We start from the raw sequence: 60,948 nt of genomic DNA on the forward strand, positions 1-60,948 counted from the left end.
GCGGAGCATACCGGAGAGTTTGTTATATTTTTGCAGGATAAATTTGAAATGTGTGGCCTGAGAAGCCGATGATGATCTGCTGCTGACCGGCTTTGCTAGCCAGTGCTAGTGCAAAATAAATAAATAACGAGGAGTATCATATTGCTTTGACTTGGCTTGGACTGAGTTTTTCTCGCTTGTTACAAGCAGCCTGACAGAAAAATGGTGTGTTGGAATTGTCGATTCCTGATGCAGTACTGGGAAATTCCGTGGTCGTGGCGCGTGGCCATGAATGTTGACATTCTTCGTACAATTAGCCGCTGTTGCTTCTGCCATTCTCTCGCACATGTTTCTTCTTTTGGAACACGCCCGTGCACATGTTGACGACCGTGAAAAATTGGCGGCTGCATTTGCTGCGTGCATAGAGCCCACATTTCTGTGTTGTTTTGTATAGCAGATGAACTCAATCACAAGCAGATGAATTTAGAACAACTTGTCATTGAAACAGAGCCCATTGGTCTCTTGGTCTCCTAGGCAAAACTAAGCACCTGATGAATTTACATGAAATCTTCAATTTCTTCATCCTGACGGGCTATAAATTTTGAAACAAACTTTAATCTCCTTTGCAAAAAGGATACAAAAGCTAAATAATAATAATGCAAATAGCAGCAAAGTGTCACTCATGCTTTTTAGTGGTGGTTAGTAGTAGTAGAACACAACAAATTCAGTGAAAAAATTGATTATATTTTCCAAAATTGATCAACGTTTGATAATATATCTGAAGTTGATCATCTTTTGATCATATATCTAAATTCAATTGTCACCAGAGATTTTAATTTCGTTTTATAATTTTTTTCGTTCACCAAATGACCGAAATTCGCGAAATTTTAATCCCTGTTGTCACTGTCAGAACTGAAGAGCCTTCCCTTCCTTTCTTCAGACGTCTCCATATTATTGCCGAAACCCGTCTCTTTCCTCCCCCGTCGCTCGCCTCCCGCAGATCAAAGCCCTAGCGAACCCCTCCCCCCTCGCGGTCGGCTGACCAGCCATGGCTTCCTCCGCCCTCGGAGCTCAGGTACGCACAGCCCCCCCCCCCCCCCCCCCGCGCGATGTGCCTGTCCTTTGCCTCCGCGCAGCGCTGATTGATTAAGATTCGTCCACTTTGGTGCCCTGCAGGTGGCCGCGGCCTCGGTCCCGATCGGCTTGGATGGTTTGTTCAAGGGTTCTTCGCTCAAGGTGCGTGGCATGGATGGTTGGGGTGCGTACTGAGGCTAAAAGCTTGCTCCCCTTTTCGGGGGGTTCGTTGAGGAATCCCGTGGCTGGGTCTGCGTTGGCACTGTAGAAAAGTGATTCAGAGAGGCGGAAGTTTTACATTTCGCTACTCTTGGAATAGTAGTGATGATATAAAAGTTGGAAGTGAAATGCATGCCACGGGTGGCCTTCTTTTTGTTGCTAGAGACATCTGTAGTTCACTGGAATTGGCTGGAATTTCATCTAAAAAAACATATAAAAAACATCTTGGCTGGAAATTTTCAGTGATACTTTTTGTTTGATTTAACAATCGTACCCGGATTACCTACCAGACTGTTATTTAGCGAGCTAGCTTATTTAGGTACTAAAGAGTTTGTACAGAGTGCGGATTTTTAGTTGTTTTCTGTAATTGCCACTTGTGGATGAAGTAGCTGGTTCCTGCTGAGTTCTCTTTCACACAAACATACTATTTATTCATATCATTTGGGAAGGGTATTGAGCATAACTCAGGACAGAAACTGCTTCATTTTCTCCCAGACCATGCCTAGGACTTTGGGAGATTTTATGGGAGTATGGAGGATGGACATTATAGGCACACATGTAGCATCGCAATATTCCTGCCTAAGTGGGTTGCGGGTGATGGATTTCCTGCATTTTCGTGCTCCTTATACTTGATGTTGTATGATATTAGCCTTACAGGATTCACTTATTATTCAGGGTAACAGTAATCTAAACTTCCGTAACAAACCATGGATTGGAAAGACATTAACTTGGGAGAACGAGACCCAGCAATCACGGCATTTGAACAAGGTCTTCTGCATGTCCGTTCAACAAGCAAGCAAAAGCAAAGTTGTTGTTCAACCTGTTGACTTGGAGAATGCAAAGGAGCCACCACTCAACTTATACAAACCAAAGGAACCTTATACAGCCACAATTGTCTCAGTTGAGAGGCTTGTAGGCCCTAAAGCTCCTGGTGAAACATGCCACATTGTCATTGATCATGGTGGCAACGTTCCATACTGGGAAGGACAAAGTTATGGTGTCATTCCTCCAGTGAGTATTTCCTCCCTATTCATTCTCAGCATACTGAAACACTTCTATATTTTCCTCCTGTGTGGATTTTACCATGTTTTGTCTTCTACTTGTCTGCAAGTCAATATTGATCACTTGGTTGTCTGTGGTTCCAGATTTCGATCCTTTTTTTGTCATATTCAAATGATGATTCTTTATTGGTCAGTGGGCCCATCTTTGCTATAAATAAGTTAATTCTTCAAATATACGATGTTGCCATGTCACAAAAACTATGGTTCTGAATTTGTAAACAATGCACTCAGAATTTCCGTTTCCTTGATTGCTGATGATGTGGCAACTGATGTTAAAAATGGCTTGTAACTCCCATGTGAAAAATAGCTGGCAAAATTCCAGCTCACTTGCTGTCAACAAGACAGATGAAACATATAACCAACCCTATTCTAGAAAGATCAGGAGCTAAAGAACACCCTAAATAAAATTTCCTTTGGTACACATCATCTGCTATTGCCTTGTGTATTTCGCTGCATCCAATACATTTGTTGCTCACACAGCCTCTTGTGTATTTCGCTGCTAGGGAGAGAATCCGAAGAAACCTGGATCCCCAAATACTGTTAGACTCTATTCTATTGCCTCTACTAGGTACGGTGATTCTTTTGATGGAAGGACAGCGAGCTTGTGTGTTCGCCGTGCTGTTTATTATGATCCTGAAACTGGAAAGGAAGAGCCCTCAAAGAAAGGTATCTGCAGTAACTTCCTGTGTGACTCAAAACCAGGGGACAAAGTTCAGATCACAGGTATGGAATTTATCTCGTTTGGTATGTAAAATGCATTCTCATGTGTCCAATAATAAGTGGTAGCCTCTAACTTCAAAATAAGCCTTTTTTTTAAGTTCACTTGTTGTACCATATTATTACTGAAATGTTTTTGATAGGGTCACATGTAGAGGGTATATTTCTGTGATTGTTTAGTTTTTGTTAGTCTCATGCCATCTGCTGGATATTCCTCCCTTTAGCATCTCGTAATGGTTTCTTCTCATGCTCAGGTCCCTCAGGCAAAATTATGCTTCTTCCTGAGGATGATTCAAATGCAACTCATATCATGATTGCTACCGGCACAGGCATTGCTCCTTACCGTGGCTACCTACGTCGTATGTTCATGGAAGATGTCCCAACTTTCAAATTCGGTGGTCTGGCTTGGCTCTTCCTTGGTGTTGCTAACTCTGACAGCCTTCTCTACGATGAAGAGTTCACAAACTACCTTCAGCAGTATCCAGACAATTTCAGGTTTTGAGAGTTCATCATGCTTTAACATCTCATTTCATTCTATTCTAATGATATAGTTGAGAAAGCTACAGTCTAGTGCTGTGTTGATTGGACCATGTTGGCCACTTACTTCCATAATGCATAACTCAAAGAGCTGGTTGTCGTTGATGTCTGGCTGCAGTAAAGCTGAACGGTTCTTGTGTGAATTGACCCATGTTTCGGTGACATTGCAGGTATGACAAAGCACTAAGCAGGGAACAGAAGAACAAGAATGGTGGCAAGATGTACGTGCAGGACAAGATTGAGGAGTACAGCGATGAAATCTTTAAGCTCTTGGATGGCGGTGCGCACATTTACTTTTGTGGTCTGAAGGGGATGATGCCGGGGATCCAGGACACACTCAAGAGGGTGGCTGAGCAAAGAGGTGAGAGTTGGGACCAGAAGTTGTCACAGCTAAAAAAGAATAAGCAATGGCACGTGGAGGTTTACTAGGCTATGAAATGCCGATGATTGTTATTGTTTCGCGACGAGATAAAAAACTGGACAGATAATTGGATGATTCTCGTTGCGATGTATAATTGTGGACTTTATTCATAAGCTTCTGCTTCAAATGGTGGTGAATAAAACAAAACACATGTTTTTGAATCGGCATTACTATTAACTGGAGTACTACCAGCTTTTCTTGTTCATTTCAAATGAGTTAAGTTGTTTTTAAGGGTATCTCTCCTTGCTGCATGGATATTTCTGTTAAAGAATATAGAGTCATTATCTATTACGCATAGATTAGGTTACTAGAGTTTTTATCATGTACTCCTCATCAGGATTCGAAAATTCAATCATCACCGAAATTCACTACGAATTTCCAAATTTTAAATTCGCTCAAAATTTACTCTGTCAAATATGTAATTCGGTGGAAAAATGCGGTCGAATCGATATTTGGTAACCGTTCGATTTGAATCAAAAACTGATCAAATTTGTTTGAAACCCAACTGAATTTATCGTTTTTTTGAATTGACCGCATTGACCTAATTGGTCAATTTTGAATGAGTTTGTCGAAAACTGATCGAATTGACCGATTTACCTAGCGCATTGTTCGAATTTCAGTGAAATTCAAGGAAAATAAAAAAATAAAAAAAGTCAAAAAAAATTAGAAACAAATATGATATGAGATTTGCTATGTTTTGTTTAATCATACTATCTGCTATATGCATATATCATACAAATAGATATTAATAGCAATATAAGTATGATCATACAATTGTTTCATCGAATACATTCAAACATTACATAAGTAGCACATCAAGTTAACAAATATATCGAATTATCCATATAAAAACTAGAAACACAATCGCATGCCACATAAGCTCACTTTATACTAGCATATTGCCATCCACACTTACCAAAAGTGATGATACGTAGTTTTCATTGCATCAACGTCATGTGCAACCTACGAGATAGAAAAAAATTAGTCAGATATTTTGTTATGTATAGAAAATTAGAAAATTGTTCCAGAAGGTAAGTATCAACTTCAGTACCACCAGCTTCTAATGGGCTGATTAAATTCGGCTGTATTATACTCCTTGGTGGATATGAGTATTATTCTTTATGTAGATAATAACTCTGCTTTAAACTCTGCCCAACTTTGCCCGTCCATGCAGAAATAGTTGACCATTATCCTTACAATATGATATAAAACTTAGGGTCTTACAACTCATAGATACATTGAATAGGAGGCTCTGATTGAGCATCAGGAACATGATAATGGTACGGATACGATCTAGAACTACTCTCCATGCCATAGTTGTTGCAAGAGCTTGCATTATCTTGCGGTCCATCATGGGCACTATGTATGATATACCTTTGTGAGGATGGGGTGCTGTGATCCGGGTCCTATGTGGCATGCGTAAACTGACTCTTATTGTGATTCAAGGAATCATACTCCTACTTGACAATGTTGTATCTCATGAGCACCTCACCCAATGTCATCATCTTGTCTTGATCAGCAAATTGGAGGAAGGCATACAACGGCTGAACGGAATCAACAACTATTTTAAGGTTGTCCCACCATGTTAAGTTGGATAGGTAAGAATGTGCATATCTCCCAAAGTCAGAAACAATGTAGCAAGACTACTGCAGCTAATTAGATGCCATCCATTGTATGAACATATTCCTTCGATGTAGAAAGCTTTCAAGAAATAGATAGTTTATGCCAAATCTTATTGCATTCCACTTCGTCAACTCTCCACCAATCGCGGTCTTCATCATTTCATAGAGCTTTGAATGATTTTAAAGCCATCACAATACAGACCTTGCACTTTTGAAGCCATCACGACATAGACCCGTTATCGGTCACGATCTGCACAATATTTTATGCCCCCACATCATTCACCATTGATCTTATCTTCTCCATAAACGAATTAATCAAATAAATATGTAACAATTGCAATACTATGTTACCAACTCAGCAAAATAATATACCTTATTCAAATACTTGGCATCTTGGCTGTAGCCAGTTGCATCAACGAACTTGTGAAAAAACATGCGGCCATTGCAATATAAAAGGAAATTAATAATACTCATGTGCGTCAGTTCAGTCCAAGAATCGCATATGATGGTCACACCATACTCTAACCATTCTAGCTTCCACTTATCAAATATTTTCTTCAAATCTCTCTTGTTCTCATCTAGGTACTTACCATCTATATCTCAGCCAGTTGGAGATGGGACACCCTCTCCTGTTATAGAACAGATGGTCATAAATAAAAAAGAAAGAAATATGACAACAATAAAATTCATTACAAAATTTATCAGTCACCCCATTTATGTGTTTCTCTCACTGCAGCAACAAATAATGTGCTGTCCGCCCTTCTACCAGGAATACCTGAAGTGTGGAAAAATTTGGACCATGCTAAACCAATAGTTGCCTTTGCATTCTTTCCCTTCGTACTTCATGGCCTGGTGTCAATCCTCTGTTGCACAGGGACTTTTGCTGCAGCAACATTGTAATCCCTGACATCTGATGCCTCCCTAGTTGAGATGCCCTCCTAAGCATTCTCTTCAAAATATTGCCTTCTCTGGCACTTCCACTACCACCTTCATGCTTGTAGGAATCACCTGCCCTCCTCCTGAACTCTCCCTCCTCCCTAGACTAAGCCATGACACGTTGCACCTGTTCCTCTTCCGTCTCCTCATATCGCTTGTCAAATCTACATGGGTAGCTGTCTCTTTCCTCCGAAGCCTCTCCTCAGACATTTCCTTCATGTTCTCTCTTGTCCTATCAAGCTCAAGCTTGAAGTAATCACGCATATCTGGAGGCACCCTATCACAATTTATAACATTCGATCCACGCCCTGCCAAATATTCTTTCAACCTTGTGGTACCACCATCTTTCTTTTCCTTGTAGCAGTAATTGCACCTAAACCCCGAGCACAAGTTGTCCTGTGCTACCACACCACATCTCTATCCGCCATCGATTACTGCAAAATAACATATATTATCCTATTAGCACTCCATAAATTCCAACAGTAAGTAAACATTGAACAAAATCAAGTACAAGACGCTAACCAACGCTATCGGACACTAACCAACCCTAACAACCTAAAACAGACCCTAACCGACACTAACCAGTTTGTATTGCCTCTGTTGGAAGAAGAAATCTCAATAGTTATCCTACTGAATATACTATGCGAATGAAATATATCGATCTATTTTAAAAGAACCTTCAAGCTAAATTAATTATGTCCATATATGTTAAAATGATAAACATGTGTTATCATGTTGCTAACCGGGCGCACAAGAGCTAAAACCGACCGCATCGAGCACTAAATTGTTCGGCTCCACCGAATCGACCGCATTACGCCAAAAATCGCTCGGATTTAGGCGCTTACCGCTCGACTTGCGTTGATATTCGCTCGATCGTCAAGTGCTCGTGACTCCCTCCATAAATCGTGAAAACTACGTCAATGAGGTCGGTAACCGCCTCGTACCGACTGACTTCTTCGCTTTCTCCACTGGATTTCTTCGGCTCCGCAGTGGATTTGGTCGGGCTCGCGGAGTTTGTGCAATTTTTTCTATTGGCCAATACGAGGGGACTGAGGGAAGAGGATAAGGACCTCCTTAGATCGAAACGGGCCGTTTGCACTATGCATTCGTCCTGTTTTGGCCTTTTCTACATTTTTGTTCTTTTTTTTTGAACTTTCAATGTTTGACCACATATTTCTTGATGCAAACAACATTTTTTTGAAAAAAAATTCACAGATATTCTTAGATTTGTCTCTAGTTATTTATGGAATTTTTTTATTTTTTAAAAATCCGATTTGAATTTTTTGAATTCAAATTCGCACACTGTTCGACTTCTGAATGCGGACCGCAACGCATTGACCGAGCGGTTTTCAGAACCCTGCTCCTCATGTACTCTATATATTATCCTCATAGACTACTATTAAATATAAATTATTATTCCTAATATGATACCACAGCTAGTTTTTTTCCCGAGGCGCAACAACTCGTAAAAAATTCTAGATCTAGTTCTCCTCCCATCGGCGTTTTAGATCTAGTTCTCCATCTCGTTGGTTTTTATCTTCCGGCTCTCTTCCTCTTCATCCGCTTGGGTGCCGCCCTGCATGTATGCCTCTACTCGTGTGCAGCTGCGCTTGCCCGCATGTTGGCTCCCCTCCTGCCGCCGCTACATCGTGCCACCCGTGCCTCCGACCTAGTCACCGCCGCCACCACTGCCAACCTCTATCTCGGTGAATTCTGAACGGATCCACTGGATCTGCCACCTCCACAACCTCTCTCCTGCCGCCGCCAGCTCCCCTCCTGCGTCGGGTTGCCCCGACCCTACCTCGCGCTGGCCAGATTTGGCCTGCCAAGCCCCGCCGCCTCCCGATCTGTGCCACAGACGACCTTCGCCCCGACCTCCCTCAAGCTGGTGCGGTCTCACCGCCCTCAACCCCTTGCCGGGCAAGGCAGCTAGCTTCCTCCCGCACCGCTGCTTGTGCCTTCGCTGACTCACGCCGGTCCTCGTCAACCTCGCCATCGCGCTGCTCCGCACCACCGCTGACGCCCGTTGGGAGGAGGATGGGGGGGGGGGGACATCCGCGCCGTCAAGTTCTACCTCTCTAAGGACATGTGCCTGAGACTGCACGAGGTCGCGTGCGCCCTCCTCCTTCACCCCCTACTATTGAGCTTCTCCACATGTGCTAGCAGAGATAGCAAATCCTTAACATGGGCTTCATTGGGTTGCTTGACTGCTGTTTCTGGGTTGTTCGGGTGGTGTTAGTCTATGGGCCTTTACGCTGTGTTGTTGGTGCTAGTGTGCATTTTGGTACTAGGTCATGCATGTTGTTAGGTTGGTCTTTTGTTTGTCTTCTGATATCCTTGATGCTACTGCTGCTTGCTAGTATCAATTAGTCTCATATTAGAGTCTTTGTAATTTCGCTATGTCCACATCTAAGTCGTAGTTTTTCTTTGAGTTCATCTATACCATATGAGTCCATATATTCCTTCGTTCATTCATCGATTTCTTTCGTGATTAGCCAAATTATGTTTATGTTTTGTTTAATTCTTTCCTGCCGTTATTGATGTAACTAAACCATATAGATCTTTCCGTAGCTTTACTGATAACTTCTTTTGTCGTCTCGCTACTCATCATTGCTGTGTTTGCAGTTCTTGATCTAGTGCGTTCTTGTGTCATCTGATCTTTCCGTAGCTCTATTGATAATTTTTGTTTGTCGTCTTGCTACTAATCATTTTTTTGTTGCGATTCTTGATCAAGTACATTCTTTTGTTATCATTATCATGATTCTACTCTCGTGCTTCGCTTATCACTTCTACGGCTTGATTCGACAGGATTATAAGACTCTCCCCTCTATGATGGCTTTTAAAAGACAATTTTTTGATATATTAGTCTAAGTTTATTACTTACTGTCATCTCTTTCAAATACAACGCAATTGCATACGCTTTGCATTTAGGGAGGAGGGGGTTGTTGGGAATATATAGTCCTTATCCATTACTTATAAATTATGTTACTAAAGTTCTTGTCCATTACGTATAGGTTAGGTTACTAATGCTCTTATCATGTACTTCTTATATACTCTATATATTACCTCGTAAACTATTATTGAATACAACTTTGGCCCCATCAGAAGACATAATTGTTTTTCAGTAAAGCAAAGCCTAACATCTCCTCTGGCCTCGCTTTATTCTGCCGGGGAAAAAAATCCTATGCTAATCTCATCATCCTGCATGATTGCCGCCTTATTTTATGGTTGCTTATCAGGTCTCTCCCAGATCACTTTCAGGTAAAAAGAAGGAAAAAGGAGCAGACGTTAATGAACTTCCTGCCTTTTCATTACTTTTTCCACTTCTGTTCTGGACATGAAAATGAACTCGATATGCAGCATTGGAGATGTGACAAAAAGGGCTTCTTTCACCTGGTTGTCCTGATGCCGCTACATCTCATGGTCTCCATGATCTGTAAAGGCTTTGTTCAGCTACAAGTGTAACCAATCTTGCAACATGTTCAGTTGTTCTAGGAGTACAAATCTCGCAGCAGTCATCACTTCGTAACAAAAAAATGCTTCTTTTTACTTCGTTTTTTCGCAACAAAAAAATAGGTCACATGGTTCCTGCCACTCGTGTTCTGTCTCCATGCTCAACTGACAATCAGCCAACGCCCAACGTGACCATGGTAAGTGCCAAAGTCTCTGGATCTGGTTCTACAAGTAGCTGACGGATCAGATCCAAGTCCAATATCTTATCAGAGATCGATATGACCTCTCAAATAAAATGTGCTCCCATAATGTGGTGCCAGCTGAAAACTCTTAGAAAAAAACTGTTGCCATTTGGTTGCCAAGTACTAGGTCTGAAACGTCAAGTTTACTTGACCGGAGAAATTACTATGATGATTCACCAACTAAATTAAAGTTTTAAAATGAATTTTTGATGTTTTAAAACGTACGTATTTCATCTTCTTTTTTGGTGAGGGAAGAGAGCCACAAAATGCCAATTGCAAAAGCCATGGAAGCAGCGAAAACCAGCTGTCCAGGCGCCACTGGCCCCAGCAAGGCTCTGTCGATCCAACGGCCACCCTCAAACCCCGCACGCATCTTAAAGCATCCACATACCACCGACCGACGCCCAGGCCCCACCTCCCTCCCTCCAACTAACCCGCGGCCATCACAAATTACTAACACGTCCCAACTACCCACCGCCTCGCGGGCCCGCTCTCTCCTGGGACCCACAGACCAGTCGCTCCAACTCCGTATAGTCTCCGAGCCCCACGCAAGCCGCCCCTATCCCGGCACGGCCGATTTATTTATGTGCGGTATAAAATACGAGTTGGTTTTAGGTTACATCTTATCTTTATTATCTCCTATCTAATAAAGACTCTTAGAATTTAAATAATTTATTTATTTTTTATCTACATTCGTGTTTCAACCTTTCTACTCGTTACCAGTTACGATATGGGACTTATTTTTAAATAAAAAAAATAACGGATAATCTCCTTTTACTTTTTCGGATCTTATATGAAATCGAACTACGACATCAATCCCGATGTATTCATTCAATGACGCTCCTATAGCGCATCTACGTCTTTATATTTTGAGTTTGTGCTTAATGTTATCGCTAGAAATGAAAACAAAAAGGTAATTCTCAGTATTTCGGATATCGTTTTTGAACTTTTTCGACCGTAGTAGTCGGAAATGATATATCGGAAAATGAAAATGGAAACAAGAAAACTCTATGGAAATGATAGCAGAAACGATTTAGGTCATTTTCGATTGTTTTCAAGTTTTTTCGTTTTCGTCCGGGAATTACCGCCAAGAATTCCTGTTTCTCCTTCCCGTGATCCATCTCAACTCGGGCACGACCCATAGCAAAACAGGCAACATGCTCCCACTCTCCCAGCCCACTCTCCCATTGTCTATTCACCTAGTTGCTTGTGGTAGGCTAACGATCGACCCTACGCAGTCGACCAGTCCAACCCTAGATGGGCAGATAGCTGCTGTTGCCAGAGCATCTCTCCGCGTGTCTACCGGCAGCTAGGTCTCACCTCCTAGATCCACCACCTCGAGCTCTTGACGCCCTTCCTCCTCCACCCTCCCCTCCTTAACGCGACACGACGTCGCCCCATCCGGCCGTCCCCACATGACATGAAGCTGCACATGTGACGCGACATGACGTCGCTGTCGATGTCCCAAGCCCACGAAGCAACAGAGACAAACTTACCCATAAAACAGTCATGTTTAAATATCACAATTCATCTTTTGTGGTTTGCTATTATCCGAAATTTTCGGATCAAATCTCTTTTATTGTCATATCCAAAATCCTTACAATCCTGAAACAATTTAGTTACTCTAATAAAGTTCGAGTTTCGGTACTTTTAGGTTTGAATTATCGATTCCCGATCGATACTGGCATATTTCCGTTATGACAATACTATTTTTGGTTCTCCGATATTGTCGATGTCGTATTCGTTTCTAACATTATCATTATCGATTTTTTTTTCAAAATAAAATATGAAATTGAAAGTGATTTAAACTTTTTTATTATTATTTTCGTATCATTTTCATCTCTGGTTACCGCACGAGAACTTAGCTTAGTTATTTATTTAATCATTCATTTTTACCCCTTCCCCCGGCGCGGTGACGTGACGGCCTCTTCGGTTCGCTTTAGCCACGTCGTCGTCTTCCTTGTCGCGATCGCGCCGCGCAAACCCAATCCGACTCACTACGACTAGTCTCCAATTTACCACCACCACCACCACCACCCCTCCTCTTCCTCCACTTCTACCGCCGCGTTTATCCCCAAGTCCTAGAGGGGAGGCCGGCCGCCGCGCGGAGAGCCCCGCCGTTGGCGACATCGGGGCAAGAGGGCGCTGAAGCGGCGACTCCGGGCCCCCCTCCACCCCTGCCCATGGCGCGGATCCAGCCCGTAAGTAATTCCAGTTGCCACGGCGCTAGTATTTTCGGATTTCGTGGTTATCCGTGGGGTTTTGCCGTTTTGGTGCTTTGGTTCGTCCGAATTGGTTGGTGCGGTTCGAACTCGAAGTGGGTGAGGTGCAAGGATGTAGCTGGAGCACACTTCGCTGCCGTTTATGTCTGGTTTTTTGGCGGACTGAGATCGTGGTGCGAATCCAGCGAGGATTCAGTGCGTGCACTTCTTGTTCCAGAGAGACGAGCAGGGTAGGGGACTAGGCGGTGAACTGCTCTCACCTTGCAGTCTGCGGTTAACTGCTGTTACAGTGTTGCTTCGGCACGTTTTAAGGAATTTGGTGTATGATAACTTCAGGACGGATACTACCAGTTAGTAAATTTGTGAACACTGGCGCATTTGAATTGTTAGTTCGTAAGCTAACTCCGGGGAAGTGTTACACACAACAGATCATATGATTATTACATCTGTTACGAATGTTGTTTCACTTCAATAAGAATTCTATATCCGTTCACGTTCAGCATTCAGTTCCGTGTTGGTACATTTTGGGTGTTACGCTGAAGCATGTAGCATATTAAAAGCCTTCCTGTTTTCTTTTTTTTTTCAAATGAAATGTTCCTTATAATAAGTTAGCCAAAAAAATAATTAGCACACATAGTAGACACATGCGCGTTGCTAAGGTCAAATTGAGGCAACATTACATCATGATTTTTTTCTATGACCACTAGACTTCAGCCTTGCCTCACAATTAACTATTGTGTGCATTGCATTTCTCATAAGTATTACCTGTTTCCCTTTTGCAATGTTAGTGGCAAATCACCTCTGGCATATCTACTGTCAGGAACTATATTATTTTAATCAGCGATCTTTTAAAAAAAAAACTGTCAGGAAAGTATCCTTGGTTTCATAAGAGGCATCAAGTTTATTTACATCAATTCCGAAATCCCTATTGTAGTAGCTAATTGGCTTTCTGAGTTTGCCATCAACTGTCAAATCTTAAATGGTAAATGTTGCAGGTGTTGGATGAACGAATGGAGCCCTTTTTTGGTAGATTGACTACACCAGCCACTGCTGGCCCATCACGATGTACTGCTCAGAGTGGCCTGTCCTTGTTCAATGTGCCTTTTTGTGACACAAGGACTTCTCCAGGAGAGCTTAACGATGGCTCTATCAAGTTCAAGGATACAACAGTGCCATCACCATGGTTATTGTCCTACAATTGCAGCTGTGACCAATCAAACAACTTTGAAGCATTTGCAACTGTAGTGTCAAGATTGCATCAACACCTTCTCGATGCAAACGTGGAAATTAGTTACACAGAATACTTAGATTTGATGAAAGCGGAAGTTGATCAGCGGCTTAATAAGCTCAATGAGGACATAAGGGTCTTCAAAAGCTATAACTTGGCCCATGTTAGTGATGCAAATTGTTCATGCTCTGTGGTATGTCATGATAGGAAGCTGATTGATATAGATGAGGGGTTCAACAGCTTGAAGTTACTGCTGGTTGCGGTGTTTCGACAAATCAGTGAGATGCTCAGATTGGTTAATGCTTCAATTCATGATCTTCAATGGGAGCATGAGTTGCAATTAGAGGTTACCGGCATCATTATTGGAGACTGCATTAGAGGTCTTCAGGATGAGCTGGAGAGGAAGTTGTATGTGCAAAGCTCCATAGTGAACAGTCTAAGAAAGAACTGGCAGGAAACTGTGGCTCAGTGTGCTTCCATCCGCGAAGAGCTGATTGCTATTTCTGATATGCTATTATCTTCAGAAGAGGAATCACATATTTCCCATTGTAAACATGAAAGCTTAGGTAACAGGAGTGACAGATGGAAATTCAGTTTTTTTGGAAAGAGAACATGTGAGGATCACTCTCCATCTTCTGTCGAGGAAAACAGGAATTCTGCAACACAGAAATCTATAAGTCCCAGTGAAGTTATTTCAGAAAAATCTGACTTTAAACATCTGAAGGGTATGACCAGGCAAGAAATGCTTAACTATTTCAGATCTGAGATTAGTAAGTTAAAAAGGCTGCATGAATTGGATATGCAAGAGAGAACAGAAGAGCTGTTCAAATTCAAACGAGAGAAATGGTCATTGGCTCTTAAGTATGATGTAGAATTCGAGCCTTTAAGGAAGAAATTTCCTGAGGTCATTTCAAGATTTGACCTAATCATGTCCAATGAAATGGTGGCACCTACAATCTGCAGTACTAGTGATGCACTTGATGAAATAAGCAGATTGAATAGTAGAATTGATTCATTGTACTATGAAAACCAGCATCTTCGGGGTTTGCTTGCAGAGAAGACAAAGGATGTTCAAGAATTATCGCGCCAGGTATCTGATGCCAGCAAGAAAATGTCATTTCAGTATTCACTAGAAAAACAACTTTTGAGGCAAGTCAGCAACATTAAAGGAGAGTATGAGGATCTCTATGTCGAAAGCACTATCAGAGATGAAATATGCCAAATTGTTACAAGAAAATTGGTTGATAATTGTAGGAACATCTTGGAGGATACTGCACGGAATTTTCATGCAAAAGTGTCCTTATTTGAAGCTACACTCTCAGAGAAGGACAAGGTGTTGTGTTTAGCTAATGAAGAAAATCAGAAGTTGAAGGAGAAGTTGTCAACACTAGAAAAGGATCATTTCATCCAAAATTATATGCAAGGTCCAGAGTTAATCAAGCAAGAGAGCGAGGAAATGGTACTCCGTGATATCGAGATGGAGTATCATGTGTCACCACGAAGATCATATGATATTTCTGACCAGGACTTGCAGTACGAGGAGCTCATCAGACTGAATCAGACTTTAGAGATCGCTTCAACCACCATAAAAGAAGTTGAAACGAAAAAATTGGATTACAGTGATATCTTGGGTAAAAGAGAGCAAGAAAAGCAGCTAGATTGCATTCTGGTATCTATCATGGATTTGTCAAAAGAATTTGTGGAGATTGAACATAAAATGTCAGAAGATATAGAAGGCAATGAGAAAAAGTATATCCATTTATCTTCTGAATCCCCCTCCCTCCCCCCCCCCCCAGCTGTTTAGTATTCATTTTTTCTTTCAGAACAAAAGCAAAAGAATTCATCATGCCTTTCTTTTATCATTGTGCGGTATGCTTAATGACTTGGTTTCTTTTGAAAACCCAACATATATTGTTCTTTGTTGAGACTGGATGTAAAATGTTGTCTGTAGAATCCTTATCATGACTGTAATTTGTAATATGAGATCACTTCCATATATAATGCATAATCTTTTGTTTTGTGGAATAACCCATAGTCTTGACTCTTGATGCTAGTACAAACTGACACGAGTATTGTTGAATTCAGGACAGAAAATCTGAACGATAGATGCAACCATATGGTACAACAGGCCATTGTACTGACAAAGAAGGGCCTATGGCACAAGCAAATGCTTGACACAAGACGTTCTGAGCTCCAAAAAGCTGAATCTGAGGTATTATTTTTTTCTGATCTTCATTGTATGTGTTTACAGATTTACTCAAATAAGATACTTCTTTGTATTTCATTTTTTTGTTATACAGTCCAATACAAAGTGATTCATCTCTGTTGTAATGATGCGCGCATACATGCAAGAATATTTACTGCAGGCTCATGCTCATTCATGAGTCAAACAACTGCATGTAGGATTTCAAATGATCAAATTTGTGCAAGCTAGACTAGTCTCAGCTCTGTTCATTTTTAAAAACAGGCCAGATCAATTCGAGTGATCTGCTAGGTGCATTGAATTAATTTGGTCCTTCTGAGCCTTTTTTAAATTTCTTTAGCTATTTATCTTGTAGACTTTTTTCGCACCAGAAAGTCATTTCCATAGATGTTTACACGAGAATGTCCATTCTTTATTTTTGTTAAGAGGTTAGCAATTATTTGACAAGCAGGATATTGTTAATTAGACATTACTGTCGGCATGCAAGTGAGTCACTACAGATATGAACCCCTTCTACTTCGATATTGATTCATGACATGTTTTTGTTTGTGTACGCTTCTATTTGACTGCAACAACACATGTCATTCCAAATTCATCTTAAAACTTCTTTAAATGTTTCTGTTTGATCCAGGTTGACATTTTGGGAAACAAGGTTAATGCACTCTTAAGTCTTGTGCAGAAGATATATGTAACTCTTGAGCATTACTCTCCTGTTTTTCAGAATCATCCTGTGGTAAGTATCACAAGTGGTCAATGTTGATTTTCCATCTTCCCTAGCTCTTAATCATTCTACACCTTGAACTGGTGCTTCTTGACATGTGAATTACATTTTTTGAAAGTTTTGTGCATGTGGTTGCTTTTGTATTTTGCCTATATTTGAGAGCTCATAATGTAATTCTTCTATGTCATAATGAAATGCTTGCATATAGGCCCCTTACAATGAATCATTTATAGTCAAAAGGGCAGAGTATAATCCACAATTAATGCTGTGTGTGCAGTTACTGGATGCTTTCTTGAAGACATGCAGGCTTGTTGCAGGTATAAGAAGTAGACAAAAAGAGGAATTACAAGATACAACATAAGTTGGAACAGCTAGGTGAGCTGGCACTTCGTTTATCCATTACTAAATGGACATCTTCCAACTTGTAAATTACCGTGATGCTAGCTTCTATGTTTTCATACCACATCATGAATTGTTAACTCATAGGGCACAGCTAAAGTAGTTAATTATAACCACCTAGTACATGATTTAATCTCTTATCAGGATAAAGGTGTGGCATGCTACTTCTGGTGGGTTTGTTTAAGTAGTGTAATCAGTAAGCCACATCAAAATCCCCATACACTACTGTCTGCTTGAGTACCAAGAAGTGCATCGACTGGTTATTGCCTTATTGGTGCTTACTGTTGATTTACATTTGTAATTTCGCAGAAAATTTAGGTCCTCAATTCAGTTGAGAGTGGCTTAAGAGGCGCTAGAGAGGTATGATGTCATGGTGGAAAACAACATACCGTTACAAGAATCTGAAAACAATCCATGGACAAATTGACTCTGCAAATCTGCAGTCATTTTGAAGTCGAGGTGGTCCATCAGACTGAATTTTGAAAACTAGGGTATGAATGTCAAGGCAATTGCACTGCAATAGATTTCTAAGTTGTAGTAATGCAATTGTCTAAACATCATTTGGTAATGGATGCAGTTGCGCTCTCTGTGGCTGCGCACTTCACAGATGATTGGGTAGATTTGGTGTATATAGAAGTGAATATGCCTTCTAGTGTTCAAATTATGATATGCTTAGTTCATAATCTGCAAGGGTGGTAGCATTTTGTCAGCAGCCTGTATAGAAATGATGTCGCTCTTATACAAGCCATAGTCATATTGTAAGCATTAACTACGTCTAGGTACCTTTACTAGATTTTAGTTCTTTTATGTCCTTACAAAATTTTGCAGTCTTGGTTTGTATTAATGGTCTTATGATCCTGTACAGAATATAAGATGTACTACATTTGTTCATATTTTGAAGAAGCAAACGTTTCCAGGGCTATCAAAAAAAAATTGGAAGCGAAAGGGCTATCAATTTTGGATGTAATGAGTTCTGTCAAGTGGCGCAATCTATAGTTATGATTGACATTCCATTTGTTTATTAAAAAATGATTGTAATTCCATGGTCACTCATGTGAGTGATGTGCGCATATTTGACTGCTACAACTGCTATGGTGATTGTTTGGTAGTTTGCTTATGATTGACATTCCATTTGTTTATTAAAAAATGATTGTAATTCCATGGTCACTCATGTGAGTGATGTGCGCATATTTGACTGCTACAACTGCTATGGTGATTGTTTGGTAGTTTGCTTATGATTGACATTCCATTTGTTTATTAAAAAATGATTGTAATTCCATGGTCACTCATGTGAGTGATGTGCGCATATTTGACTGCTACAACTGCTATGGTGATTGTTTGGTAGTTTGCTTATGATTGACATTCCATTTGTTTATTAAAAAATGATTGTAATTCCATGGTCACTCATGTGAGTGATGTGCGCATATTTGACTGCTACAACTGCTATGGTGATTGTTTGGTAGTTTGCCTGAGCAACAGATGACAGAATCTGAGGTAAGTGCAGTTACTTTGCTCACTTCTAACTTCTGGAGTATCTATGTCTATTTGTATAATTGAAGATTAGCAGAGGAAGCCCAGCGTATCTCAGACTGAACAGCAGGGCGAGGGACGGGGACGCCAAGATAGCCACGTCCGCCAGGGACCTGATCCTGCCAAGTGGACGCGAACGGAGCAGAAACCAGCATGTGGGTCCTTCCTCAATACATCACGGTAGGATTCCTTCACCGGAGGATGCTCCCTGGGTTGAGCGGAAGGCGGAGAGACATCCAACCACCGCTGCGACTTCGGTGGAGCTAACGGCGAAAGAGGGGAGGAGGTGGCCGGCGCTCGGGGGAAAGGGGAGGGAGGGGTGGTTGCCGGCTCCGGAGTGGATGCCGGTGAGGGGCTGTGGCTGGGATTGGGATGGGCGCCAGCCGGGGGAGGCGAAACGTCAGTCATTATATACAACTCCTTCAAGGGCTCCCTCTGCTAACCAGCAAGCTACAGCACAGGTCATGCAAAAATTGGGCTTTTTGGATGAACAGGAGTAGCTGAACCAGGAAGCTCAAGATATATGGCCACCTATTTGATAACCCCCTCAGCAGAGCACATATTGCAGCACTGGCAGCAATCTTTGGGTGGACTGCTCCGGAAAACCTACAAGCAGGGTCGGTGAAGGCCTTTACCTCCACCTGCACCTAGATTTTGGCCGCCTCCCTTGGTCGATTCTTCGCATCCAATTCACAATGTCAGCTTCAAACATATTAATCTGGAATGCTAGGGGGCTAAATTCTAAAGCTAGAAGAGATGTGGTATGGTGTGTGGTTAGCTCATGTCACCCGGATATTATTTGCGTCCAAGAAACAAAAATGGCCTTCATCCCAGCCCGAGTCATCCTCTCCGCTCTTGGGTCCGGTTGACAAATATATTTTCTACCGGTGTCTGAGACTAGAGGCGGCATACTTGTTGCTTGGAGAGGAGTTTTATTTCAGGAAGAAGCCCATTGGGTTGATCGCCATTTGGTGTCAGTTAAACTCAAGCCAATCGATGAGCCGGCTTGGTGGTTCACCGGAGTGTATGGCCCCAACATGATGCTGACAAAATTGCCTTCCTGCAGGAGCTAAGAGAGGTCCGTGATTTCTGCGATGGTCCATGGGTCATAGCCGGGGATTTTAACTTAATTTATCAATCTGAAGACAAGAATAATACAAACATCAACAGAGCCATGATGGGTCGGTTTCGAAGATTTTTGGATGATTTGGAACGAAAAGAAATCCCTCTTAGGTCATCGATGCACTTGGTCCAACGAGAGCGAATCTCCAACTCTTGTGAAGCTTGACTGCGTGCTTTGAACGGCCAGCTGGGAATTAATTTATCCAGATTGTTTGCTGCAAAGTCTCGCTTCAGAAATATCAGACCATTGCCCCCTCCTCCTTGGCCTGCAGAATGCAATCAAAGGCATGAGGAGATTCCATTTTGAGAGTTTTTGGACAAAGATAAAATGTTTTCATGATGTGGTTATTGAATCTTGGGAGCAGCCGGTCAGCTCCTCTAATCCTTTTGAAATCTTATCTATCAAACTCAAGAGACTTGCACGGCCTTCAGTCTTGGGGTCATCGGCAGATTAGAAATGTTAAGCAGCAAATACAGCTTGCTAGGGAGATTCTTCGTCGCCTTGAGATTGCTAGAGATATGAGGCATCTCTCCCTAGAGGAAGATTGGCTCCGGTGTGAGCTGAAGTTGCATTGTCTGGGTTGGGCATCTCTTGAGCGGACAATTGCGCACCTTTGCTCACAAATCACATGCCTAAAGGAGGGGGACACTAACACATCCTTCTTTCACCTCCGTGCAAGCTTTCGTAAAAGAAAAAATTTCATTGCTAAACTCCAAGAAGGTGATCACATTGTTACCGATCAAGATGGCAAGCATAGGGTGATTTATGATTTCTTTAATGAGCTTCTGGTTCTGCATAACAAAGAACTTCTACTTTGGATCTTCCTCTTTTTCACCGGGGCTCTCTTGATCTTTCTTCCTTGGATGCCCCATTTACAGAAGTGGAGGTATGGGAGACATTGAAGCAATTGCCAATGGATAAGACTCCTGGCCCTGATGGCTTCATAGGAAGATTCTATTGCTCTTGTTGGAATATCATTAAAGGATATTTGCTTGCTACGTTACATGCCTTGCAGCAAGGGGATGGTCACAAATTTGGGCTCCTAAACTCAGCCTATGTGTCTCTTAACTCTTATGCCCAAGAAAGTGGAGGCCATTCATGCTAAAGATTTCTGGTTGATAAGTCTCATCCACAGCTTTGCAAAGTTGGTGGCAAAGATATTGGCTAATCATTTATAGCAGAGACTATCCTCACTTGTATCCCCTAATCAAAGTGCCTTCATAAGGGGACGGTGCATCCATGATAATTTTATGCTGGTGTAGCAAACAGTGAAAATGCTACATAATCGTGGTCAACCTCGTCTCCTCCTCAAGCTGGACATTACGAAGGCCTTCGACTCGGTGTTTTGGTCCTTTCTCTTGGAGGTTCTTTCTCATCTCGGGTTTGGTCGGATGTGGTGCAATTTATGCATCCTTCTCTCCTCCGCTACCATCCGAATCTTGTTAAATGGACAATCGGGAGAGGTGATCAATCATCGCCGTGGACTACGTCAAGGAGACCCTCTTTCGCCCATGCTCTTCATTCTTGTGATGGATGTGTTAAATTCTCTCATCTCTAAGGCATGCGAGGCTGGTCTCCTCTCACCTTTGGCCTCTCGTGCGGCTGAACACTGGATTTCTTTATATGCCGACAACGTGGTCCTCTTTCTTCGGACATTTCCTCATGAGATGCAACTGATTAAGGCATCCTCCATATTTTTAGGCATGCTTCAGGTATGGAAACTAACCTCCAAAAGAGCTCAGTTGTTCCCATTAGATATGGGGATCTTGAGGTTGAGGCGATTGAGGAATCCTTGTTTTGTCCCAAGGTGTACTTATTTGGGCCTCCTCATCACGGTGCGAAAGCTCCACAAAGCAGACTTAATGCCTCTTATTGAAAAGGTAGTGGATAAATTTCCTGGATGGAAAGCTTCTTTGATGACTAGGCCCGGCTAGATGGTATTGGTTAAAGCTGTTCTCACAACCATTCCTATCTATGCCTTGATTGTGATGGATCTGCCTAAGTGGGCACTTCGAGCCATTGACAAAATTCGGCGAGGATTCCTTTGGAAGGGAAGGAAAGATATCAATGGTTGTCATTGTCTTGTGGCATGGGAAAAGGTTTGCCAACCATTTGAGTTCGGGGGACTTAGTATCCACAACTTGGAGAAGCTCGGCTGGGCGCTTAAGATGAGATGGTTGTGACTGAGGAAAACACAGAACGACCGTCCATGGGCATGTTTTCATATTTCTTTTCACCAAAACATCTCCTCACTTTTTGCTATATCAGCCACATCCCTGGTGGGCAATGGCTTAAATACCCTCTTCTGGACCGACCATTGGTTGCATGGACATTCTTTGGCTAAATTGGCTTCCAATTTAATAGCAACAGTTCCAAGGAGCTTCATCAAGAACAGAACCGTCGCCCAGGCCATGCATGCTCGATCTTGGGTCCATGATATTTAGGGTGCACTTCCGGTTGTTGTTCTAATGGAATATTTACAACTCTGGGATATTTTGGCGGAGATTGAGTTGCAGCCGGAGACGCTAGATTCTCACATATGGCGCCACACCTCCTCTGGCCTTTTTTCAACCAAATCAGTTTACATGTGTTACTTCATAGGCGTCACGGGTTTTGAACCTTGGAAATGGCTTTGGAAGTCACGGGCTCCTTCGAAATGCAAGTTCTTCTTATGGTTGGCCATTCGTAATCGTGTTTGGACGGCTGATTGCTTGGAACGTCATGGACTTCCTCATCCTAACCATTGCCCCCTTTGTGATGAAGAGGAGGAAACTATCCAACATCTAGTTACTGGTTGTTTGTTTGCAAGAGAAGTTTGGCATCAGCTCTTGGCTCGGCTTGGTCTCCAATCCCTTTCTTCTAACAGGGTTGAGCTTCACTTCGCCGAATGGTGGAGACATGCACACCGAAGAGTTAAAAAACAGCACCGCAAGGGCCTCAACTCGCTGACCATTTTAGGAGCTTGGAGTATTTGGAAGCACCATAACGATTGCGTGTTCAATGGTGCATCTCCTAGTATGCAGGTCGTAGTCAAGGCTATCAAGGAAGATATCAATATTTGGTGTCTTGCCAGTGCCAAGAGCCTGATAGCCTTGTGTCCGAATTAGGGGTTTAATATTAAGGTTGCTGGTCGCTCCTATTAAGTCAACGGTGCGTGAGTAGTACACTGTAGTGTTATAGGGTGCCTCCCTGTGTGAAGAGGGGTTGTACATGGACCGTTTGTTTTTCCCTCTCTCTTAATACAAAGATACGCAGCTCTCCTACGTGTTTAAAAAAAAAATTAAATTTCTTGCGTGTATTTTTAAATGATTGCTATGTAAACCTTTTTTTTCTTGACGAGATTACATCATATTCAACGCAATCTGTTACAGCAAATGCAAAAGACTAGGTGACAGTTTGTCACTAACATAATATACAAGAATGTGTAGGAGATTGCATTATTGAACAGTTCTAAGATCGCCATCTAATTCGCTTGCGATAGCATTCCATGCTAATAGTGCTGCACCAACAGCTGGCTCCACCTGCATGTACAAGCAGATATAAGCCCATGAGTTTTAATTTGGAAAATATTATAGTAGGATCTGAAGAAGTCTCAGCTTGCAAAGTTGTTTATTATATATTATTTAAGTAATATACACAGCTTAACTCTTGCTTCCTTGTGTCAATAAGATCTTCCCCTACATACTTGTTTCCACTGATCTGTTAATTAGTTCTTGAACATGGCATAATCTGAATAATATTTCTTAGACATTATGGTCTGAATGTCTGATGCAAAGCTAGGAGTAATTCTGCTCACCTTGGGGTGTATTGGATAGGCTCCCGGATAACTCTTGGTCATACAGTCTATCACTTCCTTCCCAATGTCCCACCTCTTGTTTGCCTCTAGGACTTTACCAACCATTACAAGTGGAAATGGATGCTTGCCATCTGCAAAAGGAGAACCATCTTGAGATCTTTTTCCACGAGGTAGGCTAATAAATGTAACTTTGATGGTTTTGTTTATATCTATAAGAGCTCTGCTTCCTATCTCAAGAGTCTTCTTTTCAAACTGGGATGACTCTATGTATTTGATACATGCCTAGTATACATCTATTCAGGAAGACATTCAGAGAGGATTCATGTGTCACCTTCACCGCCAAGTTCAAGTCTTTGCACTACAGCTTTGACACTGGAAACCAGTTCACCAACTGAATTGTGTAAGATCTTGTTTGCCACCTCATCACCACCTTCAGCAGATTCAACCACCACCGGAAGAAGGTCAGCAATACGAGCCCATGATTGGTCTTCATATGTCCATCTGCCGTGGGAAGAATGAACAGTTAAGTGCAAGTTGTCATTTATGCTTAGTAACGTTTTATTATGTGCTCATCAATCTCCAGTAAGCATTATGTGATGCTCAAAAAAACATATATACATATATTGACAAATGAATGTCAGGTTTGTTTGTGTTTGGTAACTTAACTCTTTGACAGGTTTTACTAGACTCAATCAAACCGAAGTAACTTTTTTTTCTCGAACACGCAGGAAGACTGTGTGTCTTTGTATTAAAAAAGAAGGTTTTAACGGACACTACAACGCACGCAACGAGAGAACACCAAAGAAAAAGAACACAACCCACGAAACAACATGAATTGTGAATTATGACACGAAACCGGAGTAACTGAAGCACGTCACTTTGTTTGTGAATTATGAATTATGCTCCCTTTACATAAAGCAGAACCGACAACATAAGAGTGTTAGCAGATGAATTTTTGATTTTTGATTTTTGGTTAGTTCTGTTGCTTTTGATGAACTTCACCAATTTTAGGTAACTGAAACTAGCTAGTATTTGTGACTCTGCTCTTTTTACGTAAATTGAAACCAACAAATTCAGTAAGCCAAATGGATTACCCTATCAATTCGTCTGGTGATGCTAGTCCAAGAAAGTCAAGGATGTTGTTTGTAAGCACCGTTTCAGGACCCCGGCCATCATAAGCTCTCACAACTGCTGTCAATGCCTGTGCAGAAATCCCATACCCACTGCATATATATGAAATGCCACAAGAAACCAGTCAGTAAAATCCGCTTATGACAGCCACATAGACTTGAATTATATTCTCTCAAACTAATCCTCTTGTAGTATTAAATTACTATCATACATTGTAGAACCACAGTCCTTTTGACTAACCTGCCCCAGTCACCTAGCACCGGCCCTGCACCTGCTGCTCGGGCTTCCCTCCCATCACTGGTGAAACCATAGGCTATCGTCCCTGTTCCTGCGATCAGCACACATCCGTGAAGTTTGCCCATGGTCCCACTTGCCAATGCCGCCACTGCATCGTTCTCCACGAACAGCTTGACATGGCTTGGAAATATCTCCCTGGAAAAAAGAATGTTTAGTTCGATTCAGATTGCTTCGGATTAACTGAAAAAATATGACTGCAGTTTCATCTGACTACTGACTGAATAGAATTTAGAAGAAAAACTCGTGGAAAACTCCATGATACAATTGCAGTAGTTCGTATGGAGGACTGACCTGAGCCAATCCAGCATTCTCTGCTGATCAATTGGGTGATTGACACCTGCTACGGCCAAGCAGACGGCGCAGACGTTTGATCGTCTCCGGCGTGCCTTGAGCAGCGCCTGCGCCATCACTCTTTCTAGCGTCTCCCTTGCCCTGTCCTCTGAACATCCGGAACGAGAAAAGAAAAACTCAAGCTTTAATACTTCATGACCTTTTTTACTTGTGTTATCGATCATGATCATCGATCGTCAGTCATTCACTGCAGGGAACTTGTCCGGAAGTAGCAGGTGATGCCGGACAGACGTCACCTCCGACGGAGTTGTGGTTGGAGCAGCCGGCGACGGTGCGTGAGAGGACGGGGAGCGGGTCGTTGAATGGCATGGCCGCCGGGATGCAGACGCAGACGGTGTTGCTTGCGCCGCCGTCGACGCCGAGGATGACGCTGCCCATGCGCGGGCTCTGGCACTCCTCCACGTCCCATATCTCCCTCCCCGTGTGCCGCTGCATCTCTCTCTCTCTCTCTCTCTCTCTCTCTCTCTCTCTCTCTCTCTCTCTCTCTCTCTCTCACGGATGCTAGCACACTGGAAGGAGAAGGACCCTGAAGAATTTTCTCCTGCCTCCAACTCAGAGTCTGTCTGTAGCTGAGGTGAGTTTTGCTCCATATATATGTACGTATGAGGTGTGCGCTGTGGATGTTTAGTCGATGAGAAAGGGACTGGGAGGAAGATGACACAGGGAACGCGGGGAAATTCCAATGGCGAGACGGCCGAGTCGTTTACTTGTTTATGGCGGAGGCCGATGCAATTCTGATCTGCTTGCGTTTGTTTGTTTGTCACTTGCTCTTGCTCCAGGAGAAAGAGGGACGCACACACATTAAAGATGTTCAATTTTTTTTTTTAAGTATTAAAGATGTCTAAATGGGTCGTATTTATTGAACCGGTCCAAAGGCATGACACTGTAGACACGGTCCAGGCAGGATTCGGCTCGAGCTGAGATGGGTCGGGTCGGGCCGGCACGGCACGAGGTCACGAGCCGTGCCTGGGTCGAGCGCGCGGCACGGTGGGCCAGCACAGGCACGGCCCGGGCACGCGGTGGCCCGCACGGCACGACCGGCCTGTCACGGCACAGCCCACCGCGCCGGCTCGGCACGTGGCGGCCCACGGCACGGCCCACCGCGCGGGGCATGGCCCGGCCGACACGTGGGGGCACGACGGGCCGGCGGGGGCACGCGGGTTAACGGGTTACCTGCCCGTTTAACCTGTTAACCTGATATTTTGAATTTTATAACCGTTTGTGACCGTTTGAGCTCCAAAAAATTCAAAAAAATTGCAAAATCACCATTTTTCACCTATAAATAGAGGAGTACCCTACCCTTCCATTCCACACCAGCAACACCATTTTCTTTCTTGTTTCCTCCTCTCATTCTTGTCTCAAAGTTCCTGAGAATTAGCGATAATTTGGCAAAATTAGTTTGAATTGTTGCAAAAAAATCTGAGCAATTCCAAAACCGTCATCCTGCTGACTTGCTGTCTTGAAGTTGAAGAAATCTTGGTGATTTTTTTACATCGTTGTTGAGTCTTATTTTATTATTAGTTTTATTACTTGATTATTTCTAACTCTGAATATTTGTAATTTTTGTAGTGTCATTCGACATTGATCATGGATGCCGGTGATCATGATACATTCATATATCATGATTTTTTTTTTCTCCAAGGACTCACAGGGGACTATGGCCCATTTGATACCAGTGTTGCAGGTGATGATGGACCCGACGGTGAACCTCCGGTTGGTTCACATGCAGGTGATGCAGCAGTAGTTCCATCGTCAGGCTCTACAAGTGCGCACACATTAGCAAGCACCGGATCTAAAAGATCAAGAGCCGGTACTTTCGAAGTTTGCCAAGACTTTGAAAGGTTCTACAAAGAGGAAGATGGGATAAGTGTCAGGTATGCTAGGTGTTATATTTGCAAACATGAATTATTTACAAAGCCCTCGGGTGGAACGTGACACTTGAAGAGGCACGCCACAAGTTGCAAGCGAAAGAGTGGAGCAGCCATGAAGCAGACAGTGTTGCAGTACAACCCCGACGACTCTGTTCATCATTGGGAGTACGACTCTGTCAATGCTCGAAAAGAGCTATGTCGCTTCATTGCAAGAGCGGATCTACCACTCAATATCGGTGAGTCTGCTGCATTTGAAGATTACATTAAGCAAGCTCATAATCCTAGGTTCACGCATGTTTCTAGACAAACAACCAGTAGGAATATGGTAAAATACTACAATGCGTGTCGTAAAAAGCTTAAAGAAATGTTGCAAAGATGTACATTTTCAGTTGCTTTGACCTCGGACATATGGGCAGGTAGGGCTAAAGAGAGTTATCTTAGTGTGGTTGCTCATTTTGTTAATAATGATTGGGAATTAGAAAAGAGAATAATAAGTTTTTGTTTGATTGATAACGCGCATACCGGTGAAAATATTGCTGAAAAAATATCTCAAGTAGTTGCAGACTTTGGTCTCACGAATAAAATATTTTCTATCACTTTAGATAATGCCGGTGCAAATTCTAAAGTAATGAATATTCTTACTCCGTTGTTTAGTACCTATACTGAATCTTTCTTGTTACATCAACGTTGTGCTTGTCATATTATCAATCTTATAGTAAAATCCGGTTTGAAGAGGTTGTCGTAATACTTAGACGATTTTCGTACTGCAATATCTTTTGTGAACTCCTCTAACCAACGAATTGTAGCATATAAACAGTATTGTGTTGCAATAGGTGTGCGTCCACGTAAGTTTGCTCTGGACATACCGGTGAGATGGAACTCTACTTTCTTGATGCTTAAAAATATTATACTATATAAGAGCACATTTGGTGTGTTTATTCATACACATTACCATCAGCATGGGGGTTAAATTTTACTCACGGAAGCGCATTGGTATGCTGCTGAAAGGATATTGGAGTTTCTTGAATTTTTTTATGATTCAACTGTGAATTTATCAGGAGTTTATTATTCAACATCTTGTTTAGTAGTGCATAATATTGTTGAAATTGCTATTCATTTAAACAACTATGAAAATGACAATCTTCTAAGAGATTGTGTAGTTCCTATGAAATCTAAATTCTTAAAGTATTGGAAAGAAATTCCTTTGTTGTACGTCTTTGCCTTTATTTTAGATCCTAAAGCTAAAATTGCAGCTTTCTGTAGAGTTCTCGCAATTCTATGTGATGCTCTTGGCCACGATTATTCTAATTACTATACTAATATTCATTCTAAGTTATTCGAAGTTTATAGTAAATATGAAATAAAGTATGGCGGAGTTCGCCTGCAACGACCTCCACTAGCACCCACAACAAGTAAGAAGACGGCAACGTGGGGGAAAATATTTGGTGCAGGTTCTTCATCAAGAAGTTCAGACTCTTCGTCACGATCGTCTACGAGCACCAGAGTTCCAACATCCGGAGGGGAGCTAACTACCTTCATCGACAGTAATGTTATCAGTCATGAACAAGAAAACTTCAACATACTGCAATGGTGGCATGAGTACAAGATAAATTATCCAGTGCTTTCACTGTTAGCGTGAGATTTGTTAATGGTTACTGTATCTACAGTTTCTTCTGAGGCTGCCTTCAGTCTTACTGGAAGGATAATCAAAGAGAGAAGAACAAATCTGTCAAGTGAGATGGTTGAAATACTCACCATAGTAAAGGATGGGGAACAAGCTGAAGCACGAATGCAACACACTGCAGAAAACACTGAGCTTGAAGAATCATTCCAAAATTTGTATCTAGATGCTGATGAGAACGTGTAATTTCAAATTTTCTGAGCTAGGTTGTACTCTTTTTCTCTTTGCTAGAAAGTTTTTTAATGAGACAATCTATCAATAAAGCTCATTTTTAGAATTAATCATGTGCCCCTATTATTTCTAAGTTTTTTTATTTTATTCATGTTTTTTGTTTATTTTTTTTAAATAACCCCCACGGCCCCACCCTCACCCACCTCTCCTCTCATCTTGGCCTATAAATACCATCTCAAACTCCATATGATCTCATCAGACACCCATCTCTCTTTTCCTATTTGCTAACCAAGTAGCCAGTAGCCACTTCACATCAAGAAACCAATTCCATATTCAATTCATGGATCAAGACGCCGAGAACTCGCGTGCATGGTCATGGGTGTGGCAACATTTTGAAAAGGTCTTTAGAGAAATTAAAGAGGAACATGTAAGATTTGCTAAATGTAATATATGCAGCAAAGAATTAGGTGCCAGATCTCTAAATGGAACGGGACACTTGAGGAAGCATATTAAATATTGCAAGCAAAAATCTGAGGTTTCTAATGAAATGATGTAAATTTCGGAGCATAATCATAGGTTGTACTCTTTTTTTCTTCTAATAGAAATGTTTTTAATGAGACAACCAATCAATAAAGCTCTTATGTATTTATTTTTTATATTTTTATTGTTTTTTGGATTTTTTTAACTATTATTTTTGATTTTTTTTCTATTTTAAAGTGCTGACGGACCGAACGTGTGGAGATGCTGATACTAGGTGCTGTAGATCCCTCGGTGAAAGGGTAACGGGGATGTTAGATAAGTTAAATTCAATCTGGTGTGATCTTGGCTTCACCTGCCATGAGATCTGAGTCCATTCCGAGCTCTTGTTAATTTTCATTTGGAATTATGCAGGACACCCCTCTTCTGAAACTTATCCTTGCTACAGTCCTGATAGCAGGTCAGATGCACAAAACTGACAAACCAGTGCAGCTGCCTTAGCTTCATAGCTTGGTTTGCATTGAAATAGCATGGTCACCAGTTGGTTTGATTACGCTCAACATGTCATTATTATTTCCTCATAATCATCTGTGAAGGATACTTGACGCGTACTATTATAATCTTTGGTCGCTGTCACCCTTTTTGTTTGTTTGGTTTGAGCCCCAGAAGACCTCTTCTCCTGCCATATGCCCTATTTCTGGTGAGGCGGAGGTACGAGACGTTCAGATGCAGACAGTGAACCGATTGCATCGGATGAATCTGCTGTACGCCCGAACAGCCGAGGGAAGACCGTATCTGGAGTGATCGATCTCAAATCTTGCAGGTTTCAATGTTTTGGATGGGCGTCGATGGCTTGATGTAGGCTCATCGTCCAAATGGCTGAGTCCGTCGTCGTCAACAAATGATCTCTCAGTTGGTCCTGTGCTGCCATCGTTCGAAATGACCGGATCTTCTCCTAGGAAATTCAAGTTCCTCATGCCCTGCTAGACTAGAGTTAGCCGGGCTTAAATTTTTTTTGAGACGAAGGTGGGTATTTTATTTATCACTTACGGGTCTGCTAGACATGTCCTAGGAATTTTCTGCCTTTTATGCATGGACCCATGGAGGCGTCAGCCTTGGCTTTCGCAGGTACAGCAGTCTGGCACACTCGGTGCTGCATCACAGCTCAGCTATGACCCGCGCTTGCGTGCATCGGGGTCCATGCGTGTCGTGCATGCATGCATGCATGCACCGGCGCAAAAAGCTCGCACGAAAAAGGCTTCTTCTGCATGCCCCCCTCCCCTGCGTCAACAATCGTGGCGTCCACCCACAGGTCCGGTTGGGCGGCGCCTCACATGCGCTTTCTCTCACTCCCTTGCCGGTGAAATGCAAACTCCCTATCCCATACGCACGTATAATTTATCTCAGTTATTTATTTCTTTTATCAAATATTTATTCATATATGGATTCTTGTATTTGTTTTATGATTTTTTACATATTTATCTAACATAAATCTTAATACAAATAAATAATTTAAGACGTGCATCCGATGGAGCTAGTGAAATTTTTGTGTTCCCTTGTCCGGTCGCCGAATCCGGCATGGCATGCACATGCAGCACCGATGCACACGGTCCTGGACGTTGTGGACGCTCGCGGCTGGCAAAACCAAGATGCTCCTTATGGCTTTTTAGCGGACCCTAATCAACCCCAAGCAGAACTAGCCAAACCGCCCATGCTCTTGTGCTTCCCTTAAAAATTATGAGCTCTTCTGATTTTTTAAGATAAAGAGAGTTCTATTTTATTAAAATAATAAAAATATTTCAGCTTCTACATTTATAGATAAATGTGGCCGATACTTATTACACTATTCAACCAAACATGCAATCAACAAAAGACCTAACGCTGCCATTACACATGGGTGAAAAAGAATTAAGCACAAATAAGATTACTAAACTTCCATCTATTTTAGCAAATATCTTTATTGTTATGGTCTCCAATAGGCTGTATGCAGGTCTCATATCTTGTATTCTTGCTGCCTTTTGAAATAAAATCTAAGAGTAAATCCAATATGTTCCCTTAAAGATCACCTGTAAAAAAAAATTCAACGTTTGCATTGTTAAAAATTATATCGTTCCGATGAAGCCACAGTACCCAGCACATGGAACTAACCCCACCACAATTTCTCTCCTAAGCTTGGTATTGACCTCATACAACCATAAGCTAAAAATATTAGTTACACTAGTTGGAAGACTTAAGCTAAAGGTTATGTGAATAAAACTCTTCAAATAAACTTAGCAAAAAGATCTTCAATGAAGAGATGTTGTATTGTTTTATTATTTTGATAAAAATAATATTTTTCAATGCCTTTCCAACTTTTTTTATAACTTTATTCTTTATAAGAGCGATTTATGAAGTAAGAACAGGAAGATCTTATCTTTAGAAAAAATTCCGCATATAGTAATTATTACGAATAAGATCAGGATCTATAATAGACACTGACAAATGACAAGCGACCATCATCGATACTGTCTAGTATTTCCTAAGTACACGCACTGTTGTTGTGCAGGTACAAGTGCATCTCATCACTCGCCCTGCCGCTGCCGGATGGGACTGAATCACTGAATAATACTGTTGCAAACTAGCTAGCGTCGGCGGTCGGCGCGGCGCCGGTGCAATGCACCCTGACGGACTCCTGAGACAGCGCCATGTGCTCCCCGAGCCACGCTTTCCAGTGCACAACATTTTTCAGTACAGTGCTAGTACAGTATCTCTGGCTGCCTGTCCCCAAATTAATCAGCTGCGAGCCTGCATCACACTGCTGGCTCCTAAATTATTGCTGCTGGTATCATTAGCTATAGTATTAATAGTCTCCTTCAGGTCCCTCTGGAGCTGATCAGGGGCTTGCCATTTGTTGAGCCATACTGCGATTCTCGACTCCTTAGTTCCTCCGCTGGATTGTCGCATCTTGCTTCTTGTGGCGGCGCCCGTGATCCCGGTTGCTGAAGACTGGAGGGAGAGCTGTCCGGGCGTGCAAGAATCGAGAGGCACGTTTCCAGAATCTCTCAGGTCAGTGGAACCAAGAGTCCCAAATCTCTTCTTTTTCTCCACTCTTCTATTTTGATTCAGAAAAAGTGGTGGTTTTTCCTCTTCTCCTCTGCTTCCATGTTCTTGATCTTGCTCTTCTATGCTTACTCTTAGTCCTCCGGCCGTTTATCCTTCAAGCTGTTTTCTAGAGGATAATGCCGGTTTGCTTAATGCCGCAGGTTGCAATTTCTTGACCCAAGGGAGATACCGGTGATTTTATCAGGGTTTAATCCCTCGAAATTGCAGCTTCAAGAGAAAGATGAAATCTTTGACATTTTTGCTGTTGATTCTGCTGGTATTATTGATCCTGGGGAATGTACAAGCACAATCCAAACCAGTTCTGATCAACTGCGGCTCGGATTCCAGCACTGATGTCGATGGCAGGAGGTGGGTGGGGGACTCCCATCCTGACGGCAGCAACTTCACACTCACCTTGCCAGGAGCCATTGCCCCAACTCCAGAAGCTGATGGAGAAGAGGTGTATGGAGACCTCTACAAGACTGCTCGCGTCTTCAATGCTTCATCGAGCTACAAGTTCAGTGTTCCTGCCGGAAGCTACTTCCTCCGGCTCCATTTCAGTCAGCTGTTCACCAATCTCAGTGCCAAGGAGTCGGTTTTCGATGTTACTGCTAATGGCCTGAAGTTGGTTTCCATGTTCAATGTTCCCGGAGAAATCTATTGGAGGAACTCCAAGATCAACTCCACCAGCAACATTATTGTGAAGGAGTACCTTCTGAATGTCACCTCTGGAAAATTGGAAATTGAGTTTGCTCCTGATGCTGGGTCATTTGCCTTCATCAATGCCATGGAGGTTGTGCCTGTCCCCGGCAACTCGATTTTTGATTCGGTTAACAAAGTGGGTGGTATTGGGTTGAAGGGCCCTTTCAACCTTGGAGGCAGCGGGATCGAGACGATGTATAGGGTATGTGTGGGAGGTGGTAAAATTGAAAGGAAGGAGGATCCTCGCTTATGGAGAAATTGGGATTCAGATGAGCATTTCATATTCTCTCTGAATGCTGCTCATGCCATCGGAAATTCTTCCAACATAAGTTATGCATCAAGTGATGATTCTACGTCTGCGCCTCTGAGGCTCTATGAGACTGCTAGGGTGACGACAGAGAATTTCGTCGTGGACAAGAAATTCAATGTATCATGGAGATTTAACATAGACCCTGATTTTGATTATCTGGTCAGGCTTCATTTCTGTGAGCTTGAGTACGACAAGGCCGAGCAGCGGAAGTTCAAGATCTACATAAACAGCAAGACTGCTGCAGTGAACTATGATGTGTTTGCGAGAGCTGGAGGGAAGAACAAGGCCTTTCATGAGGACTTCCTTGATGCTGCCTCGTCGCAGACAGACACCCTTTGGGTTCAGTTGGGTTCTGAGTCCTCAGCAGGTGCTGTAGCTGGTGATGCACTTTTGAATGGCATGGAGATCTTTAAGGTCAGTCGGAATGGAAACCTTGGTCATCCAACTATGAGAATTGGGGGAATCGGTGGTGGCACGGTGAAACCAAAACGGAGCCCTATGTGGGTAATAATTGGTGCAGCTGCTGGTTTGGTCATTTTTATCTCAATTGCTGCTGCTGTTTATTTCTGCTGTTATCTGCGATGGAAGAAAACTGCTTCAGATAACAAAACCAAGGATAACCAACTGGGTTGCTGGCCACTTTCCCTCCATGGTGCTACAGCAATGGCTACAAATGCCCGTGCCTCCCCGACTCTTCGCACTGCTGGAACATTTGGGAGCTGTCGGATGGGCAGGCAGTTCAGTATTGCAGAAATCAAAACAGCCACCATGAACTTTGACGAGTCCTTGGTGATTGGAGTCGGTGGTTTCGGCAAGGTGTACAAGGGTGAAATGGAAGGTGGCACTATGGTGGCAATTAAGAGGGGCCATGCACAGTCTCAGCAGGGTGTGAAGGAATTTGAGACAGAGATTGAGATGCTCTCAAGGCTGCGACACCGACACCTCGTGTCCTTAATTGGTTACTGTGATGAACAAAATGAAATGATCTTAGTTTATGAGCACATGGCAAATGGCACCTTGAGGAGCCATCTTTATGGAAGTGACCTTCCTGCTCTTACATGGAAGCAAAGGCTTGAAATATGTATTGGTGCAGCAAGGGGGCTTCACTACCTGCACACTGGACTTGAGAGGGGTATAATTCACAGGGATGTCAAGACCACCAATATTTTGCTAGACGACAATTTTGTTGCGAAGATGGCAGATTTTGGTATCTCAAAAGATGGTCCACCACTGGATCATACTCATGTTAGTACTGCTGTCAAAGGGAGTTTTGGTTATCTTGATCCAGAGTACTTTAGGAGACAACAGTTAACTCAAAGTTCAGATGTGTACTCTTTTGGCGTTGTGCTGTTTGAAGTGCTATGTGCTCGACCAGTCATAAACCCAACCTTGCCAAGGGATCAGATAAACCTTGCTGAGTGGGCTCTCAAGTGGCAAAGGCAGAAATTACTCGAGACCATAATTGACCCTCAATTAGATGGAAATTACACACTGAAGTCCGTCAAGCAACTTAGTGAGATAGCAGAAAAATGCCTTGCGGATGAGGGGAGGAACCGTCCTTCGATGGGTGAAGTCCTGTGGCACCTAGAGAGTGCTTTGCAGTTGCACCAAGGTCATCTGCAAAGTGCAAGTGGCGATGATCTATTAGGACCTGAACCGAAGATCTCTGATGCGTCTGCTAATATAGGATGCATCGAAGAAGTAGAAGAATGCACTCATGCAGACTGTCAGGATGCAGATGGGGAAGCTGTTGATGTCAAAATTGAGGTGCCATGTTGAGGAAGGGCTGTTTGAATTAGGGTTCTCAAGCAACTGAATAGGGTGTGTGTCCAGCAAACAACATGCAGTAATGCAACACCATATATGGTTGTCCCAACAATATATTGAAATTGTTTTGGTTCAGTGGGGTTGATTCTTTTTTCTTGTGGTTTGTACTTCCACTGATGTAGAAAGTGCTAAATGATGTTAATTTGATTGATTCTTTTGCATTACTCTGGAATCATATGCAATACTGAAAAATGAGCATTTCTTTGAGATGCGATGGAGAAGTTTTGTTCAATTATTTCATCGATTGAGTTTCAGATATGCAGAACTTTATAAATGTCAGCTATTTCATTGGTTTTATGTTCAATTATTTTGGTTCAGCCGTTCTGTCCATGTAACCTATCATGGCCTCGTCAGCTGAATCAATTGAATTCTGTTACTTTCTGAATTTCATCAGATCATTACTTGTTCATGGGATTTTTATTCACATCTGGTAATAAAGTCTAGGAACATATAGCTGAATACAGATCTATTGTAGATAATGTAAACACAACATGGTACATATTTGATTTGCTGCATCCAGGCTTCAAGAAGCCAAGGCACTAGTATTGTAGACAAGAAGAGCACCAGCCAGCAAAACTCCAGAAAGAGTGACTGCCCAGAGCAACAACCCTGTCTTTCCTGCATAAATCAAGGGAGGGAGATCATATGTGCCTAGGGAACTGAAACATCTGAAACTTTTAAAGTAGCATCGAGAACTTTAAGATTGTTGTTTTGGGAGGGTTTTCTGTGCATACCTCCAACATAAACGTCACCACTTGGAGACCATTCTTCTGGGTTATATATTGGGCTACATGGAAAAGATTAATCTCATTAAAATTGAAGGGGGTCTGGAATTATGAGTGTTATCCTGGTCTCATTTAAAAAAAAATCGTTTCAATATTATTCTGATAATTATTTCTTTTTTTAAAAAACAAGATTCTGGTCACTATTTCTTACTGAAGAGAACAGAAGTAGACCTTTCCCCGTACCAGATCTGTAGAATCTTGTATTTCTACTTTTTTTTATTGAGGAATTTTCTAGCACTAACATCAGGGTTGTGTTTAGACTGAGATTTGGCCTTAGTATATAAAAGTTGGTGATGTTGGTGGTTGGTCTGGGGTGAATTTAACTGTGCCCATCAACATTTGCTCCGTATTTGCTGACAAACTGGTAGACACCCTTTCCCTGATCAAAATGGAACAATATTAAGTGATGGTGATGCCTTTTCTGTCGATTTTTTCTTTATTTGCAACCTCAACACTGACCTTGGCTGGCCTTCCAGATGCGTCAACACCATCCTTGAAGTTCAATCCTCCAGCAGGCCCTGTACAATAACATAAAAAAAAAGTTTGTAAAAGTATTTTTTTTCTCGAATACGCAGGAGATCTGCGCATCTTTGATTAAGAAGAGTGAAATGTAAAATCTTACACAGCGACCCGGAGGAGGTCCAGTTACTTAGCACTCTAGGAAACCGGTTTTACATATACGCTAATATACAAACAAGTATCAACGTCCAAACAGAACGGAACCCCCAGCCTCCAGGTTACATGACGGACCCCTAGCGACACAACTGGTCGAGAAGGATAAGCATGTGCCTCGCCCCGGCGGCACACCATCGTTTGGTGTCCACCCCAAATGTGCGCCACTAAGGACTCAGTGGAAATGTGCCGGCTATTGAAGACAATGTTATTCCTTGACAGTTATATGCGTCAACATGTTAGGAGGAAGAGGGAGTCTATGCCTTTGCGAAGATCCCTGGTCACACGTTGACAAAGGTCGTACCACCAGTCGAGAAGAGCTGCTTCCTCCATCGGAGCGTGGACACCCAAGACTAGCCACCATACTTCACGAGCAAACGAGCAATGCACAAATATATGATTGGTTGTTTCTGGGCGCTGCGAACAATGGCTGCACGAGTCGTCCGACTGAAGTCCGTGGCCTTTCCTTCAAGCTGCGGTCCAGAGGCGACCATGGAGCCCAAGCCAAGCAAATAACCGCACCTTCGCTGGCGCCCACGATCTCCAGACCAATTGAGCTCCCTATAATCTAATGGACCCTTGGAACATGACTCCATAGGCTGATTTCGCTGAGTACTGCCCAGAAGAATTCCATCTCCAACAAGCACGATCAGGCTCATCACCCAGGGCGACAGTGCTCAGCTGTGACCATAGTCAAGGAACTGAGTGATTGCAGCAATGGAAAGGGGCCCCGAGATGTCTCGAACCCAATTGCGGTTGTGCAAGGCATCTTTCACCGTTCTTGTCTTGAGACGCGGTCGTGCGACACAGGCGACAAGATCCGGCACCGACGAGCGAAACGAGCTGCCATGAAACCAAGCATCGGTCCAGCAAAGCGTTGATTCCCCATTGCCGACTTGAAACATGGTAGACGCATCGAAGAGGGCAATGACCTCGGTGTACAATGAGCATCGATGTTGAATGGAGTTATGACCCGAGGGTTGAATGACTTGTGCCTCATCGGCTTTGTTGAGCAAGCAATTGAGGATGTCCATCACCAACACAAACAAGAACAGGGAAAGGGAGTCCCCTTGCCGCAGCCCTTTCGCGTGAAAGATATATGGTCCCGGGATTGAATTAAGGAGAATCCGAGTAGATGAGTAGCCCAGCAAGGCTTCAATCCATGAGCACCAACGAGGGCCGAAACCCCATCCCTTCATGGCCTTGGATATATCCAACTTAAATAGAAACTTCGGCCTTTTAGATTTCTTAAGCAACCTCGCCGTTGAGTGGACCAATTTGAAGGTGTTGTGAATTGAACGGCTGGAGATGAACGCGCTCTAGCTGCTGGTGATTAAGGAACTCAGCCTAGGTGCGAGGTAAAGAGACAAAGCTTTGGAGATTAGCTTACTGATGTTGTGTATTAGGCTTATGGGTTGATAGTCAGCAGCCATGGTTGCCCCTTCCTTCTTCGGTAAAAGAGTGATCAATGCTGAGTTGAGCCTATTGAAGCCTTAGTTGTCACCAGTGCCGAAGGCACAAATGGCGAGTGTTACAGCATCCTTGATGACACGCTATGCAGCGCGATAAAACTCCGTGGTGAAGCCATCGGGGCCTGGAGCCTTGTTGAGAGGCAGGCTCTTGATATCCCCAAAAATTTCAGCCTCGTAGAAGGGAGAATCGAGGAGCTGGAGGTCGATGGGCGAGATGTCGAGACCCACCAGGTCCACGGAGTGAGCCCTGGATGAGAAGTCACCTAGGATTGCTTTGAAGTGATCGAACAGCCTGCTCCATAGCAGGATGTGAGGAGATCGGCCCGTCCGATGTGAGAAGAGAGGTGATCACATTCTTGCGTTCCCGGAAATTGGCGAAGGAATGAAGTCTGGAATTGGCGTCGCCATCTCAGAGCCAAGCCACACCTGATCGACTATGAGCAATTGTGCGCTCAAGGGAACCAAGGCCAAGGCAGATAAATTTGAGATGCTTGCGTAACGCCGCCTCAGCAGTAGTGAGGCTCCGTCCATCCTGCGCGGCGTCAAGCCGAGCGATGAGCTCCCGAGCCATGAGCAACTGATCTTTGATATTGCCCACAGACTTGCTACTCTAGCGTTGAAGCGCTTTAGTCGTTTGTTGAAGCAAGATATCCAGCCGAGTTAACAGAGGTTTGGCTTGGTCGGCCGGCAACAACTTCCAGCCGTCTCAGACAGCGTCCAAGAAGCTGGGCAGCTTTGTCCAAAAAGCCTCAAAATGAAAGCGTCTACGCCTTTGGGTTGCCACCGAAGAAGAGAGCAAGAGGGGGCAATGGTCCGAGCATTCAGAAGATAAGGCCAGTAACAAGCTGTCAGGGAAGGCCATGTCCCATTCCGAGGACGCAAGCGGCATGTCATGTCTCACGAGGGTGGGAACAGTCCGCTCATTGGACCACGTGTAACGACGACCGAAGAGGTGGAGGTCCTTAAGCTCCTGTTCTGCGATGAACCGCTGGAACCAAGCCATGGATCTCCTGTCGAGGTTGGAGTTGTTCTTGTCTGCGGATGAGGTGATCATGTTTAAGTCACCGATTAGCAACAAAGGTCAAGGCGAATGTGAGCGAACCTGAGCGAGTTCCGAGAGGAAGGAGTCCTTAATATTCTCATCATTTGGACCGTAGACAACAGACGAAAGGAACCATCCGAAGGTGAGGTAGCTTGAATGTTGACAGAAAAATTGAACACTTGAACAACAGTTAAGGTAAAAGGTGGCCGGCAAGCCACGATGATTCCGCCTCTAGTGCCGGTTGCAAGCAAGAAGGAGAAGGTAGAGTAACCGAGACCACAAATTTCATTAACAATAAACGGAGTGACAACAACCAGCTTTGTCTCAAGCAGGCACACAATTGCAGGCTTGTGCTCAGCGATCACAGAACGGACAGCGCCACGTCGAGCCCTGAAATTTAGGCCACGGACATTCCAGCTTAAAATGTTAAAATTATCCATGCGGGGTAACAATACCCACTGCAACCAGCGACAGCTAACACCCCTAAGGCTCCTCGTTGATCACAGCGTTGTCAGTCGGTGCCCCCTAGCATGAAATAGCTCCTTGAGAGCCTGCAGATGCTGTTCAAACAGGGGTTTTTCGAACAATTTGAAGTAAGCCGTGCGCATCTCTGATGTAATGGCCTCATTGTTCTTGGCCAGGGCTAGACGGTGCATGATCAAAGCCTCCCCTCGCTTGGAGGGTCTGATTGAGGAGATGCTAGACTGGGTGGCCAGTCGGCCACTCCGCCGGGACCTGGTGTCTGAGCTCGGCTGAAGCGAAGTGGCACGGGTAGGCGTGGCCAGAAGCGTGGGGAGTTCCCTTGAGAGCCTCTGGAGGAAGGTGGAGACCACCGAGGCAGCTGCGAGACCCTCCCTTGAATTCGCGGCCGGAGCGGCAAGGTCGATCATCGGAGCCGGTTGAGGTGAATCAGCTGCCAGCTGAGGTGGGGTGGTGTAGTCCGTCCGACAACGGGGCCAGCAACGGAGCCTATGGCCCCTTCGTGAAGATGGTGAGCGACAGGCCGAGCGAATGGATCGACAACTGCGGCCCGCATAAGGAGGCCCAAGAAGAGAAGGGCCCGACTCATTGGGTGAGATGGGTGCCGAAGAAGCTTCTCCATGAGTGTGAGCGGACCCATGGCACTTTGGAGGGGCAACAATCACAACGCAACGCCGACGCCTAGAGTACACATGGGAGATGTGGCGATGAGTAAAGGGCACCTCGTGATCCTGCCTGACCATAGGGGCATAGGACGTGTTCGGATGGGTGGCTCAACTCGTGCATGCACCCGTCGATGCAGTACGCTCACGCAGAAGTTCGTTTGGATGCTTGGATCAGCGTTTGAAGCTTGTACCCGCCCATGCAGCTGTATCCACCCAGCCAGGCTCGGGGAAACGCTGGAATCAGTCGTTTCCGTCGGGCCTGGCTGGCGAGATGCAAAAATACTGTGTATATAAATTTTTTTATTTAACTTTCGATTTTATTTAGAGGTTCAAAAATTCTAAATATTTTCATGAGTAAATTAGAGGTCACTAACAACCCATTTTAATTAGTTTGATCTAAAAAGCTCAAGTCAATATTTACTTAAAATTCTCAAAAAATCGTAAAAAATTCACTAATATTTTTATCCGGTGATGTACTAATTTATAAAAATATTTTCAACCTAGGTTATTTGGTAAAAAAATGAGTTCCTTTGTATTACAACATATACTCGTGCAGATAACCAAATACAATCTCTTCTCAACTAGATTGAACACATGCAACCAACCAAACAGACCCTACTGCATCTCCCTAGCCTATCTCAACTCAGCCTGTATGACTCATACAGTCAGACTGAGAGCATGCAGGCAACCAAACATGCCCATAGTGGCTAGGCTCCTCCAGCATGGGGTCATAGGTGTTGATCAGAGTGTTTCCACGGGATGGGAGGTAGGCCACTATAGGGTCTGTAGGCGTAGCCTCTGACCCGCCGAAAGCAGAGAGCACAACATCCGTGTCCGAAGGCGTGGACAATCGAGGTACTGACGCCTTGGGTGATGCGACCAGGAAAGAACCAAAAGGTATGTGCACGGATGCCAAGGTGGTTGCAAGCAGTGCCTCGTCCTCCAGCCTCTTAATCCAGCAAAGGTTGCGACGGGATCCAGTGCAGTCGCAACTGCGACTACAAGTTACGACTGCACCGATTCTCGGCCACCCATTTCCGTGGTGAACAGTGCAGATGAATTGCTACAATACCAACTGCTACAGTAATTTTCAACATGGTATTTCTGCTACAGCCTCTTAATACAGTATTTCGCACAGGCCTCTACCGCCTGCTTCGCATCTGACGGCCGCTAATGCGACTGCACAAGAACCGGTTCCGCAAAGGTTGGATGGGAGTTGTTGGGTTGTCAAAACAGACCATGCATGGGGCGGGGCACCACGGAAGGAGACGACAACACGGCAGGGTACTGCCGGCCGCATAAGCCAGGCATGTCCACGGCTTGAAGAACCAAAGGCCGTCAGAGGACGACGGCCGGCAGACTATAAGGAAATTGTCAAGGTAGAACACCATGACTCTGAATTCCGCTGTCGGGACATCGATGTTGACAGCAATGTGAGCAGAAAGCTCGGATGCCTAGATATCCTGACAGGCTCGGTCGGCGTATGCCAAGACCACCCAACGTAGTCGATTCTCATCCGCTGAGAAAGAATCCGACCAAGGAACAATGCACCGCACAGGAGCAATGGTAGGGCCGTGGACAACGACCCCGTTGACGAAGTTCTACAACGGGGAAGGAGCCGCAAGCGCCGGTGGAGAACCTGGAGGGGTAGACCCAAACGCCTCAGAACTTGCGAGGGTAAAAGTGGCCCGAGATGAGCGCGGCTCCGACGAGGTCAAGAAGGACGGCGTAGCGCCTGTGGCCGCCGAACTCACCAGAGTGGAGGCGGCGGGAGATGACCGCCTTAGCTGACGGTGATGGCCCGATCCGTCGGATCTTGAGGAAGCATGTGAGGGACGCAGTGGATAAGCAGTTCAGACAACGCCCATCAAGAGAGGCGGGCAGACTTCGCTTTCAAGGAGGATGTTGCTGGCGAGGAGCGGCGCCCTTCAACGCACGGGAGCGACGACATGGGGCAACCAACTTCCAACCAGCATCGTCAATAGAGGGTACGGCCAACGGACGGGGAAGGAGGACCGGCGGGGCCCGCCTCGCAACGGCCATGAGGTCGGGGAGAGCGTCGGCGGAAAGTGGGGCGGGGAGGCCATGATCGCCGTTGCACCTCTTTGTAAATATTCAATTCAGGGACCGTGCTATATGGAGAATGCCATCCAGTATACTAGTACTATATCTTGTTTTATTCTTCTTTTGAGATTCACTTGTAAGAATAAAATGTTTCCTCAAGAAAATTTGGTATGCATATGTTTCCTCCAAAAAAGGTATGGTAAGCATATGCATGCATGAAGCAAGGAGCAACACATCTACTGTGTCAGATGCTTCAGCTTAATATCTGTAGTTCAATTTCTATGCTAGATTCTGTTTCAAGTACTGACCGAAAGGCTGAGAAGTCTGAATCTTCTTTGCTTTCTTGGCCATTACTCTTAAGGATGATGATCTTGCTGATGACTGGACCTGGATGCCTCGAAACCGCGGCCGTTCCAAGAATGGAGATGGAGATGATTTCAGAGCCAAAGAGGTCATGACAGAGGCTGCCATGTTGTATGACTCAAAATCACACTCTTCCTTTTGCTGTCAGTCTTTCTCTTTTTCTTGGCTAATTCATGTGCAGTTCTTGCTTTAAATACAAGAAGGCAGGTTAGAAGTAGCAGCAAGTGACTAAGCTCTGTTTGACAAGTGTCAGTTGCTGTGTTGTGCCGTGGACCCATGGGCCACTGCTGTTTGATCAATCTTATCCTTCACATGACTAACTGAACATGGTGGAATTTGAAGGAAACTTCTAGCTGGGGAACGGATAATCATGGGACTTGCTTTCTTTCTCCCCTGATTGAGAAATTTATTTGTTCTTTTGTGAGTCAGTTTTGCTAAGTGCAAATTCCGAATATTTTATCCAGTAAAGAAGTTCACATATTCATTTCAATATATTCTTGTCTCCGGTTCGTCAAATTATTGTATGCTTGTGTAGGGATTAAATCTTGAAGCAATCTGGTTCCTCATCAAGGGCAGAATGTTGGACTAACAGGGCAACAGGCTCGATTACAAAGAAGCTCATGCTGATAAGTGGTGAGACAGTCCTACTTCTATCACTATGAAGAAGCACCTCGATGCGTTGTCATGTTGCCAGTGTTTGCTTCCCAGTTTCTTGTGCCTGCAGGTTGCATGCTCCCACGCTCGTTTGACCAGCTGCCATTTATGTAGGCACAAATCTTTATGAGAGGGGAAAAATATGCATCATCATGGGACTTTTGATATTATGGGGTGTATATTGAGCTGCAATGCAGCAAAAAGAAAAAAATAATTAATTTTATGACAACTGAAAGAGATGGATGATCTCTGAACTTGTAGTCATTTATTTTTACTGACGTGTGTAGGCATTCTCATTTTCAGAGCCATGGCAGAGGCAACCACTTCTCTGTGATTACACTGGCTCACTCACTGAATTTCCTGAAATTTTTCTCTTTTCTTACTCATCATAGGCAATGCTTGGCTTAAATACAGAAACACGTTGCAAGATTTGTTAGTCGATTCTCAGTTGGATAGTTACTATAATGTTAATGTTCTTTCACGGGGCCGTGGTCATTTGTCTAACTCTGGTTTTGGTGATGTACTTTTATTTAGAAATGGAAAATTTTATTAACTTTTATCGTTACATCGAGACGATACAAACACACAAGAGTTTTCTCCAACCTTTACATAGCACAGATGCACACAACTAAGATACAAACACACCAAAGAAACATAATAAAAAGAAAAAGTAGAGTTGAATAAGCCAGAATCTGATCCCCACCTGTATGGTTTTAAATTTAGATGTGGAGGCTAGACTACCATCCAAACCGGTGATTTACTTGTGAAAATCTAGAACAAGCATGTAATCGGTGGTGAATGGATAATACTGAACTTAGTTTTTTTTTTTTTTGTGCAAAGCAACGCACTGGATCATTTGGGCCAGAATCTTATCAAGAAGGATGATCAAGTTTTGTTGGGCTAAAATTGGGCCTGAACCGTTCACCAGGAAACCATACCCAACAGAAGAGCCATCCTTCTCAGTCAGTTCCATGATTCTAGCACAGTGTGGCAGCCTCTTGATTGCAGTGACTAATTCCCCTCTGTCTCACACAACGAAACGGTTGGCTGCAGGTGCAAGCAAATAGGAGTACTACTTTACAACCCAAATCAAGCAAAGTAAACACAGAGGTGTCAAGTTTTTCAGAAGAAGAAAAATGGAGAGCAGATCATGAGCTCAACCAACAAAGGTCTTCATATGCCATGATGGACAGACAGTTAGGATTCTTGCCAGAAGCATCTGCAAAAACCCAGGCAAAGATTGTTTGGGAGTTGCATCTTTCTTCTGTGCAGGCACGGGCGTGTTTGTGTAGGGTCTGTGTTGGTGCTGATGGGGCAGGGCAATCATGAATCACTCTATTGTTCGTTACTCATTTTGTCTGCCAGTGGAGCAAGGCCCGTTAAATTAACTGATCTAAGTCCTAATCACTAGCCCTAACCAGAACTCTACAAAAGGTGTGGCTGGGTGTTTCTAGTAGAAGGGGTTCACCTTGCAACCAAGGTTGTCTGGATCCTAATACGTATCTTATGATCCTACGCAACCGGAATGATACGCATCCTTCCGTGGATCTTAATTATAATTGATGTGAATTTAGTGCACTTAAATTTCCAGAATTGAATTAAATTGATCAAAATCAACATTTTAGATTTCATTTCTTATAATATATTACAATTCTTGTGTCGAATATACATTTTTTTCAAAACAATTCTACCTAGAATCCCGATCCTGATAACTTGCAACTTGTGAATGAAGTGGATACATACATATAGATGAAAAGTACAATTAATTCATTGAAAGGAAAGAACATGGAAACGAAAAATCATCTTTAGTTCTTTACCAACCAATATGTCCTTTAGAGAACTTTTTTTCCACCAAGGGAAAACCACTGTGTTTCCTTTTATTAAAAGGACCCACAGATAGTCCTAGCCGAAACATTGTACAGGTCATACATCCCAAACAGGTTTAAAAGAGTGGTAATGGTGGCAACATATGCTCACCGACAACAATCTCAAGACAAATGGAGGAAACATAAGCTAAATTTGACACGTAACATGAAAGTTAAAGTCTGACACTTTTTCTCACGATGGATCACCTTGTAGCAATATCACTGTTCATAAACTGTTGTACCATCACTGTAGTATCAGATCCTATTCATTCATCTGAGATCCAACACCTCACGATGGAGTGAAGTCGTGAAGTCAGATGATCCTATTCCATTCATTCAACCGGCTCATGTGTTCTTGAAGAAATCTTGCCGCCAATACTTTAAATTAGTAATGTCCTTCAATGAACATTACCGGACACCTTTTCTTTTAGATAATTTTTTTCTGAACAATACTTTAGATATTTTTTAATGCTGCTTTTCCTTCCTTAAGGTAGGTCTGTACTTCCCTGTATTTAGTCTGTAGTCAACTCCATGTTAGTATACTTATCAAAACTCAAAGGGCAAAAGTGAGTAAAAATTTCCAGTTTCGTGCTACGAACTTTCCTGCTACTAGCTAGTGCGTGCAAACTGTTCCATGCATGCAGCAGAAGCCTGAACATTTGGCGTCCTCTCTTCGCTGTAAAGACATAACTGCAGCATGCGCCGATCTAAAGGAAGTAAACACCTCACTCTTGTCCTAATCAGTCATCTCTAAATTACTTAGAATACTGTTCTGTTGTAGACAGCCGATAAAACATGCTCTGCTCTTTGTTTTGTTTTGTTTTGCTAGACCATTAGCAGTCTAAACCAAACAAATAAGGTAAGACCATAGACCATATGTTACTGTACAGTTATTTCTCATTTCCTTTCTCATCCGTTTTGTCAGAAGACAAGAAGATTGACCATAGCAACTAAGACTTGCTAACTAGTTCTATAAGTAGACTTGATGTACTACTAATTCCAATCAAGAGAGATAGGAAAAACAAACGATCAAGACAGGTAACACTCGCAGCAATAGTACTGACTCATTTCAGCCAAGAGAGAACTGAATGCATTTGTACAAGTTTGGTGCTGTCCCCACACAATCCATTCAAGCTGGAGCTGTTTGTTTAGCCTCTACTGTTTGTACTTATGTGTGGTTGCTTTCACAAGTTTGGCATTGACTTACCATAAAGCTGAACTTGGTTGGAATTGGACTCCTAAATTGGCTGAGTTTGTGCTTGAATACAAGCCATGTCTGCACCCAGAGATTAAAATTTCGCCGAAATTTCAGCAAAATTTTGCAAATTTCGGGAATTTCAGAGGAGAATGAAATATCTAATTTTGGAATTTCCTTTCACTGACATGTTGGACCAATAGAGCAGAGAACGAAAAATAATAGTTGCTAATTTCGGTCTTTTCGCAGGTGAATGAAAAAGAATATAAAACAAAATTGAGATCCCAGCTGCACCTTTACACTTTTACATCTTCAGGTAAAAGCAATTAAGGCCCACTTAGGGGATATGATCCAGATCAAGCTGTAATTCACAACATGATTAAAGCTAGGTAGTTACTGTTAAACTCACCTACAAAGTTTGGAAAAGTGTCAGGCATTTCCTCTAAAGCAGCAAACTCAACAAACTTCGGGCCAGCCCTGCACTGCATGCCAGCAGCGGACAATCATGATACAGCTTCAGTTGGAGAGAGAGAGAGAGAGAGAGAGAGAGAGAGAGAGAGAGAGAGAGAGATGGGCCTTGGCTTTGGATGCTGTTTGGATGCTGCTGAGACCTTTGACCCTTTATCAATGCCTAACCACCACAACCTCTCTGGTCTGGTGCCTGCAATTGCACCCTTATAATAAGATCTGGCATCCATTGGCAAAAGAAGGGTAGTGTGGTCCATCCGATCGATTAAAATTTGTTTCAATCTCACTTCATCCAATCACAAATGATGCAGCTGTAGACTAGTAGTACTAGTATCTTTGATATGCATAGCAGCAGGCATCTGTGTAGCAGCAGCACTGCAAGAGCTGTGAATAAACTATGGAAGATTACAGGTGCTGGGGTCAAAATACACATGGGCAACTTTGCTTGATGACAGAAAGATGACAATCTGTTTACTTAAAAATGAAACGAAAAGGCAAAAGAAAGGTACTCAAAGTGAGAGTGAAGTTGTTTATCTGAAAAGATCAACAGGATCGTCAGAATGTGAAACTTTTCCACCTGGTATACAAAATGGAGAAAATTAAGACAAAACTTTGGCAAAGAAACCTTTTTCGTTGCGTCTAGTTGTTACTACAAACGTTCACACCAATCACCAACTTAACCACGCATGGTTAGTAACAAAAGCAAGCATAATAAACTGAACTGGTAACTAGTTGGACATGGATGCAATAACAGCCGAGACGGAGAAAATCAACCACAAAGGATATATTCAAAAAATCTGGGTCAAATAAAATGCAGGCTGGACAGAGATTGCACTAACACTGTGGCCTTCAAAGAATACGATCTCAAGGCGTGTTTGGAACGCAAGGATTTTCGCAAGGAACAGCGCCATCCCAAATGGAACTTTATGTAACGGTGATTTTGTTCAGGCACGCGGTGAAGAATTTGCTTCGACTGTAGCTGGTGCCATGGCGCGAAAGGCTGACGAACAGTACTCTTACACGCACCAGCTATTGATGCCCAGCTACGGATCCTTACAGTTACTGCATAGAGGCTGACACTGGGTCCGGATCCACATATAAGCCTCTGTATATTACTGTAGAGAATCCGATCAGGTGGACAGACGTCTGAAGTAACTGTATGAAATGACATCGTGGTCCACAGGCTGGGCGACTAAGAACCAGATCTCGCTCATTTTTACCGGCGTGCAGTGTCCTGTTTCACATGCATGGCAGGATTAGGAACTGTTTCGTCTACCATCCTCCATTTGACCATGCCATTGCCATGGGACCTTGGGCATATAAAGGATCCTGTTCTATCCTGTGCTTCAGCTGGCGGTATTTTTTAATGATGGGAGTATTTTTTAGCTGAGGAGTGGCAGTGGCAACTGCAGAAACGGACCCACACCAGGTGGGGCCGGGCCCACGTGACAGGAGGATCCTCTGTGACGGCACGCCATGGGATGATAAGCACCTACGTAACTCTCTCACCAACCACTTTGGAGGCATGAAAAAAAACAAATTCTTGTGCCACACTTTTGATTTCGCTACTTGTAAATACTATGTGATATTAATATAGTAGTATCTAGTTTGGATATTGTGGTCATCTTCGTCACGGACTCGTGAGCAGAGCAGCGCCGAGCTGATGCGTCCCGGCCAGCCTCGGCGGTCGCCACGGTGGCGCGACCACGCGAGAGGGAGGGAAACGCGCTGGTCTTCCCCGTGTTCCGCGGCCACACGCAGCTGTGCATCGGCATCAACTCCGGCTACCGCGGAGTCCGGCCGCCACGCCACGCCATGAGCTCTAGTGACCCGCCTTCTCGCTGCGGCGTAGGGCCTGTTCAAAGTAGAAGTAAATTGTGTATTTTTTTTCTGTCGACTTAAGTTTTTTTAATTGATTAGAGTATGCAATTCAATTTGATATCACTAGCGCATCAACCTGTGCGACTGCACAGGCTAGAAATTTAACTTACAGCTGAATTCTAGATATTTGTGTTAATAATGGTTGTATGCTAAGATACATCAGTTATTTATATTTAAATATTAGGATGTAAAATATAATGTAATTTTTATTCATAATATTGGAATCATGTTTATTATTTGTGAATAGATCTAATTTATAATTTTCATTTTATGTGTTATGCAAATTGATTTTTATTTGTTTCTTGATTTTTTGAAATTATTATTATTTTTAATGTCGTCACCGAATCTCATATTATTTTTTATGTGAGAATCCGTAATATGTTTGCGTTTTGTTGTTTTAATTTTGTAATGTTTGATTATACACATATTTAATTGGTATATTTTAATTGATTTGGAAAAGTGTATTGATTGCTAACGTAATTAAGTTAGAGTTTGCTAACGTAACCTTATTGGACAAAGGGTATCTATATAAAAAAAGGAAAAACAAGGCAAGAAGTAGTCTTGGAGTTGGACTCTATGATTTTTTTTAATCTTTTGTTTCTTTTGATTGTTGATCTATGGTTACAGTTAGTCAATCAATCAATTCGACGGTCGGATATTTTGCTTTTTTATGAGAATTTTTAGAATTTTTCTATGATTAATGTGGAGGCACCACCAATTAGTAAATATAAGATAGCGAGATGTCTTGGTTCGAGTAAAAATTGCAGATGACTTTTATTTTTATATTTGAGGTCTGAAAAAGTCTTAACGTGCTGGTGAGTATTAAAGTATAAATAAATTGCCTACATTTTCTATAAACTTAGGGATTGTTTGGTTCTTATCACATAAAGCTAAGCTAAAATTTAGTTATATTAAAATTGAGGTTATATCAAGTAATATTTGGTTTGAGGTAAGTCAAATTTTTAGTCGACTAAAAATCGAAGCAGCTATTTTATCTAGCTATGCTATAGAAAAAAAAAATTGCGAGATCAAAATTTTCAAAGCACGATCAAATTTTTATCTTAAACTAAATAGAAGTCAAAATTTTTATATATAGTCAAATTTTAGTTTAGCTTGTTGAGGGCAAGAAATAAACAGCCCCTAAGCTTTTGAGCCTCGCAGGGCACTCGGCGTGGGGAGTGAGCCGCATTTGAGGCGCGGTTTTGGGGTCCGCGAGGGAAGCTGCTGTTGGCGCGGCCCCGTTTTGGCGGGTGAGAGAAAAAAGCGGGAAACGCCGGAAAAAGAGATTAAAAAAGAGCAGCGTGGAGGACCGCGGGCCCCCCTGCTTTGTCGTTTTTAGTGTTCACCCCTTCCAAATCTAGTATTTCCGGAGGCTCGTGATGTTGGTCGAGAATCGAGAGGCTTACGTTACCAGCACAGCAAGAATGGCCGAGCTATAGGCCTAGCTTTATGAATGGCTGTCTCTACCGGAGCACATAGATTTTTCTTCCGAGCAAGCTAGGAGAGCATCATGACGCCTATGTTCATTTCATGGAAAAGTTAACAGTGCATATATGATCATATGAATAGACCAGAGCAATTCGATTGCATGATGATAGTTGTGCTCCAGCCTAGATTAAGCACAGTTGACCAAAGCTAGACCCATTCTCAGATGGATCGGAAATCTAAATTGTGACCTCTCCCAAGGACCGAAACGCAAAGAGAACAGTAAAATACTAGTACCCGCGAAAGGCAATGGAGCAAGGACAGAGAAACGACACTCGCACCCCCCACTGCTCGCTGCCCCCCAGCTCCAGCCACCACCCCACTCTCCACTCCGCTCCCCAGCTGACTCCCCTCCTCCTCCGCCACCCCAGCAGCAGCTGGGAACCCATTCCTAGCTAGGGTTAGGGTTCCGTAGTTGCCGTCTTCCCCCGGGCTCCTCCCTGACCCCATTGCCTTCCCTTCCTCCCCTGCAACCCAGCTCGGCACACTCATTCATTCATTCTCTAAGGTGGTGGGTGCTGGTCTTAATGCCCTGAGAACAGCCGGTTTCATTGCTCGGTAAGGAGATGTACTTGCTGCTGTTCTTGGTTGGTTTGCGTTGCATCTGTGGTTTCTTGGATGGGTGAACTAAGCTAAAAGGGTGTGTGTTTTTGAGCTGTGTTCATGGTTCAATCCCCTCCAAAACAAGTGTTCGTGGTTCAAGTTGTGGTGGGTGCCTGTTTTTAGTGGGCAAAGGTAGCACTTTTACCTGCGTTACTGAGAGATTAAAGCTGTGGGGTTTAACTATTTGGATCCTTAAAGATGATTTTTTTTCAGAAAGAGATGCATTTTTTTTTGTTATTTATGCTAGATTTTTAGCTGCCCGTGAGCTAAAAGATTCGGTTTTTAGGGGGTTGTTAAAGATGGAATCTGGGCTGAAATTGACATTCTTGTGCTCATTTCAGGTTTAAAGGAGTTTAAGGAATCTGGGGTTTTACGGCAGTGTGGGTTGCTGCTGTAGAGATCAGGTGAAAGGGACAAGTGCCGTGGCTATTAGTAGCAGTGTGCACTAACAGCTGTGTGATAGCTACACTGCGCGCACGCTCACCCCGTTTTTATCCAAGAAATGCATCAGGTGCTGTGTTCTTGAAGCCTGGTAGATTCCAGTCTTTTCGTGGAAGACAGACAGACAGTGATGGGGCTTCTTGGGGGTTTCTTGGTGTTGCTCCTTCTTGCTTCCCCTGCATTTGGCCAGCTGCCTTCGCAGGACATCCTTGCGCTCCTCGCGTTCAAGAAGGGGATCACGCATGACCCTGCTGGTTTCATCACCGACTCCTGGAACGATGAGTCGATCGATTTCAATGGATGCCCGGCTTCCTGGAATGGCATTGTGTGCAATGGGGCGAGCGTGGCGGGGGTTGTGCTCGATGGCCATGGAATCTCTGGTGTTGCTGATCTCTCTGTGTTTGCCAACCTCACCATGCTTGTGAAGCTCTCTATGGCCAATAATAATCTCTCTGGGAGCCTCCCAAGCAATGTGGGTAGTTTGAAGAGCTTGAAGTTCATGGATATCTCTAACAATCAGTTCTCGGGTCCAGTCCCTGAAGATATTGGCAAGCTTCGAAGCCTGCAGAATCTGTCACTTGCTGGGAACAACTTTTCAGGGCCACTGCCTGAGTCCATCGACGGGCTTATGTCGCTTCAGTCGCTTGATGTGAGCGGCAACTCATTGTCAGGCCCATTGCCTGCTGGTTTGAAAGGTCTGCGGAGCATGGTGGCACTGAACCTGTCACACAATGCCTTCACAAAGGGTATTCCGGCTGGGCTTGGACTCCTTGTGAACCTCCAGTCTGTGGATCTGAGCTGGAACCAATTGGATGGTGGTGTTGATTGGAAATTCTTGATTGAGTCAAGTGTTGCTCATGTTGACTTCAGCGGGAACTTGCTCACCAGTACTACCCCCAAAGAGCTCAAGTTTCTAGCAGATATTTCAGAGACAGTTCTATATCTGAACCTGAGCCACAATAAGTTGACTGGGTCATTGATCGATGGGGTTGAGCTCTCGACCTTTGGGAGACTGAAGGTGCTTGATCTGAGCAGTAACCAGTTATCTGGTGACCTGCCAGGGTTCAATTATGTTTATGATCTTGAAGTTCTGCGACTTGCAAACAATGCATTCACTGGATTTGTACCTAGTGGGCTTCTGAAGGGAGATTCTCTGGTACTAAGCGAACTGGACCTAAGTGATAACAAACTGACAGGTATTAACTCTACTTAACAATTGTTCTTTCAGTACTTCTATTCCTTTTTCCTGCATGCTATGCGATGTCCATCCTTATTATGAAGATCACAGAGAGTGATATCATTTCTTTCACTAAATCAAGAACATTTATGAACACTTTTTTTATCTAGCATTCTAGCACTTTTTTTTTCTCGACCACGAGGAGAGACTCTCCCGGGCATTTTTTAATTTTAAGGTAGGGGAGTACCGAACCCTGGCTGGCCAGAAAACTCGCTGAAACCAGTTTCTCAAGGAGTACCCACAAATTGATGCGCCCCGGGTTCGAGAGAACCCTGGTGGCCGTTCCCTCTACCGGAGGCACTAACCACTGAGCTACTGCTTAGTTTCTTTATCTAGCACTTGGTGTTGTTTGATCTTGTATGTCACCCTATTTATGCGATGTCAATTATTCTTTGAGCTGCTGATTACCTAAGACAAGTGAACTCAATGATCTGTGGTCAAGTTCGCACCTGTTAGCTTATTCTGGTTTTGCCTTAGGTTAGTTCTATATAGAGTATTCATTTAGCATCGGAGATTCTTTGTATGTCAATCATTGCTCATATTGTTGTCTACTGCAGCATTGCCTTAAAGCTTCATTTATTTTGTTCAGTGCAACTAATGAATCAGTCCTTGTTTCAAACAAAAAAAAAATATAAATTTACGAATTGGTGATTGCTAGCTTGATATAGTTTTAGACATGCAGAGGCTGGTTGGTTATATACATATATTACAGTAGCATGATTGAGAATTGATGAATGAAAGGAGATAACAAAACATGCAACACAAATAAAAAGTTATGTTAGGTAGAAATGACTAATTGCATTTCAGTGTTGAGTTCATGATGCATGACAGAAAAATAGATTTCTGGTATTAGATATATAGCTTTGACATGCAGAGAAGCAGGTTTTTCGGGGTTATATATCCTGATGGAATGATATCTTATTGATGAAAAGAGATAATGCAATGGGCAGACCTCACAAATTGTCATGTTTAATTAAGATGCACTGCAAATTTCTGTTTTTAGTACATAATACATGGAAGTAATCTGTGGGTCTGCTGTGTAGCTGTTCAGTTTACATCCTGCTGTACTAATTCTCAAGAGTTGCAGTGCATTGTATCTCCATCATTCTAGTTATAGTACCTTACACCACTCTGAGCTTCCCAAAATTATTACTCTGCCCTGGCCTGCAAAATAAAGAACTAGGCCATCTTGCCATGTGGTTGGTTTTAAATGCTGTGGACTCCCTTCTAATATCAACAAGTATTAATATGAGGCAGCCATTTGTATACACAGGATTACCAGATCCAACTGTATCAGCTATCAATGTCTTACTTTGAGTAAAGCAAGTTCATTACTCCTAGAAGTCAATACATTAGCAGTTACCGCAACTGGTATACAAAGAACATGAATATTATGTGTACAAATGCATTTACCAACGTTTTCATATTTCCTATCCGTTTATTATCTTTTGGACTAACTGTATTTACTATACTGTGCAGGGCATATCAATATGATCACATCAACTACCTTGCAAATCCTTAATTTGTCCTCCAATGCTCTTTTTGGGGATCTTCCATTGCTTGCTGGGAGCTGCACTGTGTTAGATCTATCAAATAACAAGTTTAGAGGAAATTTATCAGTTATTGCCAAATGGAGCAGTGATTTGGAATATGTTGACCTTAGTCAGAACAACTTAACTGGGACAATTCCTGATGTGAGCTCTCAGTTCCTTCGTCTAAACTACCTAAATCTTTCCTATAATTCTCTATCTAACAGCATCCCTGAAGCTGTTGTTCAGTACCCCAAACTTACTGTACTTGACCTGAGCTCCAATCAGTTCCGTGGACCTATTCCTGCTGATTTACTCACTTCGTCCATGCTGCAAGAGCTCTACATCCAAGATAACATGCTTTCTGGTGGTATATTGTTTCCTGGATCCTCATCCAAAAATTTGAGTCTTCAAGTGCTTGATATCTCTGGAAATCACTTCAATGGAAGCCTCCCTGATGATATTGCCTCCTTATCTGGTCTCCGAGTTCTTGACATATCTACAAACAATTTCTCTGGTACATTACCTGCTGCTGTCACTAAGCTTGGGGCGCTTACTGATCTTGACATATCAACGAATCAGTTCACTGGGCCATTGCCCGAGGAACTTCCAGACAGCCTCCTATCCTTCAATGCATCCTATAATGACCTATCTGGTGTTGTGCCAGTGAACTTGAGGAAGTTTCCAGAATCTTCCTTCCATCCTGGGAACTCAAAATTAGAGTATCCTGTTAGCTCATCTGGATCTGGCAATTCCCCATCTGGTTCAGGAGGTGGCAAATCACTCGGTACAGCTGCTAAAGTAGCAATTGTAGCAGCTAGCATTGTTGTTCTTGTCATCCTTATCCTGATTGCTATTGTATGCCACTACAAGCGGATTTCACGGCAGTTTCCTAGCTCAGACAAGGTTTCAGACAAGAACCTCCACCGGGCTACTAAAGACATTGCCAGTATGAAAGGAAAGGACAGCAAAGGTGGTTTGGTCTCAGTAGATGAGCTTGCTACTCGAAAGGGCTCTACATCTGAAGCACTAAGCCAAGAAGAGAAGTCAGCTGTTGGGGGCTTTTCGCCGTCCAAGGGCAGCCGCTTCTCTTGGTCACCGGATTCTGGAGAGGCATATGGCCAGGAAGGCTTAGCACGGTTGGACGTCAGATCACCTGACAGGTTAGCAGGGGAATTGCATTTTCTGGATGAAACAATCACACTGACACCAGAGGAACTTTCAAGGGCACCGGCTGAAGTTCTCGGCAGGAGCAGCCATGGAACGTCGTACAGGGCGACACTGGAGAACGGTGTCTTCCTGACTGTAAAATGGCTGAGGGAAGGTGTCGCAAGGCCCAAGAAAGAGTTTGCGAAGGAGGCCAAGAAATTTGCAAACATTCGGCATCCAAATGTGGTTGGCTTGCGGGGGTACTACTGGGGTCCAACACCACATGAGAAACTGATCTTGTCGGATTATGTTGCGCCAGGAAGTCTTGCTAGCTTTCTATACGGTAATGCCCTCATTTACCGATTTCCTGTTTCTGCAGATGCCTTAATCTGACTATAGGGTTCTTGACTACTCCATCTGCAAATCCTTGTAACCTCCTACTAACAGAGATGTTTTTCTGTATCTGAGCAGATCGACCGGGAAGGAGAGGTCCTCCACTGACCTGGGCACAGCGTCTGAAGATGGCGGTCGACGTCGCGCGTGGCCTGAACTACCTCCATTTCGACCGAGCAATGCCCCACGGGAACCTCAAGGCCACCAACATCCTGCTGGACGGCCTTGACCTCAACGCCCGCGTCGCCGACTACTGCCTGCACCGCCTGATGACCCAGGCTGGCGTCGTGGAGCAGATCCTCGACCTGGGTGTGCTGGGCTACCGCGCCCCGGAGCTGGCAGCCTCCAAGAAACCCGCCCCTTCGTTCAAGTCCGACGTGTACGCCTTCGGCGTCGTGCTGCTAGAGCTCCTGACCGGCAGGTGCGCGGGCGACGTCGTCTCGGGGTCCGAGGGCGGCGTCGACCTCACCGACTGGGTCCGGCTGCGGGTGGCAGAAGGCCGGGGATCGGACTGCTTTGACCAGGCCATGGCCTCAGATTCTGAGAACCCACAGGCTGTGAAGGGCATGAAGGAGGCGCTGGGCATTGCACTGAGATGCATCCGGCCGGTCTCCGAGAGGCCGGGGATCAAGTCTGTGTACGAGGATCTTTCATCAATCTAGCTACCCTCGTTGCTTAGCTTTAGATTAACACTCTCTCTGTGTTAGAACGTGTGTGTGGGTTGTCTGAAACTCTAGTGCTGCGGTAGCAAGCAAATTCAAGTGTATTTTGGCCTCACCTTGATGCCTGCGAGTTCAAATGGAATGTCTCATTGGTTGCCAAAGTGTTTCATTATTTGTGCAGTACCCTTTTGTTTTGCATCTTGATCCCCCCAGTCGTATCTGCACTCAAGGCTCAGCCAGTATGAATTTCATGATTCTATTACAAATATTTCGAAGGATATTAATTTTTTTGAAGTCTGACAGCATGTATGTCGAGTTGTCAGTTGTCAAAATTTAGATTTTGTCATGCGATTTTACGACTTTACGATCTAGATTAAATTTCGATTTTATCATACATTTTACGATCTAGATTGACTGGATTGATTCTACAATTCTTGTCAGTAAATTTTACATTTTTATGTGGCTGCCTGCCGCTGCGCCTCCCGGGGTCTGTATTCGATCGAGGCTTGTTCTATGTTCCTGATGTCCTATCCTTATGAGTTTTTGTGCTTTTTTTTGGGAGGACTGACGTGTTCGTTCTTGTAGAGTGATGAGATCGTGTAGAATACACTGCACTGTTCATTGATCATGATGTGGATACATTTATACACAGATACAAGCACCATCGTGCAGTAACTAACTCCATACATGCAGCTACTGGACTCCCTATTCACTAGCTAACATTCAGGGAGGAGCTGGTAGTGGCACCGGGAGAATAGCTCCGGATCAACTGATAGCATCTATATTTTTATAAAATATACGAGTTATGATAGAATCGGATCTATACCGTACATAGTATATGATCCTTCCCCGCATCTTACAACCGCTCAGCCGCTTCTTAGGCTGATTTGGACACCCCTCAAACCGCTCGACCGCCTCCGCACTCCTCCCCATCCCCGAACCTACCGGTGCCTCCGCACTCCTCCCCTTCCCCGCTCTGCCGCCTCCGCCTCTCCCGTGAGCGCAAGCGACCGCCACAGCTGGTGGTGGTGCAGTCGCGCCTCTGCCTCGGGAGAGGCCCAGCTGACCGTGTTCTCCGGGTACGAGCGATCGCCACGGTTGTGTCGCCTTCTCCGAGTACGAGCGGTCCAGCTGAGCGTTCTCTCTCTCTCTCTCCAGTTGCACATGGGTTGCAATCTGTAGGCCTACTGCCCATAGCAAGATGAGGCGAACAGTGGCCAAGAAAAATGCCAGCGGGTGAGTGCCTCTCTCTCTTCCCTGTGACTGTCTGCATGTTACTGGATCTTGATCTACATATCTCATTTTGTTTTGCTTTGATTTATATGCAGGAATTGCCGCCCACAACAAGATGAGGGGAACGGCGGCCAAGAAAAACTCCCATCAAAGCATCCAAGGTTGATGATAAAATCATTCAATGTTGCTATGATATCTAAACATCTATCTAAATAGCTATTTAGTGACCCATCAAAGTATTAAAAAACTTTAGAAACTTACCGCACTACCAATAATGAATCACCAAATACTTCTATATGTTTCACACCTATGGATTCTAAAATTTGCAAACCTAACAAGAGAGCTTCATACTCGGCTTGGTTGTTAGTACAAAAGTATTCTAAGCGAATTGATATCTCAAAAACAGCACCCCTAAGTGAAATCAAAACAATACCAACACCTTAACCTTCTCTACAAGCCGAGCCATCAAAATATAATTTTCATAGACACACACTAATAACACCAATCAAATTATCATTATCAATATAGTGATCAACAATAAAATCAGCAACAATTTGATCTTTCATGGATCTTAACAGTTCATAAGCCAAATCCTATTTAATCAAAGCATACGCCCACTTTCTGATTCTATCACTCAAAATTGGCTTCTGCAATATATATCTAATAACATCGGTTTTGCACGCAACCACACAAGTACTAGAAAATAAGTAATATCTCAACTTGGCGTATGCATAATATATGGATAAACATAATTTTTCAATAAATACATACTTTGTTTCTGCAACCAAGAGACGTCGACTCAAATAAGTAATCACATATTCTTTACCCTCGCTTTCTTGTGTAAGAACAATAACTATCACCGTCTCTTGTGCAACAACATATAGCCGAAACAGGGTTCCGGCTTTGGGCGCCCTTAGCACGGGGGGGGGGGGGGAGGGGTGATGACAAATATTTTTTGATTTCATCAAAAACTTGTTATTGTTCTGCCCCCAAGTAAAATTGGTTTATTTCTTTAATCGAAGTATAGGAGTAAAAGCACTAACCTTGCCGGATAAGTTAGATATGAACCGCCTCAAGCAATTGACTTTTCCTAACAACTTTTGAACATCTCTCTTTGATTGTGGCGCCCCTAACTTGTCTATAGTTGTTATCTTATTGAGATCCATCTCTACGTCTCTCTCATGTATTACGAAATCCAAAAACTTGCCTGTCGGCACACCAAAAATATATTTGAGTGAGTTCATCTTTAAACTATACTGACGCATTCTTTCAAAACCTAAACGCAAATCAAAGAAATAATTATCTATAGCATCCGATTTGACAATGATATCATCAATGTATATTTCTAAGAAAACACCAAGCAAATCATGAAAAATCAAATTCATAGCTCTTTGATAAGTAGCACCGGCATTTTTTAAACCAAATGTCATGACAACCCACTCAAATAAACTAACAAAACTAGGACAACGAAAAGCCGTTTTGGACATATCCTCTCCGACCATGAAAATTTGGTTATAACCTGCATCACCATCTAAAAAGCTAATAACTTTATGATCCGAAGCATCATTAATCAAAATATCAGCGATATGTATAAGATATTCATCTTTAAGAGTAGCTTTATTCAAATCTCTAAAATCAATGCATATTCTCAACTTACCGGTGTTTTTCTTCTCCGCCGAGACAATGTTGCATATCCATTCAGCATACCTACAAGGATGAATAAACCCCGCAGCGAGCAAACAACTTATTTCTTCTTTGATTCACCCATACATGTTAGGATTAAAATTTCTAGCCGGTTATTTGTGAGGTCTAAAACCCGATTTTATGGGAAGCCGATGCTCTACCAGCTCACAGCTAAGTCCCGGTATTTCATGATATTCCCAAGCGAAATAATCAATATATTCCTTAAGCAATGCAATCATTTTGCCTTTTTGGACAGCGTGAATGTTTTTGTTCACAAATGTCGGCCTAGGAATAGTACTATCCCCTATATCCACTTCTTCTAATGGGTCGGTCGACGAAAAACCTTGTCCTAACTTTTCTACCTTATCAAAATCATTAATAGTTTCACAAATATCGTTTTGTTTAGACCAATATTGCTCCACACGCTGTTGCAACCAATCTAAATTACTTTGTTTATCCATTTATAACATTACATTGCTAAGCTGAGATGTAACAATCGGTTGTACATATACAGGTACAAAACTATCCTTAGTAACACTAAGAAAATCATAACCCAAAAGATCTTGACTGTATAGATATTGTACATTCCCATGCTGCCAATCTACTGAAGCATCAGCCAAAGCAACAAAAACTGATGTATCCGCGTGGACAATTTCTACTTCATCGTTTACCCATTGAATTAAGAATTGATGCAAGCTAGAATGCACACAACGGTTTGTTTGAATCCAATCACGAACTAATAACGCGTTGTAATTACCTTGAACATCGGTGATGAAGAAAGCCGTAGGCACCGTTTTGCTTCCAACAGTGAGCTCCATAGAGATTACGCCTTTGGCTTCCGTAGGATCGCCGGTGAAGCCATTAAGTACCAAGTTTGTCTTCACTAGCTCGCCATCTTCTTTCCCTAGTTTCTTAAAAACTGAATATGGCATTAAGTTCACAGTAGCTCCACCATCCACTAGCATTCTATAAATCAACCTTCCATCAATATGTCCCTTGACATATAATGGCCTCAAATGTTGGCTCAATTCTTTAGGCTTCTCAAATATGGCTTCCTTCAGACCAAGATTCAGTTGAGCAACCTCCTTATCAATAGCTCGGAATTCTGAAGGCAAAATAAAAACCATGTTGACATCCATACCATCATGTTGTGGAGAGTCATCTCTAATTACTGGAGAGTCGTCTAGCATATCATCTTCATCATCACTAGGTGTCACGATAGGTGCTGCAACTTGCTTCACTCTCCACTCTTGCCGAATGGGCAACACCGACTTGATTTCATTGAACACTTCATCTCTCACCTTTTCAGCATGAGCTTCTCCCAACTCTTGCTTGCGTAGTCTTTGTAGCCTTCTCTTTTGAGAGTGTGAGAGGTCTCTATGACACCATTGGGGCTGCGATTTAGTCCCAGGCAACAAGGACATCTTCCTCTCAACTTTTTGATCATCCGAACTATCTATCGGCTTAGCACTGGAAGTAGTTTCTTTAACACTTGGCACTGTCGACTGTTGTGCTACTGCAGGAGGCGCCAATTTGGTCCTAAGA

The 60,948-nt window shown here is 43.2% G+C and overlaps 6 protein-coding genes across 9 annotated transcripts; 4 read left to right on the forward strand and 2 right to left on the reverse strand.

The window, feature by feature from the left end:
- The first annotated feature begins 900 nt into the window (after positions 1–900).
- LOC133892824 (ferredoxin--NADP reductase, embryo isozyme, chloroplastic-like) lies at positions 901–4,169 on the forward strand. Its single transcript, XM_062333788.1, has 6 exons — positions 901–1,054; positions 1,156–1,215; positions 1,948–2,283; positions 2,837–3,056; positions 3,305–3,545; positions 3,758–4,169. Exons 1-6 carry the CDS (start codon positions 1,028–1,030, stop codon positions 4,014–4,016), a joined length of 1,143 nt encoding a protein of 380 aa, XP_062189772.1. The 5' UTR covers positions 901–1,027; the 3' UTR covers positions 4,017–4,169.
- An 8,097-nt stretch (positions 4,170–12,266) lies between these two features.
- LOC133892374 (WPP domain-associated protein-like) lies at positions 12,267–18,001 on the forward strand. 2 transcript variants are annotated; one of them, XR_009904372.1, is made up of 7 exons: positions 12,267–12,462; positions 13,479–15,460; positions 15,797–15,923; positions 16,546–16,647; positions 16,913–17,010; positions 17,344–17,525; positions 17,612–18,001. XR_009904372.1 is itself a non-coding variant. In XM_062333104.1 (6 exons), the coding sequence occupies exons 1-5, from the start codon at positions 12,445–12,447 to the stop codon at positions 16,994–16,996; spliced, it is 2,313 nt and encodes a 770-aa protein (XP_062189088.1). In that variant the 5' UTR covers positions 12,267–12,444; the 3' UTR covers positions 16,997–17,010; positions 17,344–18,001. The 2 variants fall into 2 exon arrangements, 1 of the variants encoding a protein (XP_062189088.1); XM_062333104.1 differs by having other exon boundaries at positions 17,344–18,001.
- A 4,977-nt stretch (positions 18,002–22,978) lies between these two features.
- LOC133892375 (uncharacterized) lies at positions 22,979–25,890 on the reverse strand. 2 transcript variants are annotated; one of them, XM_062333107.1, is made up of 7 exons: positions 25,499–25,884; positions 25,203–25,350; positions 24,855–25,046; positions 24,578–24,706; positions 23,815–23,984; positions 23,484–23,614; positions 22,979–23,208 (listed from the first exon to the last, which is right to left on the reverse strand). In XM_062333107.1, the coding sequence occupies exons 1-7, from the start codon at positions 25,695–25,697 to the stop codon at positions 23,125–23,127; spliced, it is 1,053 nt and encodes a 350-aa protein (XP_062189091.1). In that variant the 5' UTR covers positions 25,698–25,884; the 3' UTR covers positions 22,979–23,124. The 2 variants fall into 2 exon arrangements, with proteins under 2 accessions (XP_062189091.1, XP_062189089.1); XM_062333105.1 differs by lacking the exon at positions 22,979–23,208 and having other exon boundaries at positions 23,244–23,614; positions 25,499–25,890.
- A 6,005-nt stretch (positions 25,891–31,895) lies between these two features.
- On the forward strand, positions 31,896–35,559 carry LOC133893076 (probable receptor-like protein kinase At1g30570). The gene is made up of 2 exons (XM_062334045.1): positions 31,896–32,507; positions 32,705–35,559. Exon 2 carries the CDS (start codon positions 32,785–32,787, stop codon positions 35,332–35,334), a length of 2,550 nt encoding a protein of 849 aa, XP_062190029.1. The 5' UTR covers positions 31,896–32,507; positions 32,705–32,784; the 3' UTR covers positions 35,335–35,559.
- A 221-nt stretch (positions 35,560–35,780) lies between these two features.
- On the reverse strand, positions 35,781–43,095 carry LOC133893078 (photosystem II 10 kDa polypeptide, chloroplastic-like). Its single transcript, XM_062334046.1, has 5 exons — positions 42,871–43,095; positions 36,627–36,685; positions 36,491–36,546; positions 36,117–36,169; positions 35,781–36,000 (listed from the first exon to the last, which is right to left on the reverse strand). The coding sequence occupies exons 1-5, from the start codon at positions 43,031–43,033 to the stop codon at positions 35,906–35,908; spliced, it is 426 nt and encodes a 141-aa protein (XP_062190030.1). The 5' UTR covers positions 43,034–43,095; the 3' UTR covers positions 35,781–35,905.
- A 7,647-nt stretch (positions 43,096–50,742) lies between these two features.
- Positions 50,743–56,602, forward strand: LOC133893359 (LRR receptor-like serine/threonine-protein kinase GHR1). 2 transcript variants are annotated; one of them, XM_062334360.1, is made up of 4 exons: positions 50,743–51,031; positions 51,418–52,713; positions 54,234–55,775; positions 55,904–56,602. In XM_062334360.1, the coding sequence occupies exons 2-4, from the start codon at positions 51,648–51,650 to the stop codon at positions 56,485–56,487; spliced, it is 3,192 nt and encodes a 1,063-aa protein (XP_062190344.1). In that variant the 5' UTR covers positions 50,743–51,031; positions 51,418–51,647; the 3' UTR covers positions 56,488–56,602. The 2 variants fall into 2 exon arrangements, with proteins under 2 accessions (XP_062190344.1, XP_062190345.1); XM_062334361.1 differs by lacking the exon at positions 50,743–51,031 and adding an exon at positions 51,041–51,208.
- The last annotated feature ends 4,346 nt before the right edge of the window (positions 56,603–60,948 follow it).

The sequence above is a fragment of the Phragmites australis genome, chromosome 15 (assembly GCF_958298935.1).
Source record: "Phragmites australis chromosome 15, lpPhrAust1.1, whole genome shotgun sequence".
Classification (NCBI taxonomy): Eukaryota; Viridiplantae; Streptophyta; class Magnoliopsida; order Poales; family Poaceae; genus Phragmites; species Phragmites australis.

Bases quoted from the DNA above. Each gene is read 5' to 3' on its own strand.
- LOC133892375 (XM_062333105.1), bottom strand. From the start codon at position 25,697: ATGCAGCGGCACACGGGGAGGGAGATATGGGACGTGGAGGAGTGCCAG. The intron at 25,047-25,202 runs GTCAGTCCTCCA...TCTTTTTTCCAG, and splicing joins AGAATGCTGGATTGGCTCAG to GGAGATATTTCCAAGCCATG. The intron at 23,615-23,814 runs GTGACACATGAA...CTCCTTTTGCAG, and splicing joins ACTTGAACTTGGCGGTGAAG to ATGGCAAGCATCCATTTCCA.
- LOC133892824 (XM_062333788.1), top strand. From the start codon at position 1,028: ATGGCTTCCTCCGCCCTCGGAGCTCAG. The intron at 3,057-3,304 runs GTATGGAATTTA...TCTCATGCTCAG, and splicing joins GGACAAAGTTCAGATCACAG to GTCCCTCAGGCAAAATTATG. The intron at 3,546-3,757 runs GTTTTGAGAGTT...GTGACATTGCAG, and splicing joins CAGTATCCAGACAATTTCAG to GTATGACAAAGCACTAAGCA.
- LOC133893076 (XM_062334045.1), top strand. From the start codon at position 32,785: ATGAAATCTTTGACATTTTTGCTGTTGATTCTGCTGGTATTATTGATC.
- LOC133893359 (XM_062334360.1), top strand. From the start codon at position 51,648: ATGGGGCTTCTTGGGGGTTTCTTGGTGTTGCTCCTTCTTGCTTCCCCT. The intron at 52,714-54,233 runs GTATTAACTCTA...TATACTGTGCAG, and splicing joins AAGTGATAACAAACTGACAG to GGCATATCAATATGATCACA. The intron at 55,776-55,903 runs GTAATGCCCTCA...GTATCTGAGCAG, and splicing joins TCTTGCTAGCTTTCTATACG to ATCGACCGGGAAGGAGAGGT.
- LOC133893078 (XM_062334046.1), bottom strand. From the start codon at position 43,033: ATGGCAGCCTCTGTCATGACCTCTTTGGCTCTGAAATCATCTCCATCT. The intron at 36,547-36,626 runs GTCAGTGTTGAG...CATTTTGATCAG, and splicing joins CATCTGGAAGGCCAGCCAAG to GGAAAGGGTGTCTACCAGTT. The intron at 36,001-36,116 runs GTATGCACAGAA...TGATTTATGCAG, and splicing joins TGGTGACGTTTATGTTGGAG to GAAAGACAGGGTTGTTGCTC.
- LOC133892374 (XM_062333104.1), top strand. The intron at 15,924-16,545 runs GTATTATTTTTT...TGTTTGATCCAG, and splicing joins TCCAAAAAGCTGAATCTGAG to GTTGACATTTTGGGAAACAA. The intron at 16,648-16,912 runs GTAAGTATCACA...CTGTGTGTGCAG, and splicing joins TTTTTCAGAATCATCCTGTG to TTACTGGATGCTTTCTTGAA.